Source organism: Myxocyprinus asiaticus, chromosome 34 (genome assembly GCF_019703515.2).
Source record: "Myxocyprinus asiaticus isolate MX2 ecotype Aquarium Trade chromosome 34, UBuf_Myxa_2, whole genome shotgun sequence".
In the NCBI taxonomy this organism is placed as follows: Eukaryota; Metazoa; Chordata; class Actinopteri; order Cypriniformes; family Catostomidae; genus Myxocyprinus; species Myxocyprinus asiaticus.
The window spans coordinates 7,092,331-7,164,419 of record NC_059377.1 but is presented as its reverse complement, the minus strand read 5'-3'; the positions used below and the strand labels follow the sequence as shown (position 1 = coordinate 7,164,419).

General features: G+C 38.8%; 2 protein-coding genes and 1 pseudogene across 2 annotated transcripts; 2 read left to right on the top strand and 1 right to left on the bottom strand.

Moving 5' to 3' along the window:
* Nucleotides 1–12,719: 12,719 nt before the first annotated feature.
* Nucleotides 12,720–15,135, bottom strand: LOC127424785 (uncharacterized; annotated as a pseudogene).
* A 10,082-nt stretch (nt 15,136–25,217) lies between these two features.
* LOC127425724 (transmembrane protein 222-like) lies at nt 25,218–56,281 on the top strand. Its single transcript, XM_051671989.1, has 6 exons — nt 25,218–25,585; nt 35,241–35,325; nt 42,924–42,955; nt 43,126–43,222; nt 45,426–45,556; nt 52,934–56,281. The coding sequence occupies exons 1-6, from the start codon at nt 25,467–25,469 to the stop codon at nt 53,019–53,021; spliced, it is 552 nt and encodes a 183-aa protein (XP_051527949.1). The 5' UTR covers nt 25,218–25,466; the 3' UTR covers nt 53,022–56,281.
* Nucleotides 56,282–67,421: 11,140 nt separating this feature from the next.
* On the top strand, nt 67,422–71,152 carry tpbga (trophoblast glycoprotein a). The gene is made up of 2 exons (XM_051671958.1): nt 67,422–67,965; nt 69,082–71,152. Exons 1-2 carry the CDS (start codon nt 67,700–67,702, stop codon nt 69,929–69,931), a joined length of 1,116 nt encoding a protein of 371 aa, XP_051527918.1. The 5' UTR covers nt 67,422–67,699; the 3' UTR covers nt 69,932–71,152.
* Nucleotides 71,153–72,089: the final 937 nt, after the last annotated feature.

Here is a 72,089-nt window from a genome sequence, read left to right as displayed (position 1 = left end):
ATATATAAAAAAGTATATATAGTAGTATATATAGAATGTACAGTATTGTACTGTATTGACATTCAGGCTGTCGGTTGATAGTCAGTTGTTAAGAGAGAATATAATATAATAATAATATAATTTATGACAGTCCGGTGTGAGATATAAGAGTAAGGGTAATAAAGTGCAGTGCTGATGTATTTTGATCGTGGGAGATCAAGAGTTCAAAAGTCTGATTGCTTGGGGGAAGAAGCTGTCATGGAGACGGCTGGTGCGGGTCCTGATGCTGCGATACCGCCTGCCTGATGGTAGCAGTGAGAACAGCCCATGGCTCGGGTGGCTGGAGTCTCTGATGATCCTCCGAGCTTTTTTCACACACCGCCTTGTATATATTTCCTGGAGGGAGGGAAGCTCACCTCCGATGATGTGTCTGGCAGTTCGCACCACCCTTTGCAGTGCTTTGCGGTTGTGGGCGGTGCTATTGCCGTACCAGGCGGAGATGCAGCCAGTCAGGATGCTCTCTACAGTGCAGGTGTAGAACCGTGTGAGGATGTGGCGGTTCATTCCAAACTTCCTCAGCCATCTCAGGAATAAGAGGCGCTGATGAGCCTTCTTCACAACGACTTCAGTGTGGACGGACCATGTGAGTTCCTCAGTGATGTGGACACCCAGGAACTTGAAGCTGCTGACTCTCTCCACCGGTGCTCCATTGATTGTGATGGGACTGTGTTCTCTGTCTTTTCTTCTGAAGTCCACCGCAAGCTCCTTTGTCTTAATGACATTGAGGGAGAGGTTGTGCTCCTGACACCAGTGTGTCAGAGTGTGCACCTCCTCTCTGTAGGCTGTTTCATCATTGTCAGTGATCAGACCTACCACCGTCGTGTCATCAGCAAACTTAATGATGGCATTGGAGCTATGTGTTGCCACACAGTCATGTGTGTACAGGGAATACAGTAGTGGGCTGAGAACACAGCCCTGTGGGGCTCCAGTGTTGAGGGTTAGTGATGAGGAGATGTTGCTGCCTATTCTAACAACCTGGCGTCTGCTTGATAGGAAGTCCAGGATCCAGCTGCACAGCGAGCTGTTTAAGCCCAGAGCCCGGAGTTTCTCATCTAGATTGGAGGGCACTATGGTGTTGAATGCTGAGCTGTAGTCTACAAACAGCATTCTCACATAAGTGTTCTTTTTTCTAGGTGGGAGAGAGCAGTGTATTGCAGATGCAATGGCATCATCAGTGGAGCGGTTGTTGCGGTAAGCAAACTGTAATGGGTCAAGAGAGAGAGGCAGCACAGAGCAGATGTAATCTCTGATTAGTCTCTCAAAGCATTTGCTGATGATGGGGGTCAGAGCAACAAGACGCCAGTCATTTAAGCAAGTTATTTTTGATTGCTTTGGAACAGGCACAATGGTGGATGTTTTAAAGCATGTGGGGACTACAGACAAGGAGAGGGAAAGGTTGAAAATGTCCGTAAAAACACCAGCCAGCTGGTTCACGCACGCTCTGATGACGCGGCCCGGAATGCTGTCTGGGCCTGCGGCTTTGTGGATATTCACCTGTCAGAAGGATCGGGTTACATCCGCTACAGAGACGGAGAGTGAACTAACCTCTGTAGCTTCGGCCGCGAGAGCTCTCTCCGCGAGGGTGGTGTTATTTCCCTCAAAACGAGCACAAAAAGTATTTAGCTCATCCGGGAGAGAGTCAGCAGTGTTCATGGTGGAGTTTTTATTCCCTTTAAAGTCCGTGATGATGTTAATTCCCTGCCACATGCTTCTAGAGTTGGTGGTGTTAAACTGTCCTTCAATCTTGCTCCTGTACTGGCGTTTTGCTGTTCTGCACAACTGGCTTGTTTATGCTCCTCCACGTTCCCGGAATTAAAAGTGCCGCGCGAACATCATTATTTATCCATGGTTTCTGGTTCGGATAGATCCGTATTGTTCTTGTCACGACCACGTCCTCTACGCACTTTTTGATGAAACACATTACGCTATCAGCGTAAAGCTCGATGTCATCATCAGAGGCAGACCGGAACATCTCCCAGTCCGTGTGATAAAAACAGTCTTGTAGCGTAGAGTCTGATTGGTCCGACCAGCACTGGATCGTTCTGAGGGTGGGTGCTTCCTGTTTCAGTTTCTGCCTGTAAGCGGGTAGAAGCAGAATGGAAGAGTGATCCGATTTGCCAAATGGTGGGCGGGGAAGGGATTTGTAGCCATCCTGGAAGGGAGAGTAGCAATGGTCCAAAACCTGATCCCCTCGTGTGTTGAAACTAATGTGCTGGTGGTATTTTGGTGCGACTGATTTTAAACTGGCTTTATTAAAGTCCCCGGTCACAATGAACGCGGCCTCAGGGTGCGCGGTTTCCTGCTCACTTATACTCCCATACAGATCCTTGAGTGCCCGGTCTGTGTCGGCTTGTGGGGGAATGTACACAGCTGTGATAATGACCGCTGTGAATTCCCTCGGTAGCCAGAATGGTCGACACAGAAGCATGAGAAATTCCAGATCAGGAGAGCAGAAAGACTTGATAGAATGAACGTTCCTCTGATCACACCAGGATTTGTTGATCATAAAACATACACCACCACCTCTGCTTTTACCTGAGAGGTCTTTCGCTCTGTACGCTCGGTGCACGGAGAACCCCGCGGGTTCAATGGCTGAGTCTGGAATCTCTGCAGACATCCAAGTTTCTGTAAGGCAGATAATGCAGCAGTCCCTCAATTCTCGTTGGAAAGAGATCCGCGGTTTCAGCTCGCAGAGCTTGTTATCCAGAGACTGAACATTTGCCAGTAGAATACTAGGTAGCGGGGGTCAATTTGCGCAGTGTCTTACTCTGATGAGAACGCCGGCTCTGTTTCCCCTTTTCCTTTTGCGTTTCCACGGCCGGGCAGCACAGACAAAGGGCTCCGCTTGCGTGTTTGTAAACAGCGGGTCGGCATTGAGGAATTTGAAGTCCGGTTTACGGTGTGAAATTGCTGAACCAATGTCCAAAAGTGTTTGTCTGTCGTAGACAATAAGGCAGAAACATCCAAGACAAAAAACATAAGAATTGTGAACAAAACAAACAAAACACTACTATGTTGTGTCAGAGCTCGCAACGCAGCAGCCATACTCGGCGCCATCAATGAGTTAATGTTATGTATCAGTCCCAGGTAGCAATGTGACATTGATACGATGTTAAGAATTCATCCAAACCATAATTTTGGTTGAGATCGAAATATCAGTGACTTGTGTTCTTTTGGTTCTTGTTTCTTTTTTAAACTTCATGTAAATACTCTTCTTTAATAAATTACTTTTATTGAGCATTTAACCCACGTGTGGTCTCCCTCTTTGTCACGGCTTTCGAGCCGGTCATGACAAATGGTTCTCGTCCGCGATCTTTGCAGAATTTTGAATGATCGTTTTGTTTTTGCTGTGGTTTGTACTTTACCTGGTTTGGATAACATTTTGGGGGGCATTTTGTCTGTCTTTGCATTCATTGGCTGTTTGGTGGGTGTTGGTTTCTCACATGGAGGTTACAACCAATCAAATGCAAATCTGGAAGTTCTGACTGTTTGTAGCGCTATATTTTAAGATGTTGTACATGCAGGTTTGTGAGGGAAACGCTTTGGGATTGTTTGGGTAAGAATTTTATCATTTATTTGCCGCTCCTCATTTGAGATTTTTTGGGAGCTTTTGTTTGAAAATTCTTTGTTTGTTCTGTTTCGGGGAGAGGACTGCAGCGGTTTGGACTTAATTTTTAGCCTAGGCTGAAGTCATTTGTTTTTCGCACTGTTAAAGGTAAGTGATCTTTTGGTTCAAACAGTGTTGGATTTTGTATGGTAGCAGTAGCTGCCTTTTTCTTACCATTTGTGTCCCTGTTAGGCTTAAGCAGCTTGATCACCTTTTGGGATAAGTTGAGCTCAATGTTAATTGTTTTGTTATGTTTATGTGGTGAACGTGGGTGGAGCAGTTGTCTCGGGAGCACGTCCGTGGCACAACAGGGTCACCAGCTTGCTGGTTGCTTTTGTTGTGCCAGCGGGATTTAGTGCATAAATGCCTACCACAAGTAATTACATGAAGACTAGGGTTGAGGTAGTTAGTGTCTTGTGTTTAGATAGGAGTGGGGACTAAACCACTCTAAATCTAAATCCTTCCTGTTTTGGCCCTTAGGATCAGTCATTTTTATATGTTCTCCGTCAGAAACAACACTTGATCTATGCACTAAAGACCAATTATTAAAAATCGCTGAACACTGAGCTTGAAATAGGTGATAAATGATTAAAAGATACAGTTAAAGAGATTCTCAAAGTAAATTTATTTGATAAAGGAGTTCTTCTGGATGAACAACCTAGTCAAGCAACCGTTACCTCTTCAATGCCACCTTTGCACAGTTCAGCTTGCTCTTTAACGTTTAAGCAGCAAAAAGAGTTGTTGTTATAAGAGCTTGAGTTAGAGTGTGTAAAACAACAAAGTGAACAAGGTAACCTTGAGCTTCAGAAATACCGTCTAGATCTGATTTAAGCAGGTAAACTTGTTAGTGAGCATTCGTCTACTGACACTCAGAGTGATCTTCCAGTGTTTGACACTGTCGGAAATTTGCGACTATTACCCAAATTTAATGAAAAAGACCTCGATACATTCTTTATATTGTTTTAGTGGGTAGCTGTTGCTAAGGGCTGGCCTGACAAAGAACGAACATTACTTTTGCAATGTGTTCTCCTGGAAGAGCTCAAGAGGCTTACTCACCGTTATCAGTGGCAGATCATAAAAACTATGCTACTGTTAAAGCGGTTGTTTTAAAAGCTTACGAGCTGGTACCGGAGGCGTATCGCCAAAAGTTTAAGACTCTGATGAAGGGTGTGAATGAAACTTGCATTGAGTTTGTCCATGAGCTTACGACCCTTTTTAATCGTTGGTGTACTGCGTCTGAGGTAGACACACTCGAAGATTTGTGTGACCTTACACTGCTTGAGCAGTTAGAAAATTCCATGCCTGCCTGAATCGCTACGTATTTAAATGAAGAGAAAGTCAACACAGCTGCCGAGGCTGCTGTGCTTGCTGATGAGTACATTTTAACTCAAAAGATCTGTTTTGGGGAGTCTCATAAAACGAAAGAGAGATTTTAAAATGGATCACGTGTCACCAAAAAAGTCTGATTTGATTTGTAACTACTGTCATGGTAAGGGACATTGGAAAAATGATTGTCCTGTGCTAAAATCCAAAGTTAAGTCTTCAAATTCTCCTGTGAGTGTTAAACCTGCTGTTCTCACTGCGTCAGTATCCGTCAACTCTGTTAATTCCTCCCATTAGGTGTGCTGTTCTAATGTTGTGAGCTGTGTCAGTGAGGTAGATTATGCTCCATTTATTACAGACGGTTATGTGTCACTGGTAGGTTTTGATGATAAAATGCCAGTCAAAATGTTAAAAGATACAGGAGCTTCAGAGTCTTTCATTCTACAGTCTGTCTTATCTTTTTCTCTTGAAAGTGATACTGACACCACTGTCCTTATTCTGGGAATTGGGTTAAACCCTCTGTCTGTTCCTCTGTATAAAATTGTGTTGTCATCTGATCTGATTGATGGGGAAGTAGTGGTTGGGGTGCGTCCCTCATTGCCAATTGAGGGAGTTGAGGTTATCTTGGATAATAATTTGGCAGGTGGAAGGGTTTTGCATGATGGTCCTCTGCTTCTTGTGGTTTCTTCTGTTCCACTCTCACCAGAGGAGTCCGATGAGTGTGCACAGGAGTATCCCGAAGTATTTACAGCTTGTGCTGTAACTCCAGCTATGAGTGCTAACCAACCTTCTCCCTCTGTACCTAGGACTGACAACAGTGAAGTATATGTGGAGCCAAAGTTCTCTCTACCAGAGTCTCTTTCTGTGTCCTGCCCTGACATGATAGCTGAACAGCGAGCTGATTCTACTCTAACAGAACTGTTTGATTATGTTTTACCTTTCGACCAAATCAGAGATGTTGCTCATGGCTATTTTGTGCAGGATGGAATGTTGATGAGAAAATGGATTCCTCATGGAGCTAGTTTTGCAGCTGACCCCATCTTGCAGGTGGTAGTTCCACTTTGTTTCCGTCCTTTAGTCCTGCAGGCTGCTCGTGGTGACATTGCTGGTCACTGGGGTGTAAGGAAAACCTATGACCACATTTTGCATCATTTCTTTTGGCCGGTACTGAAAAAAGATATTGCTGTGTACATTAGAACGTGTCACACTTGCCAAATGACGGGTAAGCCCAACCAGAAAATTAAATCTGCTCCATTGTTTCCTATTTCGGTTATTAGTCAGCCATTTGTGCATCTTATCTTTTTTTTTCCTCTCCTTTTTCTCCCAATTTGGAATGCCCAATTCCCAATGTGCTCTGAGTCCTTGTGGTGGCATAGTGACTCACCTCAATCTGGGTGGCGGAGGACGAATCTCAGCTGCCTCCGCATCTGAGACCATCAACCCACGCATCTTATCATGTGGCTTGTTGAGCGCATTACCGTGGAGATATAGCGCATGTGGAGGCTTCACGCCATCCACCACGGCACCCACGCACAACTCACCATGCGCCCCACCGAGAGTGAACCACATTATAGCGATCACAAGGAGGTTACCCCGTGTGACCCTACCCTCTCTAGCAACCGGGCCAATATAGTTGCTTAGAAGACCCGGCTGGAGTCACTCAGCTCGCCCTGGGATTCAAACTAGCGAACTCCAGGGGTGGTAGCCAGCATCTTTACCACTGTGCTACCCAGGCCCCAAGCATCTGATCATTGATTGTGTGGGTCCTCTGCCTCGATCAAAATCTGGCAGCATTTATTTGCTTACAGTTATGTGTGCGTTAACACGATACCCTGCAGCTTATCCCCTCCGCACCATTACATTAAAATCTGTGGTGAAAGCTCTAACCCAATTTATATCGGTCTTTGGCATTCCAAAAATTCTACAGAGTGACCAAGGCTCTAATTTTACTTCTCACTTGTTTTCTCAGGTGTTGCAACAATTGTACATTAAGAACAATAAAGCAAGTGCCTATTATACTCAAAGCCAGGGTGCTTTGGAGTGTTTTCACCAGACACTTAAGTCTTTATTTTGTGCTTAGATGGTGATTGGGAGGAGGGGATACCGTGGTTGATGCTGGCTGCCTGAGAAGTCTGTCAGGAGAGTACTGGTTTTAGCCCATATGATTTGGTGTTTGGACACACTGTTTGTGGTCCTTTAGCAATTTTGCAAGACAATTGGATAGAGATTACCTTAAGTGATGATGTGGATGAGGGAGTTTTACCTCCAGATGATGCTGTGCTGCTTGGTCGACAAAACAATTCAGTATCGCTTGTGAATTTGGAAGTTGTGTTTGCTCATTTAAATGTATCCCATCAGGTGGATTTGAAGAGCTTGCTTAGTCGTTACAGTACTTTATTTTCTGATGTACCTTCTCGTATCCACTGGGTGAAGCACGATATTGATGTTGGGGATGCTGAGCCCATTCGCTAGCATTTCTATAGCATTTCCCCAGAGAAACGCAAGCATCTAGATGCTGAAATTCAGTGTATGCTTGATAATGATATTGCGAAACCTTCATTCTCAAGCTGGGACTCACCATGCTTGCTTGTAAATAAATCTGATGGTACCTATCTTTTTGTTCTGATTATCGAAAGGTTAACAGGGTTACTAAGCCTGATTCTTTTCCACTTCCCTGTATCGAAGATTGTGTCGATCAGGTTGGTTTAGCCAAGTTTGTAAGAAAATGTTATTTGTTCAAGGGCTACTGGCAAATTCCATTAACATCTCGTATGCAAGAAATTTCTGCTTTTATTAACATTATGTGTTTTGGTTTGCGGAATGCACCTGCCACATTTCAGAGGTTAATGAACAGGGTTGTTTTTGGTTTGGAGGGTGTTACAGTTTATCTAGACAATGTTGTTGTTTTCATTTACTCCTGGAAGCAGCAATTGCATCGCATTGCAGCACTGTTCGGCCACCTGGAGGAGGCACATCTTACTGTCAACTTGGTAAAGTGTGAGTTTATCAAGGCAACGGTAACGTACCTTGGTATGGTGGTCGGGCAGGGCTGTGGGAGCCCAGTGTGTACTAAGGTAGAGTCCATTGATCGTTTTCCTTCTTCTACAACAAAAATAGAGTTAATGCGTTTCATAGGCCTAGTTGGTTACTATTGTAACTTTTGTAAAAACTTCTCTACTGTTGTAGCCCCTTTGACCGTCTTGCTCAAGGCTAAGTTGAAGTTCATTTGGACGCATATCTGTCTATGAGCTTTTGATGAGGTTAAATTACTTCTCACCTCTACACCAGTTCTTGCAGCACCGCGGTTTGATAGGCCTTTCAAACTGTGCTTGGATGCCAGTAATATGGATGGAGGGGCTGTATTATTGCAGGCTGACAAAGGTGTTGATCATCCCATTAGTTATTTTTTTGAAGAAGTTCTCTTCTTTCCAACTGAATTATTCAGTTACTGAGGAGGTGTTGGCTTTGATTTGGGATCTTGATCCCAAATGATCCCACATACACATTTTGTGATTTATATGGGATCAGTTGGGGTTCCACTGGTTGTGTTTTCCGACCAATACCCCCTCACATATTTGCATTCATTGCGGAGCTCAAATCAGCGCCTTACACAGTGGTGCTTGTTTTTGCAACCTTATGCACTGGACATGCATCACATTAAGGGCTCGGACACATTGTCTAGAGCCCCATGCCCTAAAGTTTTGAATTTTATGTTTGTTTCCTCCTCCCCAGCTGATTCCTTCTATTCTCTACCCTACACTTTGGTTTTCTTAATTTGCTTCCACAAGACCCGTGGTTGCTGAGGACTGGATTCATGGGGTGGACTTTAGTTGGATCTCTTAGATCTCTTTATGGGGGAGGGTGTTATGGCCCAATTTGGGACATATTGGTTTTTCTTTTGTTCTTGTATAATGTGTTGCAGAATGGAGTCATTTGGCTAATCAATATTGTTGGGATACACCTGTGCCAGTGATTGCTGCATGGCATTTAAGCAGCTCTCTCCCAGTCCTCACTCTCCTCTTCCCATTCAGACTCATGTTCTTTTGGTTCTTGTTTCTTTTTTAAACTTCACATAAATACTCTTCTTTAATAAATTACTTTTATTGAGCATTTAACCCACGTGTGGTCTCCCTCTTTGTCACGGCTTTCGAGCCTGTCGTGACATTTTCAATATTCTAATTGATGCTTTCTCATTAGTGAGAAAACACAGGTGCATCCTTTATAGAAGTCTTGTTTGATGAACCACCTGAAGCACTCACACAATTCTGTTACTGACACAGAGCCCGTTTACATGCACGCCAATACGCTGATTACTCTCTAAAATCAGCTTATTTAAAAAAATCTGACAAGGCAAGAAATCTGCATTTACATGACATTTGAAATAATCACATTATTCTCTACTTTTAATGTCAAACCGTGAAGAGGCATGCGCTCGATGTGAGCACATTGGATGAACACTGGGTAAGGTGTTTACATGGCACACGAAATCGGCATAATGGGAAAAATCTACCCGTGTCGATTGGGTTATTCATAAGCCGTTTATGGCCTTTACACCGATAAAGGAACACGGTTTATTGCATTTACATGACCGCATGCATTGTCGGCTTATTAAGCATAATAGGTGTAAGAACGTGCATGTAAACGTGCTCATAACATTTCCAAATAGGCTACTTCAAAAATGCATCTTGTTTTTTCAAGATTTATCAGGAATGTCTTCATTAAAGTTCCGACAATGTTATAGTAGATCCCTTAAAGTGCAGTGGTAATATATTCTGTGTGCAAAATCATCAGTGAATGCTGTCACTTAGAAGTGACACTTGAGAGAGCAAGGATATTCCATTTTACACATGTATTGCTTTGATTTCATTCTTTGATTCTGCACTTGCATAGCTTCTGTTGCACTTTTCTGTCTAACTCTGCTGCAAATCCAGGTTCTTCCAGTATTCTGCTACAAAATGTATATAGTTAGGGCTGATTGGGGATTTCTATTACCCATGCCTATTAGAGGTTGACCGATAGTGGATTTTGCTGATACCAGTAACTAAGATGGAGGAAAAGGCCGATAACGATGACTGATTAATCAGCCGATAGTTTTTCAAATCGATTCATAGACTGTTACAACATTTTCATAGTTGGAACAGACATAGAGGTAAGAAGAAAATGAATAAAATCCCAGATGTAGTTTTATCTTTCAATGAATAATAATCAGAAAAAAAATAAGATTGGGTGCATAACATGGGACTTTTAACACTAAACAAGCCTGAAACAAACCGGGCACTCTCATTTTGAAATAATGGAGAATTGGCTCCATTACAATGCTCTATTTTTAATATCGACCAAATTAAGCTTTTTGTAGCCTTTATTATTATTATTATTCATAATATATGAAGTTTGAGACACAATGTATCTGCTGACGAGGGATATTTCAATATAGCCACATTTTTCTTTGCATGCCCTCACTTCATCTTAAAAAAACGAAATTATCAAAGAAACATGGAGGAATAAAACAAACTATCGGCAACTATCGGAATAGAATTTTGCCGATAACGGTAGTTCCAAAAAAGAAACTATCGGCACCAATTAATCGGTAAAACCAATATATCGGTCTACCTCTAATGCCTATAAATAGGGAGACTTTGGGTGGCCGGAGCTTCCACTTTCTTTTTGTGACCATGAAAATGCATGCAACCATATCCTTGCATTCTTTCCTTTTATCTTACCAGGGAGGAAAGGAAAAAAAAAGAAAAAATAATGATACACAATTACAGAAATGAGAGGCATCCCATGATGGAGTGATTTTAAAATATATTAATTTTTATTACAAAGTTTCAATGATGGATTGTTGCAACTGATTATTAGTACATTGTGTGAATTAACATTTAAATACCAAAATTATGTGGTGACGGTGCAATTTCTTGGTGAGTTAGTCAAGTTAATTTTCATGTTCCTCATTTTTTTTATCTCCATAATTTTTAACCACCTGACCTTCATGTATAGCTGTAACTAATGATTATTTTGACAGTGTAAATCTAGTGTGCTAGATATACAGTGGTGTGAAAAAGTGTTTGCCCCCTTCCTGATTTCTTATTTTTTTGCATGTTTGTCACACTTAAATGTTTCAGATCATCAAACAAGTTTAAATATTAGTCAAAGATAACACAAGTAAACACAAAATGCAGTTTTTAAATGAAGGTTGTTATTATTAAGGGAAAACAAAATCCAAACCTACATGGCCCTGTGTGAAAAAGTGATTGCCCCCTAAACCTAATAACTGGTTGGGCCACCCTTAGCAGCAACAACTGCAATCAAGCGTTTGCGATAACTTTCAATGAGTCTTTTACAGCGCTGTGGAGGAATTTTGGCCCACTCATCTTTGCAGAATTGTTGTAATTCAGCCACACTGGAAGGTTTGAGCATGAACTGCCTTTTTAAGGTCATGCCACAGCATCTCAACAGGATTCAGGTCAGGAATTTGACTAGGCCACTCCAAAGTCTTCATTTTGTTTTTCTTCAGCCATTCAGAGGTGGACTTGCTGGTGTGTTTTGGATCATTGTCCTGCTGCAGAACCCAAGTTCGCTTCAGCTTGAGGTCACGAACAGATGGCCGGACATTCTCCTTCAGGATTTTTTGGTAGACAGCAGAATTCAGGCTTCCATTTATCACAGCAAGTCTTCCAGGTCCTGAAGCAGCAAAACAGCCCCAGACCATCACACTACCACCACCATATTTTACTGTTGGTATGATGTTCTTTTTCTGAAATGCGGTGTTACTTTTACGCCAGATGTAATGGGACACACACCTTCCAAAAAGTTCAACTTTTGTCTCGTCAGTCCACAGAGTATTTTCCCAAAAGTCTTGGGGATCATCAAGATGTTTTCTGGCAAAAATGAGACGAGCCTTAATGTTCTTTTTGTTCAGCAGTGGTTTTCATCTTGGAACTCTGCCATGCAGGCCATTTTTGCCCAGTCTCTTTCTTATGGTGGAGTCATGAACACTGACCTTAACTGAGGCAAGTGAGGCCTGCAGTTCTTTGGATGTTGTTGTGGGGTCTTTTGTGACCTCTTGGATGAGTCGTCGCTGCGCTCTTGGGGTAATTTTGGTCGGCCGGCCACTCCTGGGAAGGTTCCCCACTGTTCCATGTTTTCGCCATTTGTGGATAATGGCTCTCACTGTGGTTCTCTGGAGTTCCAAAGCTTTAGAAATGGCTTTATAACCTTTTCCAGACTGATAGATCTCAATTACTTTCTTTCTCATTTGTTCCTGAATTTCTTTGGATCTCAGCATGATGTCTAGCCTTTGAAGATCTTTTGGTCTACTTCACTTTGTCAGGCAGGTCCTATTTAAGTGATTTCTTGATTGAGAACAGGTGTGGCAGTAATCAGGCCTGGGTGTGGCTAGAGAAATTGAACTCAGGTGTGATAAACCACAGTTAAGTTATGTTTTAACAGGTGGGGCAAACACTTTTTCACCCAGGGCCATGTAGGTTTGGATTTTGTTTTCCCTTAATAATAACAACCTTCATTTAAAAACTGCATTTTGTGTTTACTTGTGTTATCATTGACTAATATTTAAACTTGTTTGATGATCTGAAACATTTAAGTGTGACAAACATGCAAAAAAATAAGAAATCAGGAAGGGGGCAAACACTTTTTCAGACCACTGTATCTTGTGGATGCACTGGGACACATCATCAGTGTTGTTACCTGGGGTCTTCTTTCAACATTAGACACCCTCGCCAAGGCAACCCAGTTAGGGTTGATCAGACCCATCTTGCGTCCCAGCAGCAACTGCCCATGGATCAGCCCTCTTAATCCAAAACCACCTTGTGGCTTTCTCTCCAGTTTCGGTCACAGATTGGATGGCCCTCTTTGCAGCACCCGTGATTCCCAACAGGTTAAGGGCTCTGCAGAGTGAGCGTCCTGCAAAGCCCCTACAGCCTACTTCAATTGGCTTACAGTGTGTCCTCCAGCCTCTGGCCTGGCATGTCTCCACATTTTCATGGTATTTTGTGTGCCTCCTCTCGTTGGCCTCTTCAATGCACTCTTCCCAGGGCATTGGGAGTTCAAACATGACCAGTTGCTTGGTGGAGTCTGAGATAATGATCATGTCTGGCCGGAGTAATGTTGACAGAATGTGCTCAGGGAACTTTAGCTGCTTACCCAGATCGACTTTGAACTGCCAGTCAGAGGCTGTGTTGAGGAGACTTGACCTTGATTTTGGTTGTAGATGGGGTTTCTCTCCAGCTTTGATGAAGGTGATGGACTTCTTTGGGGCGTGATTGTGTTTGCTGGTGCCAATGGCAGCTGCTATGCTCTCTGCAACTGCCTTAAGCACCTTGTCATGGCACCAACGATAGTGACCTTCCCCAAGGGCTTTTTGGCAACTGCTAAGGAAATGCTCCAGAGAACCCCTTCCAGGACAAAGAGGGCAGGAGGGTGTCTCAATTTTTCCCAAGATGTGAAGTTTTGCCGGGCTTGGTAGGGCATCATAAATCATCTGGACAAGGAACTGGACAAGATGAAAGTCTGCCTGAATGATGTTAGCCCAGTTAATCCTGCTTTGCAGTGTACTCTCTCAACTTATCCATGCCCCCTGCTGCCAGAGCCCCACCATCCAGCTTGCTCGATCTTCCTCCACACCTGCTCGGATTTCTTCCTGGATTAAATGGTGTCACTCTCTGCCCTTGGTCTTTCCGACCTGTCTCTTTGGAAAGTATCCCAAACTCTGTTGCCACTGTCCCCAACAGAGCCCTTTGCCTCAGACGTGACTCTGCCACCTCCACTGCTTCCTCTGCTCTCTATTTCCTACCAGTTCTCACCTCAATGCCAGCCGATGACACTTTGTGGTTCCTGGAGTCCCTGTACTGCAGAGATTCTCTTGTTTGTGACACCATAAACTCTTCAGTGAGACCACTGAATAGGAGCTGCATGATGTAACTGTGCCCATATAGTGACGCACTGCTGAGGCTGCAGGGAAGTCCCAGCCACTTGTGGAGCTAGCCACTGATTTTCCTCTCGAGGGACTCAACTGTTGTCAATGGGACCGCATAAATAAGCAGAGGCCACAGGACCTGGGAACATGGTAACGGTGTAACGCAAGCTCAACCAGCCTGTGTGGTATAGTCCCATAGGCGTTAGCCAGGTTCAACCACAGAACAACAAGGTCTCCTCTGTTTTCATGGGCTTCTCTGAAGAGCTGTGTTAACACCTTTGTGCTCCAAGCAACCCTGCACTCCAGGAGGCCTACACTTCTGCACTGAGGGGTTGATGTAGTTGTTTTTGAGGAGAAACTCTGTTGGTCTTCGGGATACCATGCTAAAAAATGTCTTCCCCTCAACACTCAGCAGCGAGATTGAATGAAAATGGTTGATGTTCTTGGAGATCTCCTCTTTGGGGATCCAGATTCCCTCCACACACCTCCACTGGTCAGCTATTCTCCATCTACGCCATATCACTTTGAAGATCTTCCACAGGTGTCGGAGAAGTTCTGGGCACCACTTGTACACAATATAGGGTACACCACTGGGGCCTGGAGCAGATGCTGAACATGCTGCCTTGATGACTTCCTCGACCTCCTTCAGGCTTGGCTTTCCCAGGTTGAATTCTGCTGTTGGAAGGGCTGGACTGATGAGAGCTTTATTGGGATCAAGCTCCTATTCTTTTGCCGGATTGGTCAGGGTGTCATGCAGAAAGCAGTTGACTTCCTCTACTGAGCAAGTCAGCTGACCGCTGCGCTTGTCCTCAAGCAGCTGTTTGGTGAAACCAAAGGGGTTGGCAATGAATGCAACTCGTTTCCTGGCTCTCTCTCTTCCCCTATTCCTGTGCCACTCTGCCCTGCTGAGGGTCATGAGCTTTTTCCTTAAGATGTCACATAGATTGGCTAATGCTTCCTTCTCCTCTTCAGCGGACACTTTATTCAGCCTTCTAAGGGTCTGAAACTCATTTCGCAGTTGAAGTATTTTAATGGGCCTGCGATTCATGACATAAGTGGTGAACTTGGAGTCACTCTTCTTGACATGACCAAATCTTTCGGAGGCATAGCTGACAATGATGGCAGCCATTGTCTGGAGTCGACTGTCTACATCTCCTTTGGCTATGGCTTGAATAATGTTGCTCACGTCTCTGTCCAAGTGCAGCCATTCACTATGATTGCTGGCTAGGGGCCACTTGATCCATTGTTGTTGTTGAACTACTCTGCTGGGGTTGGAGGGTTCTGGTGCATGGAGAGACTTGGCCCTGTGGGGTGACTCCTGGCCGGACTCCTAATAGAAACGGGCCATTAGGTTCAGTGTTTTTTCCTGCCTTAAGTGACCCGCCATCAGATTATAATGAGCTGTCTGGAATAACATTTCCCGACGGCTCTGAGGTATTAACAATTGGGTTGTATCCTCCTTTGAGTGTCCTGCGTCACTCGATACAATCAATCCTTGATAACTGAAAAATACGGATATGCGAGTACAATGTCTGGCTGGAGGCGTTGACCATCAATCACATTTACTTGGTCAAAAGGGGTGCCTAAGGGTCTCGTCTCGCTTCTGCTCCAGAAGGAAATTACCTGCAGGGAATCCTCTAAGAGCTGTTGGGCAAAGGCAGACAGACAGCCGAGCTCACCAATCGTCAGTGAGCGGAAGCTCAGGCAGTGCTGCTCTGCGCAGCGGCTGACCCATTGCAAGATGGCACGTTTCAAGTCCTGATACCCCAGGAGGTTGGCGACGGGTAGTTGTTGGGCTGCCAGTTGTGCTTCTCCCGACAGCAGCGGCAGCAGGCGGACTACCAACTGGGACTCTGGCCATCCTGCTGCTTCAACCGCAATCTCAAACAGCTCCACGAATGCCTCCGGGTCGTCCTCTTGCCCCAAATTAGCGAGCGTGAAGTGGGTCATGGTGGGGGCGGCGTCCGAGGTCGTGCCAGTGGAATCCCCCTGGGGTATCAAGCTCCGTAGCACCTGACGGTCCTCTGCTTGAGCTTGAAGGATGACCTGGAATTGTTGTTCCTGGCGCAGCTCAAGCAGAGCTTGATGTTGCGTTTAGTGGATGCTGTCGAGGGTCTTGATCAGATTGGCGAAGGGCGAGGGCTCCATGATGGCATATCTTCTCTAAATTCCCGGGTTTCCGCACCACTGTGACAGGTCTCTAGCTTTCTTCTTAAGGAGGAAGCGAGGGCCGGGTAAATGTTCAACACAAGCCTTTATTTTGCACACTTTTCAGTCAACAATCAAAAGAGTTGCTTTTCAGCTCAATATAAGCACACAGAGTCAGCTTCGTGTGTCTCTCTTTCTCTCCTCCGGCAGTTTGGACTGCCCTTTTAACCCCCTCCAGCTGTCACTACAACACAAAACAGCTGTTAGAGGTGATTTCCCACAGGCGTCAGTCCTTACCACTCTTTCTCTCCTGGCCTTGCTCTCCACAGACGTCGCTCATACACACCAACATAACCACAGTGTCTCTGTTGAACAAAGAAATTTCAGTAAAGCAGAGAAATATTACATATATGTAATACAGTTTATAAAACCAGATCATTATGTGATTATGGAGGCATTAAATAATATGAAGGATAAGTGTGAGCATTCAACTTCAATACATCAATGTGTTATAATTGCAGTTCACTCATCTTTCTCCTCTCTTTCTGAGACAGCTTCATGGTTTTTATGTTCTTCCATCAAACACATCATATAAATGCAGTGCTGGTCAGTCTGACAAAAAACCTCCTAAAGCTTCTCATGTTGAGTACAGATCATCTCCTGCAGTCGTCCAGTGGCATCAGTCACTTTGTGTGGCTTTCTTGAGTGAAACTCCTCATGATGCTCAGAATTAGTTTGACAGTAAGATTCCAGACACACCAGACAGGGCTTGACGGCTTTTTTCTTCATTTTCTCCACCACTTCAGCCAGCATGGTGTTTTTTCAGAGACATGTGCAAAACGAGTGTGTCTGTGAAGTGTAACAATCAGTCATAATAAAAAAGCTCCTCTAGGTAGCAGTCTTATACAGAAACTGAAAAATCAAATTGCAGTAATACTAACTGAGACTAGAGACTACTGATGCAGCATTATTGAACTTTTAAGGGATAGTTCACCTAAAAATGAACATTAAATAAAAATAAAATAAAATAAAGGCAGCATAAAAGTAATCCATAAGACTCTATTGATTTAATCAACTGTCTTCTGAAGCGATCCAATCAATTTTGGTTGATAAGAGACCAAAATTTAACTCATTTTGAATTGTACATCTTGCCATTGCAGTCTCTATCCTGATAGCACACGTACATAACCCAGACGTCTATTTGATGTGTGTGTTTATATCTGGAAGATGTATTTTTTACCTTGTTCGCTCAACTGCAATGTCTATAAGGCGTATATCAACAAGTATGCCTGGGATGTCAATAAGACATTCAGCAGATGTCTTTGAGACATTTATATGATTTGTAATGTTTGTAAATCAGATCTTTTTAAGATGTTTAGCAGTTGTTAATTAGATTGTGATGATTTCCAGATTAAAAGATCTAAAACAGACATCTTAGAGATGTACATGTGCTATCTGGGTAGGCACCATCATGATTTGAAGCTTGATTACACTTCCTAGTGCTTGACGCGTGCGCAGAGGACTAGATGGCGCTAGGAAGTGGAATCAGGCTTGAAATCATTATCGTCAAGGAGACTGCTGATGTCAAGATTTATAGTGAAAATTTTGTTTCATAAACCTTTTTCATAAAAGTTACTCAGAGTAAGCTTTTTTATACTATAATACTGTCAACGTAGAAAACATTGGAAAAGCCTCCATACTCGTTACTGTAAAAAGAGGGCTTTATGTATCTATATTTAGCACTACTATTAAATAGTTTTATGTTTTGATATTAATATTATTAACATATTTACAAATATCATAGAATGAAATTATAGAACCCACATTCTTTTTACAGTTCCTTCAGTCAATGAATGTTAATATGTAAATGATACAATTATATTCCATAGTATCAATATGCAGGTAATGTCTGCCAATTCAAAGCTTAAGCAATAAAATGCTCAGTATTCTTCTAAATAAAGTATGTACATAATATGGTACCTTAACCCTGTTATTTTAGGCATAAAATGCAACACTCAATTTTATACAACATGTAACAGGGGGTCCCTCTCTACCTACCAAGGGGTCTTTGGCCTGAAAAAGGTTGAAGACTCCTAATCTAACATATTTTGTAAATATGTGCTGAAATGTTAGTTTATGTAAGAATACATTGAGAACTAATGTATAATAATAATCATAATAATACATGCATTAATATTTCAATTTCGTAGGTAGTTTAAGACTAGATTTTTTCTTCTTCTTTTTTTTTTTTTTTTTTTGTACTGCTAAGGAATACCAATTTTTTAATGCCTTAAAAGGGATATATTTGTTTTGAAAAATATTAAAATATGACCAATTAAATTTTTAATTAAAATATTTTTGGTCAGTTCACAATTTAATTACTTTCTCATCATGAAATAACCATTATTACAATATTTACATTTTGAAAAAAAAAAATAAAAACAAACAAAAAAAAACCCCTAAACATTATTACATTATGCGCTCAATTACGTTTTGACAAAATTATTACATTATGAACATTTGATTACATTATGTGCATTTATTACATTATGAACATTTGATTACATTATGTGCATTTATTACATTATGCTTTGTTATTACGTTATGAGTTGCTACAGACCTTCCTCTGCATGAGGATTCTTATCAATGTCTTTTAAGGGGACAAAATAAAACTAGTGTCCTTTGAGAGTAAGAGAACAGTTGATCCACTAGATGGCGCTCTTCCCCTATAAAACTGATCTTAAGTCATTTTCACCACGGGAATCTAAGGGTACCTTTACTCGACAACAATGTACTAAAAACGGAAATGATTTTCCTTTGCGTTTTTGAAAAGTTTCGCGTACAGACGACGACGTTGTCAAAACGATCCCTGTTCACACGGATCTGCGAAAACGACTAAAAACGCTGTATTATGCATGCCAGACCAGTAGTTGGCGCTGTCACTTTGTAAAGAAACACTACGCGCCTGCGCACATAAGCATTCTTCACAGAGCGGTGAATACAAACAATGAAGACGGCGAAAGCATTGAGCAATGTTTCTTTATTACTACAATTACTTTACTGGAGAAGCGTCAATAAACTCAAAATCTTGAGCAGCACAAACACAGTCCTGTAGTCCGCCATTGTAGTTTTGAATGTCTCGCGCGCATGCCTATAGACTGAACTCTCAAGATTATTCAATAAACTCTGCTCATTTTTACCATCACTTTGTCTCCTGCCTTCTTCTGTATTCCCCCTGCTGACTCTTGGGCTGGTAGGAGAGTAAGTTAACATAAGCTGTTGATGTTGACTGGTTTTGGATATCAGACAGAACTCTGATATATGGATATCTTCTGACGGAGAGAGAGGTCTTGTGTACACTGGATCTAACATGCATTTTCACTGCCTCATGTTTTCATACTCTAAGCATATCATTGAATACTGTACATGGCATCACATCTCTGTCTATAGGCTATATACATAAGCGGTAGGTGAATGAATTGCAGGGTAAAGGTACATCAAATAAAATTAAGTAAATAAATAAATAACATTTAAAATACAAATAATTTTTTCCCATCTGAATCCATACATTAATTTCAAGATTTTCAAATTGCAGGTTCTGCCTACTGTACAATGTTCACACTCTATACAAAATACTCCAAATGAATAAATTGTTGATTTTTATTATTTGCACAGACACCAGTATTCATATTAATAATTATACATCTCAAATGAATGCCTATCAATCCATCATTCTTTATATAACACGTAATACGCGTGCACAAGACGTCATCATTTTGACAAATTCGTGTTTTTGTATGTTTACATGGAGACGATAACGGCATCGTTTTCAAAAACTTGCACTTTGAAACCCGTTTTCAAAAGTTTGCGTTTTCAGGCCCCAAAACGCCGTTGGCGTGTAAACGAACAGCCAAAATACATCAAAAGTTTTCCGTTTTTAGTTGAAAACGTTGAAAAATGTATCTGTAATTGTTTTACATCACCAGCCCTGAAGACACTTGAACAAATAATTACCATCATAATAGTATGAAATTACAGGACAGTAATCAAGTACAAATCATGAGTATTATGTATGAGTTATATATTCCGCTATCCAGGCTTCACCTTGCAATTTAGTGTTTAATCTTAAAAATATACTGCATAATGTTAAAAAATATATACTGTATATAAAAGTGTGACAGTGTTAGTGTGACTTGTAGTGCCAAATGTTGCATATATTGTGCCCCAGCTTACCTGTATTTGCTATGTATTTTCCAAGTATAAATATTGATTTATAAACTAAAAACTACATATTATTTTTTGTCATATATTACAGTGAGCCATCGTTCCACTTTGGATGTGTAGATATAACAGATCCCAGGTCTTAGGGCACAACACTTTCTCAAAAAATGTCTCAAGTTCTCAAGAGACCTAATTCATGCTTATGATCATTTCTCACTGCATGGATGTAATTATAATAAATCACTCCACTCACACAAACTATTAAGCTCATTACAAAGTGTAACCCTTGTAAATGGCATCAGTCCACATCCTAGCGGGGAGACTAAATTAATCTCTGATATATATGGCTGGGATGTCATCCACGATACTGGAGCTGAAGGTGCTTGTTTGGTTTGACTATTTTTAGTCATAGAACTATGGATGTTCCCCTTGAGATGTCTGTCTTTTGCTTACCAAGGAGGAAATGTGTGTATCCAACAAGAGCCTCTCAAACTATCACAATCACTGGGAAGCATCTCCAGGGACTTGATCTGACTGACAGTTGAGTGATTCTATATATAATTATTTATAGATTCAACTCCATATTCTGCACTTTGACAAAAAAATAAAATAATAAAATACACAGGTCCTTCAAAACCATGAATTTTAGCGGTACAACACATGCATACAATGTTTACTACTTTAGGACTATTTTTATTATTTTTTATTTTATTTTTATTATTATGACATTATTTTCATGACAGTTATTCACAGTTCAAAAAACCTTATTGATCCTAAAATACACACACACACACACACACACACACACACAAACTCAAATTAACATTCAATTGAAGTGAGCAATCTTTAACTAAATGAAAGTAATAAAACTGTTTTTAAAGGTTCACTCAGAATTTCTTTTCCTCATTTAAAAAGTTTTACTTCTAAAGAAATGAATAGTAATTTTGAAACACGTATAAAATCATGACCACTCACTTGAGATGAAGAGTTCAGTCATATCAGAAACCATATAAAAGCTTTTTTGTTCTAAATGGTGCAGGGGTGCTTCATGGGGGCAGCCATGTTAGCATCACATGACCAGCTGAATAATACTCGCTTAATCTTAGTAACTGCCATATTATTGGACACTTTCATTCATGGATTAAATTAGTCCTGGTTTCCTGTGCATAGTGAATTTCTACAATGGCTTTGGGAACTGAAAACTACTGTGTTTGAATGATGCAGCATCCAGGCCACTAGGTGTCAGTGTAAGCCAATGTAAGACACTTCAACATACTTCAAAAAATTACTGAGTGCATCTTTTATATAAATTAATATAATATACACTGGAAAAAAGGAAAGCAGCTCTATTGAAAATACTGAACCAGTACACTTGAAATCAACTTAATAAATGTAAGTTTGAGATGAGAACATAAGTATATTGCATAAAGTCCATGTGATATTCAACACAGTCATATAAAAAGTGATATGATCACATTTCTATGAAATGTTCAAATTGATTCAAACGGGTAGTGTTCAGTTATCGTGATTTTTACTGCTTACTCAATTCACTTATTTAAAATTAGCTAATGCAACACAATTCTTTACCATTTTGTCTCAAATTAATTTCATTGTGTACAGTCCATATGTTCACTTAATCCAATTGTGTTGGGACTTTGTGAATAATATATAAATATTTATAAAGTTAAACCAACGAAAACAAATTGCAGTGTATTTAAGTTTTAACATCTAATTGTGTATAGATTTATTAATTTTGTCAAAGGTTAATCAGTTAAATTTAATGGAAATTTGTATATGAACTTGAATTGCGTAAATCTTAAAAATAGGTCTAAATATATATAAAAAAATAAAAATAATATATATATATATATATATATATATATATATATATATATATATATATATATATATATTTTATTTTTATTTTTTTATTTATTTTTTTATGTGTGTTAAGGCTTCATTTTCTTAATGCAACATATAAATTATTTTCTTTTTTTAAATGTTCCAGATATTTTTTTTATATATTATATTTTTCCAGAATCTTCATGCACCCAAATTAGGTTAGGAAAAAAAAAAAAAAAAACGGATAAAGAATCTTGAAAGTGGACTTAGAAATGCCGATGTATATTTGTAAGGTATATACAGTATATACTGCACATTTTCTGCCCTAATTGGGCTGGATGTTTTGGCCACATATTGAAGTGGTATTTTGATCACATATCAATGTGCACACAGTATCTGTGTCACCATGCCTTCGTTTATCAATGTCTGCCTGCTTTTGCTGAGTAGTTCGTTTTTGCTGTGTGCACCATATATCAGCTGTCAGGTCTAATAGGAGCTACTGAGGAGGACATATGGCTACAGAGAATTCCCATGAGCATCTCCTCTCCTCCTCTAACCCGAGTACAGCCGTATCCTCTCACAATGCAATCCATACAGCACTGAGGGAAAATCTGAGGTTAATTGATTTATAATTGACATAAAGGTTCAGATATACTGCAGATATGTATGTTTATGTGCAGGCACAGTTCACATCATTTACTCACCCTCATGTTGTTTCAAACTTATGACTTTCTTCTGTGGAACACAAACAAAGATATTTTGATGGATGTAAAGGACATAAAAGACATAAAGGCAGCATTAAAGTAAAATGTATATGACTTGAGTTGTTTAATCCATGTCTTCTGAAGTGATACAATCGATGGGCAAGAAACAGACAAAAATTTAACTCATTCACTGTAAATCATTACATCTGGCCCAATTGGAACACAGTGCAGACTTAAAGATGGTGATTCTTTGATGCTGCATGCAGTTGCCAGGTCCTCAACCCCGGTATCATTATACATCAAATAGACATTGCATTTTCATGTTCATTTATTATCAACTTTTTGGCAACCATGGTACATTTTCAAAATAGCCCAAGTAGGCATGAAAACTGCACACCTGGCAACACTGTGACTGGTTTGTTTACAGCGCTCTGTGCATGCGTGGAGTGCAAGGAAACATGTGAACGAGCTTCTCTCATGAACACGCCAAGGAGACAGCAGATGTCAAGACTTAGAGTGAATAAGGACTAAAGCAAATTCTCAACCAAATCTCTCATATCACTTCAGAAGACATGGATTAAACCATTCGAGTCATATGGAAAGTTTTGGAACCCATTGATTTATATTGTGTGAATAAAAAAAACCCTCATTCATCCTTCAAAATATCTCTGTTTGTGTTCTGTAAATAATGAGTTGTGTTCTGTAAATAATGAGAGAATTATTATTTATGGGTGAACTATCCCTTTAATTTTTAGTCTGTTTCTCACACAAAGCTATCATACGGCTTCAGAAGTCGTAAAAATAAAGTCTTATGGACCACTTTTATGATATTTTGATGCTGGTGAATGGGCACCAGTCCCCATGCGCTTTCATTATATGGAAAAGAGCTGCAACCTTTCTTGTGTCAACATGTCAACCTTTCTTGCATTTTTTTTAATTAACCGATTTAAAATATATATATATACACTGGCGGCCAAAAATTTGGAATAATGTACAGATTTTGCTGTTTCAGAAGGAAACTGGTACTTTAATTCACCGAAGTGGCATTCAACTGGTCACAAAGTATAGTCAGGACATTACTGATGTAAAAAACAGCACCATCATTATTTGAGAAGTCATTTTTGATCAAATCTAGACTGGCCCCATTTCCAGCAGCCATCACTCCAACCCCTTATCCTTGAGTAATCATGCTAAATTGATCATTTGGTACCAGAAAATCACTTGCCATTATATCAAACACTGCTGAAAGCTATTTGGTTCATTAAATGAAGCTTAACATTGTCTTTGTGTTTGTTTTTGAGTTGCCACAGTATGCAATAGACTGGCATGTCTTAAGGTCAATATTAGGTCAAAAATGGCAAAAAAGAAACAGCTTTCTCTAGAAACTCGTGTCAATCATGACAAATGAACGCTATACAATGCTTGAAATTGCCAAAAAAAAAACTGAAGTCTTCATTCAAAGGTGTACACTACAGTCTTCAAAGACAAATGACAACTGGCTCTAACAAGGACAGAAAGAGATGTGGAAGGCCAGATGTATAAACTAAACAAGAGGATAAGTACATCAGAGTCTCTAGTTTGAGAAATAGATGCCTCACATGTCCTCAGCTCAAAACCAGTTTCATTGAATTCTACCTGCTCAACACCAGTTTCATGTACAACAGTAAAGAGAAGACTCAGGGGTGCAGGCCTTATGGGAAGAATTGCAAAGAAAAAGCCACTTTTGAAACAGAAAAACAAAAAGAAAAGGTTAGAGTGGGCAAAGAAACAGACATTGGACAATAGATAATTGGAAAAGAGTGTTATGGATCTTAACCCCATTGAGCTTTTGTGGGATCAGCTAGACTGTAAGGTGTGTGAGAGGTGCCCGACATGACAGCCACATCTATGGCAAGTGCTACAGGAAGTGTGGGGTGAAATGACACCTGAGTATCTGGACAAACTGACAGCTAGAATGCCAAGGATCTGTAAAGCTGTCATTGCTGCACATGGAAGATTTTTTGATGAGAACTCTTTGAAGTAGTTTAAGAAGTTCTGAAAAAACAATTTCAAACTGTAATAGTAATTTTTCACGTTATTAATGTCCTGACTATACATTGTGATCAGTTGAATGCCACTTTGGTGAATAAAAGTACCAATTTCTTTCTATAAGAGCAAAATCTGTACATTATTCCAAACTTTTGGCTGCCAGTGTGTTTATTCATAAGATAAAATGGTATGAAAACAAACAAAATGCTGATTCATTTCTCACAGAATTGCCCAATTTTATTGCTAAAAAATAAATAAATAAAATAATAATAATTCTCGCAAAAGTTATTTTTAGGTTGTCACGCAAAAACCTACCTGCAACTTTCTGGGAAGGTAAGTTTATACATAAAACCTAAAGACAGCCATTAGAGAACGTTCTCGTTCTTTTTATGTTGTGTTGACATTCACTATGTTTATTTTAGTAATTTTTTTTTTTTTTTTTTTTTTTTTTTTTTGCATTGCTTGATAACGTCAATGCAATGTCTCCAACTGCAGTTAATATGTGAGTGTGTGTGTGGTCTGCAGTCCCTGAAGGGACCCCGGAAACGCACCGCTCCAGTCGACGGCGCGCCTGCAGCTTCCAGGAAGCGGAACGAATGAAGTTCATTTTTCACAGCTGGTGATGGCGGATGCTGTCAAAATAGACACCATGAAGAATTATAACATAGCGTTTGAGAGGATAGACCCCAGCATAAGCCGCTATCCCTACTGTATCGTATGGACGCCAATCCCCGTGTTATCGTGAGTGATTCTAGCATCATCCACTGTTGCTTTTCCTTCGTGTTGATGTTGTGAAAGCGATACAGTCCCGTACAAAAGCGGGTTGTGTCTATGCGATGGATTGCATTACACACCATATACACTGCAAGAGAGCGAAGCGTTGCGTCATCCAGCGCTTGCAGTGTAGAACGCTTTGTTTATTGTGGGATCATTCTAGTGAGTCGCGTGGCGTTGACAGCAGTAGATGAAGAAGTCTTGTTGTACGTTGACTGATTTTTCTTTTTGTCCAGAACCTGTTTGTCTGTAAGAAAAGCACAATCGCTGTTTAAAGTGATAATTCACCCAAAAATGAAAATTCTGACATAATTTACTCACCCTCATGTCATTCCAAACTCGTATGATTTTCCATCTTCCGTGAAACACAAAAGACGTTTAGCAAAATGTTGCTGCTCTTTTCCATAATGAAAGTAAATGGGGACTTGGACGGTCAAGCTTTAAAAGCACCATAGAAGTATCATGAAAGTAGTCAAAATGACTCATATGCTATATTCCAGGTCTTATAAAGCTACTTGATAGGTATATGTGAAGAGTTAACAGAAATTTAAGTTCTATGCACAGAAAATCCTTCCCCTCCACTGTAGCTCTCAAATATCATGCGTACTTGTATACATTTAAAAACTGCACATCAAGGCACCTCATTGACTTCATACCTAACGTGCAACGCATCTCTTGATGGTAAATCTTAAATATGGCGAAACTTTCACTGCTAAATTTTCCACTACCATGGTTAAAGGGATAGTTCACCCAAAAATTTTAATGTTCTGATAATTTACTCATCCTCATGCCATCTGAGATGTGTATTACTTTCTTTCTTCTGCAAAACACTTTTGAAGATTTGTAGAAAAAGATCCAGGCTCAGCAGTTCCTTAGAATGGGAGAGGATGGTGATTAGATATTTGTAGGTCCAAAAAGCACAGATAGTCAGCATTAAAGAAATCCATCCTTTCTCCAGCGGTGACATTAATGTCTTCTAAAGCGAATCGATTATGTTGTGTGCGGAAAAAAGAACGTTATTTAAGCACTTTTTAATGATCTTTTAAATTAAATTGAATTCAGCCAGTAACACTCGTGATAAACAGTGAATCGCCTGTGTCCTCTCAGTAAGTTATTATATTTGCCAACTTTGTTAGCTTTTCTTACACAGTTGTCATCTTATTTTGTGCATTGTTTTGTTCTGCAAGTGGATTTTTGACCAGCTACTTGCTAAGATTGGAAGATTGCGGCTATCTGTTAAGTAAAACGGTGGGATTCTCAATCAATAATATTATATGCTATGGCAAAAATCCAAATACAACCATCTGCTACACCAATGTTAATAATGATTCCACTGTAACAGTTTACAGAACTTAGCAAGTTAAGCCATAGTTCATACAATGTAATGTAATTACCTGTCGACTTTGGCATAGATCTTGTTGAGCAATGTAATAACGATGGATTGCATTAACCCATATGTTTAAATATGTCCTCAAAAACAAGAGTAAAAGCTGTATACAAAAACACTGTGATGCACCATGTTTGTTTATGTGTGAGGTTGTCATGTGAAACTACCACATAGACAGTAATCCGTTACGTCACTGTTCGGCTCTCAGGTCATTGGAAAAGCGCGGCTGGTTTACAATATACCCCTGCCGTGAACCAGCGGAGCACAGGCTCGGCACGAGAACCAATTTTGGTGGAAAAGGGCTATTACAGATTTGTCCCTAAGCCACTCTTGCGTTGTCTTGGCTGTGTGCTTAGGATCATTGTCCTGTTGGAAGGTGAACCTACGGCCCAGTCTGAGGTCCTGAGCGCTCTGGGCCAGGTTTTCATTAAGGATATCTCTTTATTTTGCTGCATTCAGCTTTCCTTCAATCCTGACCAGTCCCCAAGTCCCTGCCGCTGAAAACACCGCCACAGCATGATGCCATCACCACCATGCTTCACCGTTGGGATAGTATTGCACAGGTGATGAGTGGTGCTTGGTTTCCTCCAGACAGGAGGCCAAGTTCAATCTTTGTTTCATCAGACCAGAGAATCTTGTTTCTCACGGGCTGAGAGTCCTTCTCTCCAACTCTGCCATAAAGCCAGATCAATGGAGTGTTGCACTGATGGTTGTCCTTCTGCAAGTTTCTCCCATCTCCACATATGATCTCTGGAGCTCAACCATCAGGTTCTTGGTCACCTCTCTTACCAAGGCCTTCTCCCCTGATTGCTCAGTTTGGGCAGGCGACCAGCTCTAGAAAGAGTTCTGGTTGTTCCAAACTTCCTCCATTTAAGAATTATGGAGGCCACTGCAGGGCTCCAGACTGTGACTAAAATGGTCGCAAATGTGACCAAAAATAATTTATTGCGACTATAATTTAAAATGTAGTCGCCATTGGCGACATTCGGGTTGTGTGCGTTCATATGCGGTTTCATCAGATATCATCTTGTGAGTTATTGAATATCCGCTTTTCACCCGTTCTGTTATGATGATGAGCTCGCTGCACCGCACACAACAACAACAGCAAACCCAGTGCGAGAGAGTCATGACCAAATGACTCTTTTGAACCGGATCTTTTTCATGAATCACCCGAAAAGAACTGAGGGTTTGAATTCTAGTGCTCAGGTTAGCAGATTAAATCAGATTCACTTTCTCAGCGAATCAGCCATCAGTAAACTCACACTGGGAGTGCAGACATTTCAAAATAAGAGTCTCATGTGTATTTCAGGCTTCTTTATAATGAAAAGTCCCGTATTGTGTACCAGTTTTTTTTCTCCTGGTAATTATTGATTGGGATTGGAGTAGCACAATAAACTGCATCTGGGATTTCATTCAGTTTGCACTCTTGTAGTCTCTGTGTCTGGGCCATCTGGTAACAGTAAAAGATTAAGGCAGAGAGAGAGAGAGAGAGAGAGAGAGAAATCTTTTGACACTTAGGACAATTGAGAGACTTGTTCACAACTATTACACAAGGCGCAAACATTCATTGATACTCAAGAAGACAACAAACTACTATATGCATACTATATTTTATGTAATTATCTGTAATGTAGATTGTGAAGAGCAGTATTAAATAAAATCTTTTATCTCTTATATTTGTGTAAATTATTAAAGGGGTGTGAACATTTGAGACAAAAGGGAATGTAAACTTATCATCTCAACTATATATACTGTAATTAAACCTCCGATTAATGGGTTATCATCCGTCTTCCTTTTCTTCGGCTTTCTATCTTGTTTCTGAACAGCAATCTAAATCGAGCAATTATATGATTTGGTGACTAAAACAGCCATTTGGCACCTTAATGTTTCAGTTTTGGAGCCAATGGCTCTTAAGTCATTTTTTTTAAGTCTGGAGCCCTGCACTGTGCTCTTGGGAACCTTCAATGCAGCCGAAATTTTTTTTGTAGCATTCCCCAGATCTGTGCCTCAACACAATCCTGTCTCTGAGCTCTTCAGGTAGTTCCTTTGACCTCATGGCTGGTTTTTGCTCTGATATGCATTTTCAGCTGTGAGACCTTGTATAGACAGGTGTGTACTGAGTTAAGGGTCTGAATACTTATATCAATGTGATATTTCAGTTTTTTATTTTTAATAAATTTGCAAAGTTATCAAAAATTTGGGTTTTGCTTTGTCATTAAGGGTAGATTGATGTGTAATTTTTTGTAATGTTTTTTTAAGCATTTTAGCATAAGGCTGCAACAAATTTTTTTTTGAAAAAAATGAGGGGGTCTGAATACTTTCTGAATGCATTGTAGATATACTGAACATACCATGGTACTAAATGATTACCATATTCATGTACCGTAATATTTACAGCATATGGAACTGCAAAGTACTTCGTACCATGTTAGTTTTGGGGATTTTTTTTCTTGGTGTAGAGTCGCTAATATTAACTGCACAGTGTAGAAAGCACACAGCTGACTGGGGCTAGCTAGCATTATGCTGCATCAAGAATATTAATGAACCATGTGGAATTTCCACTGCTGCTGAATGCATGTAGGGGAAACAATGCCATTACACTCAGATGAAACTGATTATGGCTGATCTGAGAACAGCCCCCTGGTGTCCTCTACTGTAGATTATCACAGCTTGAAAGATGTTACTAGGGCTGGGAATCAATTCCAAAAAGAATCGATTCCAAGGCGTTGGGAATCGAGAATCGACTCGAAACGTCTTTCGGGGAAACCGGTTGGTATTTTTAGACTGTTTATTTCCTTGACCACTGAACTACTACACATTTCAGAAGCCTATCAGCACTAAAACAATTTACAAAAGAATTATAAAATGGCTGCATTATCAACATGACTCTGAGTCTTTTGTACTCCGTCAGCATCTGTAAATCTACTCCGTTTGTTCATCTGTATTCGCAGTCACACAAGCCCTTCAGCATATCTGCTTTCCAGACCTGTATTGTTTGGCGGTATTTTTACTTTGGATTAAAATCAAGCAACATGCCAAATTTGTGACAGTAAATTGGCAAACAATAACAACTTCCCCGATGTTACAACACAAGTCTGCAACAAGGAGATGGCAGAGTTGAGTTAGTTTCCCAGATCACGTCAATAAATCGGTATGTTAAAGTTTAAATGATCAATGTGCTGCACTTATAAAAGTGAGAATGTAATGCTTATCTACTCATTCTGGACATTTTTAGTGTTTTAAAACTTTTACACATATGTTTTTAATTAGCCTACATTTGACACAATTTTACATTAAATCAAAAATTCAAAAAAAGTTTTTTTTTTTTTTTTTTTTTTTTTTTAAATACATGTTATAAAATATATATTTTTTTAAATTGTATGAAATAAACCAGTACAACAACCTGGATTTTTTAATAAAACTGAAGTGTATTGTTTGGACATTTTATTGTGTACAAAAGATGGTGGACAGTTACTGTACGTTCTAATGTAAACCTGTTTCTAAATAAGAACTCATGAGTGATAACAGACAATTTCAATGTAGGTTAAATGGTGCTTTTAAGATTATTTGCGGTAGTTCTTCGAAATACAGGCACATCTACTCAAACGTCCCTCAAATTTATCTCCATCGATTTCAAAACTAGGAATCTTTCTGGAATCGAACAGCCCAAGATGTTACCCTTTTCCCTGCAGCATCTGATCCCTCACCCAACGTTTTGTTGCTTCTCCTGTATTTGGGTCTGTAGCTTGCTCTCTACGAGACACAGTGATAAATATGCACATGGACAGGAGCGTATCTGGGGTGCCGGCGTGTGCCCTACTCCACTTTGGCTGGTGCTGTTTTATCCTGGATATTCATAATGTTTTCAGGGCTCAACAATAAGGACTTTTTAATGCTCACCCATTTGTGTTAGTAGTTCAGATTCTTACTGTCAAAATTTTCACTGGCCCAACCTACATTTTTATAAAAATCTCATTTTTAAGCAACATATTTTGTCAGAGTCAGAAATAATAATAATATTTATACACAGTAAACCCTAATGTTGTAATTACTGGAAAAATTGAGTTATCTTAATTAAACATTACTTGAAATTAGAGCTGTCAAAGTTATCGCATGCGATTGAAGTTTTACTTTATTTTTTTTACACATGATTAACACATTTACCATTAATAAAGCATAAACCAGCATAAACACTGGTTGAAGTATGGTGAAACCTTTGCGTTGTGTCTGCCCGGAGTCATTACACTGATGCACACACCACAAACACACACACAACAGTGATTCTGTGTCAATGACCAAGTGAACCTATTAACGCTTTTTGTTGTACAAAGCAAGCCCAGATGGGACAATCAAGTGCTTTGCAGCCTCTGTAATTAACAGTTTAATTACCATAGAAGCACGTCAAGTTTAACTATCACGAAATCGCAGAACAAGACGTTGTTTATACACACTGTTCATGTGGAGTTCAAAGCGGTGCTTGATGCTGGCGCTAATGCCCTGACGCGAATTGTGAATGTGGCTACACGATTGCTGTAACAAAGCAGATAGCCACAGTCTACCAGCAGATTAATATTGTGGAGGATGAGAGTTTAAGAGATTCAAAGGTTCACATAGTAGCTTTTGTCTTGGTGTCATCTTTTGCACTGACACCTAGCGGCTTGGACGCAGCATCATTTAAAATCAATAGTTTTCAGTTTCAGATGCCATTGTAGAAATGTAGTATTCACAGTCATCCATGATTACTTTAATCAATAAGTGAAAGTGTTAAATAACAGGATGGTTACTGAGATTAAGCGAGTAGTATTCAGCTGGTTATGTGATTCCAAAATGGCAACCCCAACGTGCGGACCCTCTCCATGTAGAATAAAACAGCTTTTATAAGGTTATTGATATGACTGGAGTCTTCATTTTTATGTAAGTGGACATGATTTCATACATATTTTGCAAAATTACAATTCATGTCTTTAAGTGTTAAACTTTTTTAATGAGAAAACAAATTACTGAGTGCACCTTTAATGCCCATTGCAATGAATGTGCAACCTATGGGAAGACTAGTTCTTTCAATTAGTCAAACTCCCAAATAGACATTGGGGAATGTTTAATTTGACTTGAATTGGTGCTATTTTAGTGCATTTCTATCTTTATACTGTGGAAGGCTTTGCTTGGAAAATGTTAATAAAGCATTATATGGCTACATATTGTTTTTTCTTGCCTAAGAAGGAAATAAGTGCATTTTGACAGCAAAATTAGTATATATAGAGTAAAATTTCAAACTTTAAAAATCTGCGATTAATCATAATTAACTGAAAAATTATGTATTTAATCATGATTATGAATTTTAATAGACTGACAGCACTACTTGAAATGTCAAGTTTTGGGCTCATAACTCAAATATCTATGTTCCTTCAACTTATTTTTCTTAATTATCCATAGACTTGAGATTTTAAGTGTTAATAACTCAAACTATTGAGTAAAAAATTAAGGCTATGGGGAATACCCATAATGCCTTGCTCTTTAATTAATTATGTTTCCTTGTTCAAAGGGAACATATGGGGGCATTTAAATAGTTGTTTTTAAGAATCCAGAGGTTTTTAGCTCTTTTGTAGTATTATTTATATTGTTTTGTTGCAAATAATTGTTTCATTCACCATTCGGGTGATCTGTGTCCCCTTTGGTCAATATGGACCCTGTTAACACTATCTCAGTTCTACTTGTCCATGTGTATAGCAAATCTGAATTAAGTCTTCTTGCATCTTAACTTAAAAAGTTAAGTTCATTCTATATGATCACAAAGTTAAGTGAACTTAATTACACAAGTTTGAGACACCATTACTCAATTCAGTTTAGGGAACAAGTTCACTCGATCAACTGAGTAAAGTCAACTTATTAGGGTCATCAGTGTATAGCACCTTTCTAGCACTCAAGGTCGCTTTACAATGACAAAGAAAGAAATATGAAAGCAAAAGCACAAAAAAAAAAAAAAAAAAAAATCAGAAAATAACTAACAGGAAAACAGAAAGGACATGTCAAATAACCAGAAAATCACATTGATGAAACAAATAATCATTTGACCTGAAGCATTATATACACTGCCTGGCCAAAAAAAAAAAAAATATTGCATACTGTAATATTTCACTGGACCGCCTTTAGCTTTGATTACACTGTGCATTCATCGTGGCATTGTTTCGACAACCCTATGCAACGTCACAATTATTTCCTTCCAGAGTTGCATTAATATTTGGCCGAGATCTTGTATTGATGATGGGAGATTTGAACCACTCCGTAAAGTGTTTTCCAGCACATCTCAAAGACTTTCAATGGGGTTAAGGTCAGGACTCTGTGGTGGCCAATTCATGTGTGAAAATGATTCCTCATGCTCCCTGAACCACTCTTTCACAATTTGAGCCCGATGAATCTGGGCATTGTCATCCTGGAATATGCCCATGCCTTTAGGGAAGAAATAATCCATTGATGGGATAACCTGGTCATTCAGTACATTCAGGTAGTCAGCTGACTTCATTTTATTGCTGCATAACGTTGCTGAGCCTTGATCTGACCAACTGAAGTAATCCCAGATCATAACACTGCCTCCAGAGGTTTGTACAGTGGGCACTCTGCTTGACAGGTGTATCGCTTCATGTGCTTCCCTTCTTACCCTGATGCGCCCATCGCTTTGGAATAGGGTAAATCTGGACTCATCAGACCACATGACCTTTTTCCATTGCTCCACAGCCCAATCTTTATGCTCCCTAGCAAATTGAAGTTGTTTTTTCCAATTAGCCTCACTAATAAGTGGCTTTCTTGTGGCCACACAGTTGTTTAGTCCCAATCCTGTAAGTTCTCGTCGCATTGTACGTGTGGAAATGCTCTTACTTTCACTATTAAACATAGCCGTGAGTTCTACTGTCGATTTTTTACGATGTAACTTCACCAAACGTTTTAGTGATTTTTTTTTTTTTGGCTGGCAGTGTATATAGCCTACACTTATTTAACATTAAAATACAACAAATAATTAATGTTGTTTAACTTAACTGGCCTGAAACTCTCTCCCACTAACCCCAGACCAGCAGGCCATCCTTATTGTTGAGTTCTGCCTGTAGTCATTTTACATGCCTGCTCTCTTGATAGTACTTTAATCACTTTGACAAGAGTTTTGGTCTTGTGTCTAATCCGCTTCCTTATCTGCTTGTCCTTTGGATTGCTGGTGCTGTTGCCCTGCTAGAATTCCAAAGGCAAAATAACATTAATATGGTTCAGCAGGGAAGCTGGATTTTGTCCAGTTGTATGATACTGAACAGGGCACTCTCCAGGATGAGGCCTCGTGCTTAGCTGTCCTGCCAAAAAAAAAAAAAAGTGTGTGTTTATACAGTCAGCTGGTCATTATTGCATAATCTTCCCTGACAGAGTGATCAGATCTGTTGTGTGCTATATGCTAGTGTACTCCTGAAAGTTGAAAGAATAAACTTTTAGCAGATATATGTACACAATCAGTTTTTACATTTACAGTCTCTCTTCTTGGAAAATGGACCAAACAATGATTCATCTTATATGCAGGGGTGTATACAAATTTGTGTTCATTAAAATTGAATGTAAAGTGTCATTGCTTCATTGCTTTTGTCCATGGTACAAGCTATCAAGTGACAAAACCTGGGTTTCCATCTATGTATTTTTTTTTATTTATTCGAAAATCTTGGAATAATCGCATAAAAAAAAAAAAAAAAAAAAATGCTGAATGGAGATACCAAGATGTGCATGAAATCTCCAAAATGTGCATAAAAAAAATTTATACACCCGCTTGCGGTGGTTAAATTTTTTATTCAGAGATGCGCATAAACTACGATTAAAATACATTTACCAAATATATTTATATCGAATTTATATAGGAATATTGATTTTAATAAACATTTAATAAAAGAGCCACAGTAGTTTCAACTTCCATTTTCATTTCTATTTTGTGCCGGTATTCCAAGAACTGACGATTTTGTTCTTAAACACATGGGATGGTTATGCCGTTTTATTTGCGGATTGTTTCGCGATATTCCAATTTTTTGCATGAATTCAATTTGTAACTTAAATGGAAACATGTCTAGCAGTTTTGCCGGTCTGCAATGTAAACTGAAGGCTTTTTCGATATGTCATGTCAATTGGAACTATGTCAAAACAGAAAAGAATGCATTTGCCAAACCAATTTATCAGGTCTTTAAATCCAGCTTTTTTTTTCTGTTACTCTTTCAGATGGCTGTTTCCGTTCATTGGCCACATGGGCATCTGCACGTCCACTGGAGTGATCCGTGATTTTGCAGGTCCATACTTTGTCTCAGTGAGTATCTAACCAGCAAAAAAGTGATTTGCCATTTGCTGAAATTAAGCAATAGCACTATAGTTCATTTCACAATGTTTGCTCTGTGTAAATATTGTATTTTACCACAAAGTATAATTCTATAGTAGCTTAAATAGAACTGCTCAAAACAGTTTGTTTTGCTTTAAATGATTCCTGTATATTTTACACCCAGAAATAGTTATAATACTGTACATGATGCCCAATCTTCTAACATGCATATGTGACTCATGGAAACAGTCAACAATTGCCTAAAGTATTGCTCTACAAAAGGTAGATCGTTTTTCATTAGGCATTAGAGAATTTGAATAAAGATTGAGTGCAGTTGTAAATGGTTTATTTTGCCTACTTCCCTGGTGAGTTTAACATTTGGTTGTGGTTTAGTCTCTCAAAATCTGACAGAATAAAAACAATTCATATGTTCTGATTATCATGTGTTTTTTCCCATTAACATAAACAGCTTTTGTGTGTATTTACATATACACTGACTTTTTCAGCCTCATCTCATAAAAACTAGACTTGCGACATTTTTGTAAAATATTATGTGTATTTTTTATTTAATTTTTTTTACACGTATTGAGGTGAAATTTCTTCTGAGGGGCACTAAAAGAGAGTTAAATGTTCTCCCAAAAGATGAGGTTTTTAAAGGAATAGTTCACCCAAAAATTTAAATTTGCTGATAATTTACTCACCCTCAGGCCATCCAAGATGTATCCGAGTTTCTTTCTTCATCAAAACAGAATTTAAGACTTTTAGAATTTCATTTCAGGTCTCCTCCTCTAAACAATGCAAGTGAATGTCCTCCATTTTTTGACGGTCCAAAATGCATATTTAGGGTGCATCAGAATAATCCACACGGCAAATAAAGTTCTTCTGAACCCAAACGATTGATTATTTTCAGAAACAAAACAATACTTATATACTTTAAATACAAATGTTCACTTCCGTACATCTCTGTGACATGCACTCATGAGAGGGATGACCTAAGCTCGTTGGTAAGGTCAAATGTCACGTGGAGGAGTCAGGAAGTACGTCATTGTTTACAAGAGAAACTTGCACAGACCAAGCACCGTTCACAAACCAAAACAATTTCAAAACAATATAAAATTAAAAAAATAATTTCCAAATAATAATAAAAAAAAACATTACTGCAGTAAATAACCATCCTTTATTTCGGAGCAATGCCGTTGCGTTATCTACTTGTGCTTTTTCTTCAAGAAAAACAGCACGGGCACAGCTGATGAATTCAGATATCGACCCTTTGTTTTTTTCGATGGTATGAAATCCTCAGGGCTAAAATGATCACTGCACACCCTCCAATATTTGATAGAATGTAGGGGTGTACTGATATCCAGGTTCAGCGCGATAAGCCAGAGCTTCAGTCGCTCATGGTCATGTATAAGCAATCGATGAAAAGTTCATATTTTCCTGGCGTGCAATTTCTTTGGGGTTTCTGAAGGTTGAAGCATCCAGGATACACACGCCAAACGACCATTTTGAACAATACACTTATACAAATCTACAGCAAAGACAATTAAACTTTTATACAGTGCTCCTCTTGTAAACAATGACGTGCTTCCTGACTCCTCCACGTGACCTTACCAACGAGCTTACGTCATCCTTCTCATGAGCGCACCACATAGAGATGTATGGAAGTCAACATTTGTAGTTAAAAAGTATATAAGTATTGTTTTGTTTCTCAAAATAATCAACCGTTTGGGTTTAGAAGAAATTTATCGACTGGAGTCGGGTGGATTATTTTGATGCACCCTAAATATGCATTTTGGACCGTCAAAAAATGGAGTACATTCACTTGCATTGTTTAGAGGAGGAGGCCTGAAATTAAACCCTAAAATTTTTAAATTCGGCTTTGATTTAGAAAGAAACTCAGATACATCTTGGTTGGCCTGAGGGTGAGTAAATTATCAGCACATTTTTAAGGTTTTAACCTTTAAGGTTGATGCTCTATTGAGTTTTAAATCAACAAAACCTACCTCCCTAAACCTAACCAATATTGTCTTAAAGGCAAATGTGAGATGAAAATGCAATTGCTGAAGCAACCACATCATTTTGTAGCGCTTATGACACTTTCGACTTTATGACTTGTTTTGACTCCCGTACCCTGGTCCTTCGCATCGCAAATGCAACGCTCTATCACTTGAGCTACCGCACCATTTGGCTTTAACACTTTTCTCTGAGCAAAGTATCACACTGGAGATTGATTAGCACCAACATACATCATGTTTGGCAGCGCCTTTTCACAGTGAATAGATTGAGTGTATGCTAGTTGCAAGACTGGATAAATTGAATGTTACATTGGGCAAATTCTGCAAGTTTAAAGCACTGATTTGATGTCTTTGATCACCTAAAAGGTTGTAACACTGAACTTGTTAACAGCTTGTGGAAGCTTGTTACTGGTCCTGCTATGGCAAGATAACAGATAAATGGACGTAGATGGGCACAGGCCTTGTGATGCAACCTTATGACCTTATGTTGACATATAAAGAAGCCTATATCAAAGTTTGTCTGATTTCAGAGAGAACGTGCCTTTGGATAAAGGTCTCTATAACTCTGCAGCTTGAAATTCCAATAAATTTCGTTCATAAGTATCGTTTAAGGTCCCACTGGAAACCACTATAAAGTTCAATACTTGCCACCAGCTTCCTCAGTGACCCTGTACAAGCACATCCTATTATTTATAAAAATAAAATCTATTGCTGTGCACAAAGGTGCTGAGCAGAGGAGGAATCCTGTCTGTAATAGGACATGTGATGAAAGATGCAGCTCCATGTTTCTCCTGTGTGGGATACTAATTGTCATGTCCTCAGCTGATTCCAGAGTTCTGGAGTCTTCTTGTTAAAAAATACCCAGTAGTATCCCAGAGTTCACATTCATAATGGCATAAGGGCATAACAGTTTTCCTGGAGCTGAAGATTGAAAATCCCATAGACTTATGGAAAATATTTGACTTTAATTCCTCCTAAAGCTTTAAAGCTGTGTCCACCAAACTCACAGACCTTCTGACTTAGTAGGCTTTATTAGGGCAAGCAATGCCTTAGCAACCACCCAGAACACCATAGCAACCACATAACATTCAACTTTCAATTCTCTCTCCTTAAACTCCCAAAGTATTCCAACTATAAAGACTAAACAAACTTCAATGATTTTTTTCTTAACTTTCATACAAGTCTTCGTCAAGCCAACACTCAACGTTCGCCTTGACATACTTTTATTGTTATTAAATAACACCACATGGCTTATATGATGGATTTTTTAAAATAATTTAGACAAGGTGTACAAAAAAACATTATTATAATATGGATTTAGTTTAGGATATTACTCTGCTAAACAGATCCCTGTCAGAAGGGAGAAAAAGTGAAATGTGTTGGGTAGAGCAGGGCAGGTAACTTGAGCGGATGTGGTTATCTGACCTTCTGTGACACGGCCAGCACACTGTTAAATGCACCACAACCTACTGCACTTAACTGTTTTGACTTACTCCACACATGGCAGATAGGGACTAAAGCGCGTCTCTTATACAGGGCTCCAGACTGTGACTAAAATGGTCGCAAATGCGACCAAAAATAATTTATTGCGACTATAATTTACAATTGCCGACAGTCGGGTTGTGTGAGTTCATATACGGTTTCGTCAGATATCATCTTGTGAGTTATTGAATACATCTTTAGAGCGAGCACCAGTGTGTCTCGCGCCGCTTTTCACCCGTTCTGTTTCTGACGAGCTCGCTGTCATGTCCAAATGACTCTTTTGAACCGGATCTTTTTCATGAATCACCCGAAAAGAACGGAGGGTTTGAACTCAGGAGCTCAGGTTAGAAGTTTGAATCAGATTCACTTTTTCAGCGAATCAGTCATCAGTGAACTCACAACTGGAAGTGCAGAGATTTCAAAATAAGAGTCCCATGTGTATTTCGGGCTTCTTTATAATGAAAAGTCCCGTATTATGTACCAGTTTTTTTTCTCCTGGTAATTATTGATTGGGATTGGAGTAGCACAATAAACTGCATTGGCATTTCATTCAACTTGCACTCTTGTAGTCTCTGTGTCTGGATCATCCTGTAACAGTAAAAGACTAAGGCAATAGACCTTATTCACGCTAGCGCCATCTTTGATTTTTAATAGGAATGACAATGAGGCTGTGAGGGATAGACGTACAGTCTCTTCAATGGCACAAATGGTATAAAGCTAGATAAAGCTCCTAGATCACATCTGATTTTCCACAACTCATGTTGTCTGGATTTCTTTGTATACAGAATGTTCTTGGACAGATATTTTATCAATGTTTTGTCCGCAGAATGATCCAAAGACACTTTAAACTGCTGTAAAGCCCATTGAAGAGATGGTAAGTCTATCCCTCACAGCCTTATCATTCCCATTAAAAATCAAAGAAGACACTATCGTGAATAAGTTCTATATTGTAAAACTAATATATATATATATATATATATATATATATATATATATATATATATATGAGATCAAGCTTTTGACTCTTGGAGTTGGTGTTGTTCACAACTATTACACAAGGTGCAAACATTCATTGATGCTCAAGAAGACAAACTACTATATGCATACTATATTTTATGTAATTATCTGTAGATTGTGAAGAGCAGTATTAAATAAAAAAAATCTTTTATCTCTTATATTTGTATAAATTATTAAAAGGGGTGTGAACATTTGAGACAAAAGGGAATGCAAACTTCCCAACTATATATACGGTTTATTAAACCTCCGATTAATGGGTTATCATCTGTCTTCCTTTTCTTTGGCTTTCTATCTTGTTTCTGAACAGCAATCTAAATTGAGCAATTATATGATTTAATAAATTAATTATATGATTAACAGCCATTTGGCTCCTTAATGTTTCAGTTCAGGAGCCAATGGCTCCTAAGTCATTTTTTTTAGTCTGGAGCCCTGTTATGTGGAATGAGGTTATTTGAAGTAGTGAAAACAGGCAGTTTTTAAATGGATACATTTTTACAATGACATTTGTAACTGAGAAGTTTACAAAGTGCATATTTACGCTTCTATCGGGATATCTGATATAAACTATGCATTATAACCTGTTGTATGTAAGCTCTCTGGAGCAGACAAAAATATGTTTTCTGCTAAAACCGGCATTCCGAATTTCCAAACTGCTCCCAGTGGCCAAAGCTGGAACTACAGTTGGATGCATGAGTATATTTGACACTCTGCACAAGCACAACACATGGGCAAACATTATAAGAATATTACATTAATATACTACTGTCCCAAACCCTAAACCCCAAAGTATACTTCGGTTTTGACGCAAAAGCTTAGCGTCTGCGTACAGTAAAACGCTAACCTTTCAAAGTATACTTCATTTGACTTTGCACATACACTGGCGGTGGGCGCATGCGCGCCACGACTGCTATGAGAGACTGGACTATTTAACTTAAAGAGTTTAGACCGATAAAGATGTCTTTATATTCTTCAGACTCGAGTTATATAAATGCAGGTATCTTCTGGCCTCTTAACACAGCTCTTGACGTTCACATCCACTGTTGTTGTTTCCACATTCATCTCCTGTTGTTTGGCAGCGATTGCATCTTCTTCTAGCATGTCTTCGTGACAGCAATGGCTAAGCTGTGACTGTTGCTACCTTGTGGACCCACTAATTAGGGCACATAGTTCCAGGCACATGCGCATTCTGCACATTTACGGTACGTGCGGTTAGAAAAATCGGGCCGCACACTTTCAGTGCTCGAGCACTCTGTTGATGACGAAATTTGTGTCATGTGTCCTGTACGCATCTGACCAAAGTATACTTTGGGCTGAACCCTTAACCATAACTTTGCTGAGCAAAAACAGCATTCTTTTACATTTTTTGAATGAATCCGATGTGAAAGGCTGCCAATTTTTGTAAACATGTAAGTAGTAATTACATGAATATATTCCAAACCCAAACCCAGCCATAACAGTAGAGACCAAAACAGTGTTTTTACACTTCACTTCAAATCAGGTTTGTTGAGTTAAAACCTTTTGTACAAGTCAATAATAACAAATTCCTCATTGTTCCTCAAGACTGGGTGAAAATGCCACACCAGTGATTTCATGAAAGTAATGCTGTAGTCTTAAAGCTTGTGTCTTTGGCTTCATCAAAATAGACTTTGTGATCAGCCAAGTTAAAGGCTCACTCAGTATTTGTTTTTTTCCTCATTTAAAAAGTATTACTTCTAAAGAAATGAATAGTAATTTTGAAACGTGTATAAAATCATGACCACTCGTGAGATGAAGAGTTCAGTCATATCAGTAACCTTATGTTTTAGTCTGTATGGGGCAGGGGCACTTCATGGGGGCAGCCATGTTAGCATCACATGACCAGCTGAATACCACTCACTTAATCTCAATAACTGCCCTGTTATTGGACACTTTTATTCATGGATTAAATGAATTCTGGTTTACAGAAAACTACTGTGTTTGATTGATGCACCATCCAGGCCACTAGGTGTCAGTGTAAAGCCAATGTTAGACACTTCGACATACTTCAGAAATTACTGAATGCACCTTTAAAGGGCCAGTTCTTCCAAAAATGCAACAAAAAAAAAAAAAAATCTTTACTCACCCTCATTTTGTTTTAAACTCTTATGACTTTCGATTTTTAGTGGTACACAAAAGGAGATGTTAGGCAGAATGTTAGGGACTGGCAGCCTCAGTCACTATTCACATTTATTGTATAGAACAAAAAAAAATGCAATGAAAGTCAGTAGTAACTATGGCTGTCACAATTATGAAATTTGGCTAACCCACAACGATAAATAACATTTGCCATCACACGACTGGTAAATTAAAGTGAATCCTGAGTGCTTTGCATTCACAAAAATCCTTGTTCATATTTTCGCGGGAGTTTATGCAAACCTCCACAGACAGCGCGTGCATCATAGTGCTTGAAGTCCGGTTCAGAAGCGATTAATCTTCACACGCTCTTCAGGAGCTGCACTCATTGCGGTCCGCGGGTCTGAGGCTAACATTTTTGAGTGAACTATCCCTTTAAGGCCCCGATATACTTCCAAAGAAGTTCTTCTTCGTTCTTTGTTCAGGGGTAAAAAGAATTTTTAAACAGCCGAGCAACGGTATACTGTTTGCAAACACCCGCCACACCACTTAAAATGAGTTATCAGTGACTTTATGCCTCATTCTATGAGTAGAAATCACATGTGGTCAGTAAAAAAAGCTGTTTTAACCACTCGATGATGATTTAAAGTAATATATATAGTAGAAATTTTTTCTTTTGTCTTGTCATATTGAATTCATGGTGCTAATGCTAACATGCTATATGTAGCCAGGTTAGAAGTTTTCCTAAAAGTTCGCCCAGGTGAGCTGTTACGAACCACCAAAACTAACTCAAACACCTTTTTGGCCTGATTTTGTTCTAAATGACGTCACACCTGTTCGTTCTTCGATTTCGTATATGAAGTATATCGGAGCCTTTAAGAGTCCACCATTCAAGTCATAATTGATAGAAGCATCCCTATCAATATGCTTTTATTTGTTACATTGTACTAACAAAGAGTATGTCTCTTTCTGCTCTTCTTACAGGAGGATAACATGGCATTTGGAAGACCAACAAAGTGAGTAAAAAGGTTCTTGGAACATCTCTAAACATTAGTCAGTTGAGTTAATATTTTCCAATTATGTTGTAAAATACATTATTAGGCCTACTAAATCGAACTGTAGGGTTAGACTTTATGATACAGTATGCATGTTATTTATTTTGCAGTCATTTCCATCTGTTTCTCAGGTACTGGATGTTAGATGCGAGTAAAGTATATTCCAGTGGGTCTAACGCTTGGGACACAGCCGTCCACAATGCATCAGAAGAGTATAAACAGAGAATGGTAGAGTGTGTGTGTTTCTTCACTGTTCCTTTTATTCGATAAAAAGTGTTTAAATTCATGTCGTACGGTTATTCAAGTCAAAAACTGTGAATTCTCTCATACAATATTCTCATGTGATGTTTGTTGAGTGATTGTGGAACAATATACACTACCCTGTCAAAAGTTTGGAAACACTGTAACGCTGCCTCGACCTCGCATAAGCATCGGCTATAAATCTGATTTTTAGGGGAGGGACCCACTAACTATTTAATCTGTATGTGCATAAAAACAATAAGGCAGAAGTACACCATATACACTGAAGGATGACATAAAACCAATGCACCAAATGTAAGTATAGTTTGCTCATTCAAAACAGTTCATTTGTGAATTATACCCTTTTATCTCCACACCACATTGAAAAACAGACACCATATACAAAATGCATATCAGCAGTATGAAAGAAATTATATAGTCTTATCTGTATGATGTATGTCCTTCCCAAACAATGCATGAAGATTACACAAGTCTGTGAATGAAAGCGTTGTTGGTTGCAATCCAAATAGTTTTCCCAATGCAAAATATATTCCTTAGTGCCTTGGTAAATCCAGTCAAAGTGTTCTTATATTCCTTATAGTGGCCTGATCCACTAAGAATCTGCAAAAGGTGCATACATAAAATTTGAAAGCCTCCAGAGTTCGTGAATCACCCACCCAAATGCTACTCATAGTCCTCACTATGATACATGTGGTGAATAAACATTAAATTCAGATTGAGCATAATGCCTGTGAAGTCCTTCTACAAGTAAAATCAGATAAATCTCATTTAGAAAATAAATGTACATTAATGAATCTAGTAACATACAATAAACCCAAGAAAAGAAAACAATGCTTACTTCAGATTGAGCTTTAAACGCAAGGTTTCCCAATCAGGACAGCAGTTCAGTGTTTGGAGCGATAAGCCATGCTTACTTTCTCCATTAGAAAAATTGAGTTCTTCTACTACCCACACCTGTCTTATACCTGAGAGTACTGCTCTCTCGTGCCCTATCAGGGTGAGTAGTAGACTTAAGATAGAAAAAAAAACATGTAAACAGGTGTGTGACTGTTACAACACTAAGACATTTTTGTTCTTGAAAGAAATGCATGCTTCTCTTTATCTCTGGTGCATTGAATTGATCAAAAACACCACCATAAAATGCGTAATGCTGCAAATTATTAGTACTGTTTGAAATAACTGTTTTATATTTTAAAATACAATTTTTACTGGTGATGTCAAAGTCCCATTTTCAGCAGTCATTACTTTAGTCTACTAAGAAAATAATGCGTCACATTAACCTTAAGAAATTATTCTAATGTGCTAATTTGTTACTAAAGAAACTTTTAGTTTTTTTGTGAGAACAGTTGAAAACAGTTGTTACTAAATGTGTTAATGTGTGCGCTAAAGTGTGGACATCCAAAAAACAGTGTCGTTTTTCAATTGCAGACATACTGAGTTGCATTTCTTACAAGTCACTTCACACTTGGAAGTCAAATTTTGTTTTAAAAATGTCCAAAAAGAAACAAATCTCTGATGTACTACTTTCTTGAAAAATGAAATCAAACTGGACCTAACCAAGACAGAGAGGAACGTCAACGGCCCACATGCACAACAACAAGAAGACAAATACAGTACTGTGCAAATGTTTTAGGCACTTGGGAAAAATGTTGCATAGTGAGGATGTCTTCAAAAAATAATGCCATAAATTTTTTTCATTTATCAATTAACATCATACAAAGTCCAGTAAACATAAAAAAGCTATATCAATATTCGGTGTGACCACCTTTGCCTTTAAAACAGCACCAATTCTCCTAAGTACACCTGGACACAGTTTTTCATGGTTGTTGGCAGATAGGATGTTTCAAGCTTCTTCTAACAATTTAGGCTGTCTCAATTGCTTCTGTCTCTTCATGTAATCTCAGACAGACACTATGTTCAGTGGGGGGTTTTGTGGGGAACATGACATCTGTTGCAGGGCTCCCTGTTCTTCTATTCTATTCTATTTGCAAAAGAAATGTTTGGGAGTCTAAAGTGTATATTTCCTATTGACACACTAAAGCTGGAGCATTTTCTTTCACAAACATTCAAATTTGAAGGGTATTTTTGTATTTTTTATTTTTTTTCATTAGAGTTTGTGCGGATAAAGGTCTGTTTAATTTTTTGACAATTACCTCTGTTTTCTCTCTAGCACAACCTTTGTTGTGACAATTGTCACTCGCATGTTGCCATGGCACTGAACTTGATGCACTATGACAACAGCACCTCATGGAATATGGTGAATCTTTGCCTGCTCGCACTTATTCATGGAAAACATGTCAGGTGAGATTAATGCGTACACTTGTGCATGTATTTGTATGGGCTTTTCCCATACAAATGATTGCTGTTGGGTGAATATGCTGCAAAGTTCGATTAAGGCAAGTCAGGTCACTCGGCAGACATATTCGTGGCAGCCTCCAGGCAGCTATTGTAAGTACATCTACTATCTACTTGAATTGGGAAAAATAAAATCTGCAAAACTGTTGGTCAAGATTACCAATAAATAACAAATTTTCAATTATCAATAAAATCTGACAAATGGTATTATAAATTGTGCTTCTTTCTTTAGTGGAGCACCACTTCTACGTTAAATGCAATCTGTTTTTATAGAATAGAGGTGCACCTCATAGGAAGTTTGAACATGGACAGATATTACAAATATTTTCATTCCATGGATTAAAGAGACAAATGTTTTGTGTCAACAAGAATAATCTAGGCTTCTAGAGGTACTTTTCCGCAGTGCACTGTGTCAACAAATCTTTGAGGCTGTGTGGGCTTGGCCTAAATGAGCTGCTGTGAATTTGGTTCTAGATCCAAGTTTCGAGATCATGAACTGGACACAGATTACTTCTGATTCAGGCCTGCAGCAAACTTCCTCTCTACTGCAGCTCTGGACATACTGTAATGCAACTGAGAAATTGGACCCATTACACTGTTTTGGGTGTCAGCTAAAAATTCCATGACACCTGAATCTGTCCACTTAAAGTCTAATAAGGTATTGTTCCAGACACCATTTCTGGTAGCTGTCTGAAAATGTAGTGCATGTGCATTGACCCTCAGGGACTGAGAGGTATTTACACAAGAGTAGCATGATTTCACTGGTATCTCCCAATGGCACCCAGGTGTAATTTAAAGTGTTGTATCGGGTGCATGTTTCTCCTAGCCCAAAGTGTTCAGTGTCCATCTATCAGTGTTTATTGTGTGGGTGGAATTGTCAGTCAGTGGGAAAAGAACTACAGGGATGAACTAATGATGCAGCATATGGGAGCAGATCGTTGGGATTGCATCAGATTATACAGTAATTGGGAGTCTCCCAGATTCAGCATAAAGTCTGCTCCAATTTGCAGCTTATTTTAGCCAAGAAACACCCACTAAGACTGGGGGAGATCATGTAAACATGTAAAGTGAACAAACCCCTAACCCTAAGAATTAAACTTTGACGCAAATTCGCCCCATACAATTTGTGCTATGAACATGAAGGATACCTCAAATCATACATTTTGTTGAGAAGAGGTGTGACATCACTTTCATGATTTTCACCTGGTGGACAATAAAATGAGCAAAATAACCCATAGACTTATTTGATGGAGGGACCCGAGATATATCTAGGGGCTGTTCTGATTGGGCTTGTAAGCAACCACCCAGAACATCCTAGCAACACCCTAACAACTGCATAGCAACATGCTAACAACTGCTAAGATCACCTTAGCATAGCAATGCCCTGACAACCACCCAGAGCATACTAGCAACCACTTAGTAACACCCTAGCAACCATCCAGAACATCATAGCAACATCCAAAGTGCTAACAACCACCCAGAACACCCTATTAATGCCCCAACAACTGCATAGCAATGCACTAACAACCACTAAGCTCACCATAGCAACAGCATAGCAACGACCCTAGAAACCAGTCAGAACATCATAGCAACCACATTGGCCTACCAATCACTCAGACCACAGTACCTTAGCAATGCTTGGGCAGCAGCCCAGAACACCATAGCAAAAGCATAGCAATGACCCTGGAAACTAGCCAGAACATCCCAGCAACCGCTTAAAAATGCCCTAGCAACCATCCAGAACATCGTAACCACTAGGCCTACCAACACACTAACAACCACTCAGAACTTCTTAGCAATGCTTAGGCAACCACCCAGAACACCACAGCAACCGCATAGCAACAATCCTGGAAACCAGCCAGAACATCCCAGCAAACACTTAAGGGGATGTCCTAGCAACTACCCAGAACACCATATCAACCACATAGCAACGTGCTAACAACCGCTCAGAACACCTTAGCAATGCTTAAAAAACAACCCAGAACACCCTAGCAATGCCCTAACAACTGCATAGCAATGCGCTAACAACCACTGAGATCACCATAGCAATGACCCAAGCAACCATCCAGAACATTGTAACCACATAGGCCTACCAACACACGAACAACCGCTCGGAACTTCTTAGCTATGCTTAGGCAACCACCCAGAACACCATAGCAACTGCATAGCAATGACCCTGGCAACCAGTCAGAACATCTTAGCAACCACACAGGCCTACCAATGTGCTAACAACCACTCGGAACACCTTAGCAGTGGTTAGGCGACCACCCAGAACACCTTAGGTACCACATAGCAACGTGCTAACAACTGCTCAGAACACTCTAGCAATGCCCTAACAACTGCAAAGCAACACACTAACAACCACTAAGATCACCATAGCAACGACCCTAGCAACCATCCAGAACATCATAGCAACCACATAGGCCTGCCAACATGCTAACAACAGCTGAAAACACAGCACCTTAGCAATGCTTAGGCAACAACACAGAACATCATGGCAACAGCATAGCAACGACCCTGAAAAGTAGCAACAACATCACACCACCCACTTAACAATGCCGTAGCAACCTTCCAGAACATCATATCCACATAGTTCTATCAATGCACTAACATCCACTCAGAACACCATAGCAATGCTAAGGCAACCACCCACAACACCATAGGAACCACATAGCAACGTGTTAACAACCGCTCAGAACACCTTAGCAATGCATAGGCAACCACCCAGAACACCCTAGCAATGCCCTAACAACTGCATAGCAACACACTAACAACCACTGAAATAAACATATCAACGACCCAAGCAACCATCTAGAAAATCTTAACCACATAGGCCTACCAATGCACTAAAACCGCTCAGAACTTCTTAGCTATACTTAGGCAACCACCCAGAACACCAAAGCAACTGCATAGCAACGACCCTGGAAAGTAACCAGAACATCACACCACCCACTTAACAATGCCTTAGCAACCATCCAGAACATCGTAACCACATAGGTCTACCAATGCACTAACATCCACTCAGAATACCATAGCAATGCCAAGGCAACCACCCAGAACACTAGGGGTGTAATGGATCGTAGTAGCCCCGCCCCACGGTTCGCATGTGACTTGCGGATTAATTGCAAAGTTTAACCATCATAGAGTGAAAGACAGTTTTACTGCCGATGATATTTTTTAAAGTAATAATTTCTTAAAACTCGATGCAGGGTTGCAGTAAAAAGATACAGACAAAGCAGTCGTGTGTTCATGTGAACGGGGCATGTTAAGTAGTTGATAATAACAGTCATCATGGCTAGCGGAGGAGCAGAAGTACTCGAAAAGCCTCCCGTATCATTCAAGTCACATGTATGGGAGCATTTTGGCTTCCCCGTAAAATATAGTGATGACAGAAGAAGGGTGGTGGAAAAAACTTTTACGGTTTGTAGGCATTGTGGCATGAGAAAGCTGTATGAAAGTTGCAATACATCGAGCATGGCCACACATCTGAAGCAACATCACCCTGGTATGCCAGTGACGGGAGCCCAGACATAACAACAGCTTCTCACCACGGCATTTAAGCAGCCATTTGCAGCAGAATCAGACCAGACTAAAGCGATTACCAAATCTATCAGGATGTTTATCGCTGCAGACATGAGGCCATAATCCGTTGTGGAAAACAAAGGGTTTAAAAATATGGTGAAAGTGCTCGAGCCACGCTACGAAATCCCCTCGCGCACCCACTTCAGTATGAAGATTGTGCCAGAACTTTATGAACAGGAAAAATCAAAATTGTCACAGAATTATCCAAGACATACTCTATTGCAATCACCACAGACAGGTGGACTCCATGGCCACGGAAAGCTACATGACTGTGACTGCTCGCTACATCACAGCGGAGTGGGTGATGTGAAGTCCGGTGCTACAGACACGCCCCCTCTATGAGAGTCACACAGGCACAAATCTAGCGCAGGTACTGAAAGGAGCAGTAGCAGAGTGGAAGTTAGAGAGGCACAGTAGCAATATCCCAGTCACCACAGGTAATCCACCATCACTAGAGATGTCAAAGCTGCCATTAGAGTGGACCTGAACCCCAGATATACCGATCCCCCCAATATACAAGACTATCTTCATAGATCTACTGTACTTGATCAAAGGTTCAAGTCCCTGACTCACCTAGACCCTGCCCTACGCGAAAGGACATACAGTGATCTCACCATTGTGATTGTGGCTACTGAAGAGGTAAAAAAATTAAGAGTGAATTATTATAATAAATACTGCAGTCTAGTCTTCTATGCTATTGTTATGAGAATCATCCATATATATTTTGAATAATAATGGCAAATGTTATTGATTGCCACAATTATCGTTCAATGAAATATGATAAGAAATATAGTTAGTTTAATAGATCAGGGTAATTTTTTCTGCAGGGTAAAGCCACAGAGCCGACACCCACAGGAGCAAACACAGAGGCAACTCCTCCACAAAAGAAGTCGGCCATGGAGGAGCTTTTTGGGGAGAACTTTGAGAATAAGGACACAGACAAGGCTTTTGCCAACACCATCAAAGAGGTTGTGGCGTCCTACAGGGCAGCAAGCGGTATGCCAGTGGATGGTGGTGATCCACTTGCATGGTGGAAAAGCAATGAGTGTAAATACCCTCATTCTGCCATGATGGCAAGACGCTACCTTGCTGTGCCTGCCACTTCAGTTCCTAGTGAGAGGGTGTTCTCCATGGCAGGAGACATAGTGACTGCAAAGAGGTCTATTCTCTACCCAGACAATGTAGACATCCTCATCTTTTTTTTAAATAATTTGACATTATAAGCTCATGTCCTCTTTGTTTTCTTACTTTTTTTCCTTTTTTTTTAATGATGTGGACACAATTTTTTCATTCACTATTGTTCAAAGGAAGAAGGTAACATCATGCCTCATATTGCACTTTAACAGCTATTGAATAACTATTGTTAAAGTGCAATATGTGAACTATTGAACAACTGCATAGCAACACTAACAACCACTGAGATAAACATAGCAATGACCCAAGCAACCATCTAGAACATCGTAACCACAAAGGCCTACCAATGCACAAACAATCACTCTTCTTAGCTATGCTTAGGTAACCACCCAGAACACCATAGCAACTGCATTGCAACAACCCTGGCAACCAGCCAGAACATCATAGCAACCACACAGGCCTACCAATGTGCTAACAACCACTCAGAAAACCTTAGCAATGCCCTAACAACCAAGTTCACCATAGCAACGACCCTAGCAACCATCCAGAACATCATAGCAACCACATAGGCCTGCCAGCGCACTAACAATAAATCAAAACACAGCATCTTAGCAATGCTTGGGCAACAACCCAGAACACCATAGCAACCACATAGCAATGTGCTAACAACCCCTCAGAACACAACACCTTAGTAATGCTAAGGCAACAACCCAAATTACAATAGCAACAGCATAGCAACAACTCTGGAAAGTAGCCAGAACATCACAGCACCCACTTAACAATGCCTTAGCAACCATCCAGAACATCGTAACCACATAGACCTACCAACGCACTAAACACCACTCAGAACTTCTTAGCAATGCTTAGGCAATCACCAAGGACACCATAGCAACCACATAGCAATGTGCTAACAACAACTCAGAACTCCTTAGCTATGCTTAACCAACCACAAAGAACACCATAGTATAGAAATGCGCTAACAACCACTGAGATCACCCTAGCAACAGCATAGCAATGACTCTGTCAACCATACAAAACATTATAGCAACCACACATGCTTACCAAAGTGCTAACAACCACTCGGAACACCATAGCAATGCTAAGGCAAGCAATCTGTTTCACCATTCAAAATGAAGCACGCAAAAGAATATTATGAAAACCAAAAGATGAACTCCGCATTAATTTGGTCATTTTTTTATTTATTTTGCAAGTGATATTTATTTGATATTTATTTTCTTCAAGAAGTGTTTATTTTCATTGGATTTTTTGTATTTATTAATTTATTTTTTACTGTTTTATTTTCTTTGTTGCATTGCTTTGAGAAGGTTTCTTGAGCAAATTTTATAATAATAATAATAATATTGGTCAACAAAATTTTAAACTGAAATGTGGCATACTGTTATATTTAGCATTTTTGTAAGGTTGATTTTTATTTATTTGTTTATTTACTTTGACATTGTTTGTCTTGTTCCAAATAAAGAGGAAGTCATTTTAATTTATAAAGTATTTAATTCACTGACTGGAGTTCCAAAAAACATTACAATATGGTTATTTTATATATAAATAATTTTTATTGATTTTCCAGAGAACATTTACTGTATCGTGATATATATATAGTCATATCCAGGGTTGAGGAGTAACAGAATACATGTAACAGGTTTACGCATTTAAAATACAAAATATAAGTAACTGTATTCCTCTACAGTTACAATTTAAATCATTGGTAATTAGAATACAGTTACATTCAAAAATTATTTTGATTACTGAAGAGATTACTTTGCATTTTATTGTCATTTGTTTCATTTAATATTTAGTCCTTTCAGATGGAAACATTTATACATATAAATGATGTGATCCAAAGTGCATTTGAACAGTGGTGAAACACTTTCTTATGATGTGTTACATTCATACGAGCAGACAGAGAAGTAAGTTTGAAGTAAGTTTGGAGCAGAAGAAATAGAAATAAACCTTGTGTAAATTGTCAGCTTTATGCTAAGCTAAAATGCTATTTCTAGCCATTTACATGCACATGTTACCAGGCACGATCATATTTTTGATCAAGAAAATTCACAATTCATTAAAAAAATCTAAAAATCCTTAAAACAAGATCAATTTGATTCATCTTGTTTTAGAAGCAACACTGCATAAGATATTTAGGTTTTTCAGAGAATGTATTTTTAACATGTGTATTTTGTCTTACTGTACTGGCAGAGTTTTTATAGTCAAAACAAGTGAAAAAATCTACCAGTGCTGAAGAAGTAATCCAAAGTATTTAGAATACGTTACTGACCTTGAGTAATCTAACGGAATACGTTACAAATTACATTTTACAGCATGTATTCTGAAGTGGAATACATTTAAAAAGTGATCCTCCCAACCCTGCTCATATCGTGATATAAGATTTTGGTCATATCGCCCACCCCACCACACAGAACACCTGAGCATTGTGGTGGCGAGTTTTGCACTGGCCCATTGCCCCACTCACATTTTCTTCAGAAAATGTCAAAATGTAGTTTCTTTATCTTTTCATTTTTACTTGAACTTTGCCTCATTTCTTGTTTATCTCTCTTACATACATCTTTGCCTCGATATTTTTTCTTTTTACAGTTGTGCGGGCTTTCTGAAGACTTGGCTTCCGTTCTTCATCCTAACCATTGTCATCCTAGTAGCAGCCCTTTGTCTAAACCTGCGATGACCAGACCTGGATCAAGCAGAGGTGGGCAGTTCAGGGTGGGTGGGTTATTGAGACCAGCACCCTGCAGGAAACCCATTTCTCCAGCTTACAGTGGGACTCCAATACATGTCAACTGGACCAGAGGGGTCAACACAACCCAGTCCAACTCTTCCAAACATACAGGAGCTCAACATCAAAACTCTAATGCAAGATCTCTTTGTTGTAGGGTAGAGACCACAAATCCACCATAGCTTTAATGTCTCATGGGGATGTAAGATACTATTCTCAAAACCGTGTCTTACAAAGGCATGATTTTGCTGTCACTCTTAAAGATTATGGTGCTCATTTATTGTTTGGTTAGATTTTGATCTCCAAACTAGAACTGCTGTATAGGAAAAATAACACTATAACTTTTAAATATAAATGTCTTATATTTTAAATATAACTTGAATATACATTTCTAATGATTATTGTAGAACAAAAGCATTGAGTTGTTGTAAGATGGATTTCCTTTTAAAATGAACACTCATCTACAGTATATTTACACTTTTAAAATGTAGTTTCATTTAAAGATAACCACGTTGGCTTTCTTTTTGACGAGGCTTAACAGCGTCATGGCTTCACAAAAATTGTATAGATTTTGCTTTTAATGGTGTAGCTTGGCATGCTTTCAGAGTAATTTGTTCCATGTTTTTATACAAAAATATAATTACATATAGAGTTTAGCACCCAAAAATTGATAAAGCAGCTGATTAAGCAGTCTTGTTTGCATTATGTAAATTTACAAGCATCATTTGTATCAAACTGCCTGGCCAGCTAATCTTATATTGCATGATATACTGTCAACATGTACCAGCAATCACGACCCATTTTACTTCCATAATGTGACATATTTCGGAGTGAAACAGGACATTCGACAAGAAAGCAATTGATTGATAAATGATTGTAATGTGAAAAGTGGGTGTTCTATATTAGAATGGAGCCAGTTGATTGGAGGAGAAGGGTCAAAAAGTAAGGGGGATTCGTTACATCAGCCAAAAGCAGGGGCAGACTGGTCATAGGGAGATGGCCATGGGCCGGCCGCAAAACGGGGCCGAACAGCCGAACACCTGTATTTTAGTTTTTATTACTTTGTGTTGTGTTTTGTTTTTGTGTCTAAACACTACTAGATGACATGCAGCAAAGCTCCCAAATTAATATGAACAAGAAATATCGACAAGATATATGAAAGGAAATACTGTCATATTGACCATTAATAACAACTTGCACATTTTACATAGTGTAATGAAAAACAACATTAATGAAAACATGATTTGTGTTCCATAAACTCAGGGATGTGGGTAATGTTTATCAAGAGACTCATGAATTACAGTTAACATGAGACATAATTCGCAACCAATTTTACTTCTATAATGTGACACATTTCTGAGTGAAACAGCATATATTTGGTGAGAAACATGTAGGGCGGTACTTAATTTTATCCATCAGGAATTGATTGGATTTTGAAAAGAGATGGAGAGGGGTTGAAATATAAGGCACTTGGTGATGTCAGCCAAAAAAGGAGTCATTTTGTAAGATGAACAAGTTATTGTTTTAGGATGTCATTTTGATTATGATGATTACGAAGAAAAGCTATTTGCTTCTTTGGAATAATGTGCACCAGTCCTTTACAATAAGACCAGGAATGTGCATTAAGAAAGTAATTAGGGTCAGTTTTCATGTTGATTTTAAGCAGGTGCATGGCTAAAAGTGTTTTACATTAAATGGATCCGATTGGTTTATCACCTAGATTACAGCCAACCTCCATTACTGTAATCCAGAACACTGTTCTCTCTTTTATCTCTGTTAGAGATCTGTTTGTCTTTCTCCACTATTAAGTTTGCATTTAGTTTCAAACACAAATTGAATCAGGTGGTAATTCTAGACTAAGTTTTGAACACCAAATCCGTTTCCATGGCTGCTGTTCCATAATTAAATCTACCCTTTGTTTGACTCAGAGAGCCAAAAACAAAAATCAGAGAGCCCCCCGCCTTCTGGCTCCATTGTCCCCTTACTCTATTACTCCCTTCTCACATTTTTTTTTTCTTTTCCTCTTTCACAGTCCCTCACTCTTTGGAAGTATTGCCAAGAGCAGCAGGTAGCCAAGTGTTTTAAACCCTTTGGAAACTCTTACTAAAGATCTTCAGATTGGCTAGTGTGTTTGAGGAGTGTGGCCTCTGCTGGTACCAGCTAGAGCTGATCAGATTAGAGAGACGCTGTGAAATATAATTGACTGGCCTGCTTACCTACGGGTTTCCTGTCTTCAAAGACGTGAACTGGTGGATCAGAAGCTCACTTGACTGTTTTGGTTTTTAAAGTTGCTGCAGCCCAGAAGTTCCCAGTTCCTGTTTGTAATCCCTGAAAACTAATGGCATTCCACAGGGTTTATACTTTTATAAAATATAAAAATGAATTCACTGATGGAGTTTTACTATGGTTCTGATATATAAAATGTAAAAATGTACTTGGCACTTTCCATGAATAGGGAACAAACTAGGACTTGAAACCAAAAGTTTCATCATATAGAGTGAAATGTATGGTTCCTTGATCCCGCCACGTATGAAAAATAAAAAAGCTAATTCTCACTTTATATCTCACAATTCTGACTTTATTTTTCTCCATTAAGAGAAATGAGCAATTGTGTGATATAAAACTCACAGATTTGAGAAAGTCACAATTGTACGTTTAAATCACAAGATTTAAACTCGCAATTTAGTTTGTCACGCAACTGCGACTTTCTCTCAATTGCGAGACATAATGTCGAAATTGCAAGAACATAAATCAGTGACAAACTTGTAACTAAATTGTGAGTTTATTTCTCATAATTGCGGGATTTAAATTTGCAATTCTGACTTTATTTCTCGCAATTACGATGAAAACATTTTACAATTTAGTTTGTCACGTAGTTGCAGGTTTATGTCTCTGGATTGTTGTTGCAGACTTATGTTTTGACTTTATATCTCACAATTGTGAGAAATAGTCGAAATTACAAGACATAAAGTCACAATTGCGAGAAATAAAGTCGAAATTGTGAGAAAGTAGCTATTGTAAGGTTTAATACACTTCTATAGGTTTTATAGACTAACTCGGAATTGTGAGTTTATATCTCGCAGTTGCAACTTTATTTAACATAAGTCAGTGACAAAATCAGTGACAAACTTGCAACTAAATTGTGAGTTTATTTCTCGTAATTGCAGGATTTAAACTTGCAATTGTGACTTATTTCTCGAAAAAGAACATTTTATATTGTCACCCTCTGAATTGTTGTTGCTGACTTATGTTTTGACTTTAAATCTCACAATTATGAGATATAAACTCAAAATTTCGTTTGTCATGCAATTACGAGTTTGTCACTTAGTTTATTTCACTGACTCATGTTATGACTTAATACCTCACAATTGTGAGTAGTCGAAATTAGGAAGTCGCAATTGTAAGGTTTTGTAGAGTTTATATCTCACAATTTCTACTTTAATTGCAAGAAATAAACAGACTGATCTCACAGTTAAATCGGAAACAGTAGGTTGACTTTTCTTTAGCTAAAATCGATCTGTGCTTACCAAAATTCGAATCTGAACCCGGGTTTCCCACGCTGCTGACACAACGAGCTTCCGGTTACACCACAAGGGAAGGTAAACACACTGGAGCCGATGCAAAAATGTCTGATAGGAGATAGTGCTTGTCAGTGAGTTGGCAATAATGTGGCCGATCCTATACCGGAACTCTCTGAAACAACATGCCGACTTCTCTCAGAGGACTTGATAGTATGGAATAACATCAGTTAGTGATAATTAGTATCTTTGGTGTGAGCCCCGTCCTACGGTTCAGCATCAGGATCCTTGCTTGAACCATCAGATCCTGCTGAAAGGCGAAGACAGCAGGGGAGAGGAGCTTACCCCTAGAGCAGGACGGGACCTAAACTGGTGGTGGTGGTGTGGAGGTGGGTGAACGCGGCACGAGCAAAGGAAGACAGCTGTGGGCCTTATGAGACATAGGATAGATTGTGATAGGATGAGAAGCCGGAACTGAATGAATGAATGACATAATGGTACCATGAGTCCTCCACGAGAACTGTCGCATATGCTTTCATTTCCCATGTGATCTTGTTGAAATAATACAGGCGGTGTCCGAATCCAAAGGTAGCTGTCTTGTTGCCTTGCTAGAAATGGAATCAAAAGTTGGAAAAAGTTCATAAAAACATATATTTTGGCTATCAACTGCCTCTTTGGCCGCTTTTTTTTTTTTTCAGCAACAACTGCCGTGGATCCACGTGCACAGGATTGTGGGATTTCATAAGCAGCGAAGGACACATCTATGCTGCCTTCAAAAATCAATCAGATGAAGGTATCTCAGTAGACAGGACGTGCCTTGGTCCCTTGTCTGTATTCAGCCTACGAAGGCAGCATTTTCCTGGTTTCGGACGCAGCCATAAAGTCAAAATTACTTTTTGAATTACTTATTTAATTTTTTTTATTCAGTGGTGCGATCTGACTTCTTAGAAATATGTTTAATCTTTAGAAAATTATCATCAACGTCAGGTCAAACTAAGTTTTTTTTACTTCTATTTTCAGTTTATTTTATATGAGGCTTGCATTTTTTTTGCTACCCTGTTTAAATACAGTTTACAACCTAGGTTTGTATTTTTTCCTAGCAATAAACATGAAATTTTTATCCTAAAAAAAAAAAAAAAAATGCCAGAATGGGTAACACGTCACAAGTTTAGCCTACATTAATCTTTTGCTCGGTAGGGATTATAGGTGGAGCCAGTTGCTGGTGTAGTTATTGATTAACTTATGTTTCCCATATTTCACAGAAGAAATATTTTTTGATAATTTTTCTAACAATATCAGGACACCAAAAAGTGTATCCTATTCGTAAAAAGTGCCACTTAAGTTTCTTTATTGATTTTTCCATTATAACTTCTTTTCACAGATTCTTCATTTTGGTTAATTTACAAATATATTATGTCTATATATTGTGTCTATTTATTAACAATGAGCTGCTAATGGTTTTCTTTCATGCACTACCAGTTAATCTCATCATGTTAACTTTGTACAATTACCAAACAAATAAGCTATTTTAATATTTATGAAATTGTCATACATTCTATTCCGCCTGCGCCTGTATCAGTGTGTATGGACCAGTGCGCGTATGTTTGCTTGTTAGCACGTTTCCCCCTGTAAGCCTGTACGCATGCATCTTTATGATAATGAGAAAGTGTGATATTGGTGGTTGGTATTTAACAGTTGACATTGTTAGTCCTGGTTCTCAGTTATTGCTAATAATCACATATTTAAATGCATATTTTAGTACCTGGTTATTAAAATAATCTTTGTAATGATGTATTTTGCCTTCAAGAGAACTAACTGCAGCACATGTGGTCCGTCTGCTTGAATAGATGCATTGTTTACTCGGTTTCTTATTACAAATGGTTGCTGAGTGATAGATCCTGTAAATATGACTTTTATAGAGCAGAATGTTTTTCATGTACTTCCCTGAATAATGTCAACTCCAAAAGAGTTTTATATTCACAAACTTTCCATGCAAATTACTTTTCTGCAGTATAAGAAGGTAAAGATGACATTTTGTGGTTTATACAATTATGCTTTTACTTTATATAACCAACAGTTGTACATCAGTGTAAATTAGCGTTGGACTTCTTTTGCTTTAGCCAATTATCTGGCATGTGGATGCCCATGACTACCACATACATCAGTGGCAAAAATAAATATCCAGTTATCAAAGACCAATGGAAACATTAAATCAAAGCCATTTATAAATCTCCATGATGGCTAGTTATCCATTAATTTCCCAGTAGATACGAATGTATTTAATATTTAAGCATTATTGATATCAATAAATTATATTATTTTTATGGTATGTTGGGTTTCCTTTTTGTAACGATTTAAGTTACGAATCCAAAAATGATAATTTTCTGATTACTCACACTTTGATTGTCTCAAACTAGTATGACTTGCTTCTTCGAAACACAAATTAAGATATTTTGAAGAATATATGAGGTGTTTTTTTCCTTACAATCCAAGTCAATTGGGTCCAAAATTTTCAAGCTCCAAAAAAATGCATAAAAGTAATCCATACGATTTCAGTGGTTCAATCCATGTCATCTGAAGCGATATGATTGGTTTGGGTGAGAAACAGACCAAAATGTAAGTCCTTACTCACTATAAATCTTATATTGTATGGACGAAAACACTTCATGCATTTCTCAAAATATTTTTACTGTTTTTTGTGTTCCGCAGAAGAAAAAGTAGTATGAGTTTGGGACAGCATGGTGTTGAGTAAATAAGAGAATTATAATTTTTGCAAGGAATCAGAATGTAGAGTCAGAATTAACCATTTTTATAACTTCTTTTTAATTAATTAATTTATTTATTTATTTATTTTGTGCTTTACATGGGCAGGACATTGAACACAATCAGTTTGATGTTTCATGTGTCACTATGTCGATGTGATTTTTGACAATGAGGCTATGAGGGATAGACTACTTTAATGTGTTTTTGGATCATTCAGCGGACAAAACATTGAAAGAAAATCTTTCCTAGAACATTCAGTGGTTAAAAAACTCCAGACAACATGAATTCTGGAAAATTTGGGGAGAAAAATAAATAAAATAAAATAATTAAATAATAATTGTATTTAGAACCCCTGTGAGCAAGCCTAAGGCGACTGTGGCAAGGAATACAAAACTCCATAAGATGTTGGTTAACGGAGAAAAATAACCTTGGGAGAAACCAGGCTAAAATGATTAAACTAAGTAAGTATTAAGGGTCAGTATTTAAACAAAGATTTTGTATGAACTGTAAGATGAATGACTAATGTCTTTGAAGTCCATCCTGGATTAACTGCAGAAGTTCACATTGATGCAATTGTTCTTTGTTAGTTGGCTGATGAAGGGTTTTGTTGGCAATTAATTGATAGTCTATGTATTCCATTTTAAGAGTGTAGTCCATCATTAGACCAAGATGCATCGCAGTTCAACCAGCAGGTCATTTCGGTGAGGTCTGTCCTAAGTCCAAGGTTCAGGCAGTGGCATATGAAGTATCCGATGTCTTACAGTTGTAGTTTTCATCAGTTCATCCCCTGAAGTCCATCATAATAGACTGAAGTGATGTGTGGCTGGCACCAGCTACATTTAGTCATCATTACTCAAAGACACGTAGCAGTGGAGTCTGACACCAAGCAGGAACGGAGCTGGATCTGGCTGGCTCTGTTAACCTCAGGATATGAATGGTTGAGACATGGAAACAAATAGAATAATATTAGCGTAGCTGCCATTCAATTTATTGCAGAGTTATAGATTATGAGATATGTTTCTGGTTCTGGCAGACCTAACTAAAGCAGCCTAATTGTGAGTTGATGGATAAATTAGGTGTATGCCTGGCTAAATACATGAGTCTTTAGTCTAGACTTAAACTGAGTGAATGTGTCTGCATCCCAAACAGTGTTAGGGAGACTATTCCATAGTTTAGGAGCCAAATATGAAAAGGATCTATCTCCTTTTGTGGATTTTGATATTCTTGGAATTATTAACGAGCCAGAATTTTGCGATCATAATGAACGTGATGGAATATAGCATGATAGAATGTCATTTAAGTACTGTGGAGCTAGACCATTCAAAGCTTTGTACATAGTTAACAAAAAATTTTAATTAATACGAAATTTAACAGGTAGCCAATGTAACGACGATAAAATGGGGCTAATATGATCATATTTCTTGGTTCTAGTCAGCACTCTGGCTGCTGCATTTTGAACCAATTGAAGTTTATTTATTTATCTTGCTGGACATCCTCCCAGTAATGCATTACAATAATCTAGTCTTGAGGTCATGAACGCATGAATTAGTTTTTCGGCATCAGCAGCAGAGAGCATGTGTCGTAATTTAGCAATATTCTTAGGTGGAAGAATGCTGTTCTACAAACATTGGTAATTTGATTTTTAAAGGACAGATTGGTATCAAATATAACACCCAAGTTCTTTGCTGTAGAAGACGATGTAACAGTACATCCATCGAGAGTCAAATTATATTTTAGTGGCTTATTTTTAGAGGTTTTTGGTCCAATAGTTAGTACCTCTGTTTTGATGGAATTGAGTTGAAGGAAATTTCTGGCCATCACAGCCTTGTTTTCATTCCCGTTAAAAATCAAAGTTCACCTACTGTGAATAAGGTTTTGATGCTGGAAAGTATGACTTGGTCAAAATGTATCCATGCCATTTAAGAATGTCTTGAATTTTATATTTTGGCCTGCTCCTTTGAATGGTTACCCTGGAAACATCTAATTGCTCTAGAACAGTGCTTCCCAACCTGGGGGTCATGACCCCCACTAGGGGTCTTCAGAAATCTCGGGGGGTTGCCAAGCTCTCTCTATTTTGAGGGTTACAAGCAGGGGCGTCGCTAGACTTCAGCGTCATCCGGGGCTTAGCCCACAGGCCATTTTATAATATAAAAATAAGATGACTTAAAAAATGACCACCTACCTGTCAAATAATAATCTTATGAAGCACAACACTGCCACCAGTTCAGAAAAATAACGAGAAGAAAGTCGAAGCATTATGAGATTAAAGTCGTAATATTTTGAGAATAAATCAAAAGGAAAGTAACACCAAAGTGATGTGGTGGACAAAAGCAAAGTGGAGCATCTGGGCCTTTACATACAACACCACTAACCAGGGAGATAACTTGGCTATGCAACCAAGCTGAATTTGAGGGACGTTTTTGCGAGCTCTCTGTTCATGAATGAGATGTGCATTAGTACAGGAGTTTTCAACACGTGGGCGCCTGTCAAGGGAGGCACGAGATATAGGCTCACACTCAAGTGAAGCGAAAAATTATTGGAACTGCTGTGAATTATATAGGTCCATTTCAAGACATTGTATGTGGTAACATCCCCTCAGTTACAGTACTGTTAAGAGAGGAAAACCCAACAACAACGACGAGCGGGACTGTGTGAATCTGTCTGGTTCTTTCTCCTGAATAAATTCAATTTCCTACATAACCGCTGCAGAGTCCAGATAATAATAACTCTGTGCTGATGCGCCAAAAGACCAAGGATTTCTTTATTGCAAAATACTAAACTAAAGTAGGCCTATTATTTAACTATGTCCTCCACATCCATCTCTTGCATTAATGAAGCTGCTAGCTCGGCATCTGTCCTATCGTTGTGATAATGACACTCTGTTTGGCCTAATATTGAGATTTTTTCTCTCTAATATTTCTACTTTATTCACACAATATACTACTTTACTCTCACAATGCTACAACTTTATTCTTGTAATTTGTACCTTATTGGCAAAATATTACTACTTTATTATCTAAATCTAAAAACAAATTTATTATTATTTAACGTGGCAATAAAACGCCATTCTGGGATCACAGAGTAAAGTTAAAAATAATGTAATTTTTATAATCACATCTCGAAACACCTGCGTTGGGTTTCATGACTGTTATTAAACATGATTCCAGGTTGTTTTTAACAAAGCAAAATTTCAATGCTTGATAAACTGTAAGACAGTGTTTTTTTCCCCCTTTTGCTCTGGTGTGCAGACTTACTGTAAGTACAATAATTTTACAAGTTCAATGTCATTTGATTTTAAACCATTTAAAAATCAATACACCCCTATTTAAACGCAGCAGTGTAATGTAATGTAATGAACATTAAGCCTTACTTTTTTCTCTTTTTTTTTTATCACAAAAAAACATCCGTGGCTATTAACAAAAGATCTGGGGCTTCAGCCCTATCAGTCATGGTCTAGCTTCGCTGCTGGTTACAAGAAGACAATAATTGAATGTGTGAAAACGTTACAATTATTTTTGTAATAAAGCTCAATCAAATAGGGCCATTTTGAGTATTTTAATAATATTTAATTGTTTAAATGAGATATATGAAAAGACAAGATATACAGTATGTATAACATAGGTTGTTTTTAAGGTGTGCATCTCACAAGAGTAGGTAAGGATGCAGGTTTTTTGAAAGATGCAGCAAAATTGCTTGTTCTATGTACAGTACTGAGCAATGATGAGAACTACAGGCTAGCTATCCAACGAAAGCTACGACTATGGAAAAGCATCAGGGAAAAGAGAAAAACATAAGTGGTAAAAAGAAAACGAGGGTTTATTTGGTTTTATTTATTTATTTATTATTTTATGTGGATTTATTATGATTTATTTGTATCGAATTTGGTTTCATTGAGGCAATGGACAAAGTGCAAATTGAGCATGTGATTTGTGGTGAAAGACTAGCAAACAAAACATGAATAAAATGACTGGGCGCGCGATTGAGTGAGACCAGAAATTATTTAGCAGAGACGGGCCACTTCTATTAAAATGAATGGGAGACCCAGCGGTCACCAATGGTCAATGGATATAGAAATGCAGTCCCGCCTTATAGGTGAAAGAGCCAATCACCTTTTAGATACAGACATCGCCTGTCAATGAACTCCACAACGCGCATGCTCATTAGCTATGCAAGCCGGGAAAATGGTGTGTTTTAGAGTAATCTGAGGTAAAGAAGCACAATTTATGATAACAGTGTTGTCAGATTTTACTGCTGATTTGAAATATGTCCTTTGACCGTAATCTTGACCAACCATTTTGGAGATTTCGGTCTTTTCCCAGTCAAGCAGATAGAAGCTGCACTGGCATGACTAGAAATAGCTTCCCGGGAGAGTTCCAAAGATGGCCAACAGTGGACTGACTTACTAGAAAAACTTACATAGCAGCATGCATTCTCCATTTCTCTTCAACATTAACAGACTGGCCGATTACAAGAGATATGACACATTTCAGTACATTGTACTGTACTCTTTCAATATAACCTCTGATATTCATTCACATTTTTTCATGCTACATTGGAGAGAAAGCACTGTGACTCTCAGTTTGAATGTGCAGCTGACGCGATCTGTCACACAACGCATTATACAGCATCAAAACAATATTTATTGTTCAGATTTCATGATAAAATTGACAATTTGAAGGCTGAGACTAAAGTCGAGTTTCTCCATAACACTTCTTCTGGTTAAAATGATGGAGTGTGTCACATTTGTGGATGTGTTGCTAAAGGGATTTGGTGTGGAGCTCTCCAATTCTTTTGTTGTTTTTGTTTGTTTGTCCTGTGTTTAGTAATTTTTTCCAATCAGTTTTAACAGAGACGAACTGCTAAACATTTAGCAGTATATACCAGACAATCTTTTCCCGGTTTTGCACTATTCGGACGTTTTGCTGGACATTTTAGTCAGAGGCGCAGCTGTGTTGTTTAAGCACGCTATAAGACGCAGGTGAGGGAAGCGAGTTCTGACTGCGTGGCTTTTGAACAGTACTGCCAAGTATTCATCTAGCAAATCTCCACTCTCTCCCTAACAAAATGGACGAACTCCTCACCCATACAAACAAGGACTTTTCAAACTGCTGCCTTGTGCTTCACAGAAACCTGGCTGAGTGAAGCCATTCCGGACAGCACATTACATCTGCCAGGCTTTCAGCTGTTCAGAGCGGATCGCATCGTGGAGTTAAAGGGGAAAACGAGAGGCAGTGGAACATGCTTTTAAATCAATGAAAGTTGGTGTACAGATGTAACAACGTTAAAGACAATGTGCTGTCCTAATTTGAAAGCACTCTTTATCAACCTTACGGTTTTCTACTCGCTGCGGGAGTTTTCCTTGTTTATGCATAAGGATGCATATCGCTCTGTCCCTAGTCTGGTTCATCTTCTTCCAACCTACTGGCAGAAACTAAATTCAGCTAAACCTGTAGTAAAGACTATAAAGAGATGGACCAATGAAGCAGAGCTGAAACTACAAGCCTGCTTTGACTGTACTGATTGGAGTGTATTTGAGGCTGCAGACACCAATCTGGACGAGCTCACAGATACTCTGACATAATATATCAGTTTCTGTGAGGATATGTGCATTCCTACTAGGACTTATTTAGCACACAACAATGACAAACCATGGTTTACAGCAAAACTCAGGCAGCTTTGTCAGGCCAAAGACGATGCTTACAGAAGTGGGGATAAAGTCTTGTACAATCAGTCCAGGAACACACTGAATAAGGGAATCAGAGTGGCTAAAAGAAGATACTCTGATAAGCTGAAAAACAAGTTTTCAGCTAACGACCCTGCATCAGTGTGGAGAGGCCTAAAAGGCTTTAGTAACTTCAAGACACCATCCCCCAAAACTGTAGGGAACCAACAACTGGCTGACAACTTGAATGTGTTTTACTGTAGATTTGAAAGGCCCAGTCTCACCCCACACCCACTCTGACCTTCACTTCACACAAACATCAACACCTCCTGCTCCTACGTCTATCTGTCAGTGGATCACCAGCTTTCTGACAGACAGGCAGCAGCTAGTGATCCCCAGGGATGTGTGCTGTCCCCACAACTCTTCTCCCTATATACCAATGACTGCACCGCCAAGGACCCCTCTGTCAAGCTCCTGAAGTTTGCAGACGACACTACTGTCATCGGCCTCATCTAAGATGACGATGAGTCTGCATACAGAAGGGAGGTTGAACGGCTGGCTCACTGGTGCAGTCAAAATAACCTGGAGCTGAACACGCTCAAAACAGTAGAGATGATTGTGGACTTTAGGAGGAACACCCCAACATTGACCCCCCTCACCATTCTAAACAGCACTGTGGCAGCAGTGGAGTCATTCAGGTTCCTGGGCACTACCATCTCACAGGACCTGGAGTGGGAGACCCACTTTGACTCCATTGTGAAAAAGGCCCAGCAGAAGTCATCAGCTGAGGAAGTTCAACCTGCCACCAGCGCTGCTGATACAGTTCTACTCAGCAGTCATTGAGTCTGTCCTCTGCACTTCAATAACTGCCTGGTTTGGTTCAGCTACGAAAGAAGACTACAAAGGACAGTTCGGATTGCTAAGAGGATTATTGGTTGCCCCCTGCCCTCCCTTCAAGAACTATACACTTCCAAAATAAGGAAAAGGGCTGGAAAAATCACTCTGGACCCCACTCACCCAGCCCACTACCTTTTTTGAACAGTTGCCTTCTGGCCGGCGCTACAGAGCTCTGAGCATTTGAACCGTCAGGCACAGGAACAGTTTTTTTTCCCTCAGGCTATCCATCTCATGAACTGTTAAAACTGCCCCATTGAGCAATAATTATGTGCAATACACAGCTTAGTCTATATACATTTATCCAACATACCACACCTCTTCTGCCATTACATTCCCTTGCATCTGCATGTAACAGATTTGTATTTGTGTGTGTGTGTGTATATATATATATATATATATATATATATATATATATATATATATATATTCTTATATATAAGAAGCTTCTGTCACCAAGACAAATTCCTTGTATGTGTAAGCTAGTGCTTGTGGTTCTCAACATTTTTGACTCCAAGGCCCCCCATTGTCTGAGAAAATATTCGAAGACACTTAGATATTTACTGTATATTATATGATATATCTATTATAAGATATTTCCTTAAAACTTGTGATTCCAGAAATATCTAGAACTGTATATTCTTCATAAAAAGCAAGCTGTTGAAGGGATTTATTACATTTTTAGCATTTTCAGTAAGCTGAATGATGATAATAATTATATAACAATTATAATAATCTATCATATTTTAAATAATTTTAAGAGACCTTGAGGCCCCCTTGGAAGTGTGCTGAGGTCCCCTAGTGGGTCCCGACCCCCTGATTGAGAACTACTGCTCTAGATGACAAATGATGTTGGGCAGGCAAAAGAACGACTTGTTAAATTCATCACTTATTGTCCTGCTACACTTCAGCAGAACCCCACCGAGTTCAAAGGACGAAGAGTCCTGTGGAGTGGGTTTTATGATAAATGTCCCCAACATCTACAAAACACAATACTAGTTAATTTATCACTCTCCAAGAGTAACTATAGGCTACTCTAAATGTTCTAAAAAAATAATAATAATAATAATTATTGTATTTTGTATTGTATTTTTTATCTTCTTGTCCTTTTTAAGCCACCTAGTACTGGTGCTTTAATGAACCCAGAAACCAATACACTGATCTGAAGGAACCAAACATCAAGAACATTTTCAATCTCCAAAGAACCATTATTTTCTAAACATTTCAAGAACTTTTATTTAAGAGTCTATATAAATTACAGATTAGAAACCAATATTTAAGTAAAAACTACATTGAAAGCTTTTGTGATTGCTCTTCACATCTGGATGATCTTAACCTTTTGATAAGGTTTCTTCACTTTAATTAAGCCTATTAATCACTCTGATGAATGCAAGATCGGAATGATCCTGAGATCATCGAAAAGTCTGGAGGGGGAGAGGTGTGAGACCAAAAAGCTCCTCCCTACCGATTGTTAAGAGCAAGGGTGATTCAGTTGCATTGTTTGAGAGGAGCGGATCAAACGTGCAACACTGAGAACCTCCTTTTCTCATGAAAATAAAGTGTCTGCCTCTCACTCACACGTGGAGTTTGAGTGATGCAAAGCAGTCAAGCGCGCGACGGGACTACACATTACTGAGTGAAGTTTAGATTGAGAAGCACGCTGGATTGGAGAGTGTTAAAGAGACACCTGGGAGAGAAAGAGGAACCCTGGACCCGCACAACAGCTGAATGAGGGAAACTGCATTAATTCGTGAGATTTGTGCCGCATTTCTGGTTTTCCAGGGATTTAAACCATGTTTGAGTCTGGACTGTGTGCGGTTGTCTTCGGGCTGCTGTGCGCTTCGCTCTCTGCGGGCGCATTGGTGTGTCCTCCCGGCTGTGAGTGTTCGGAAGCCGCGCTGACGGTCAAATGTGTCTCTAAAGATCTGCGGGACATTCCGAGCGGCATCCCGGGCTACACGAGAAACCTCTTCATCACTGGGAACCACATCAGTCAGATCGGACCCGAGTCTTTCCAGGGACTGGACAATGTGACAAATCTGTCACTGTCTAACAACAGGTAATGTAATGTTGCATGAAGTATAGCCTCGACTACATTTACCTTTGACTGAAGATGCGTTTACATCATTTTACCAAAGCCATAGGGAGCCATAGTTTCCTCCAGCATCATTCATCTCAATGACAAAAAGTGGCGTACTAGACCTGAATTCACCTTAATGTAAAACCACAAACAGTGTAAGAAACTTCAGCGTCTTTCTATCCCATATTAATTCCTTATTTTGATGGCAGCTGAGGCTATAATACCTTTAGATCATACATCTACAGATTATATATTATGTTGCAGAAAATGTAACCTGGTAAAAACCCATGGTTTTAAGGTGAAATGAAGTCAAATTAATGTCCCATTAGTCAAGGATGTAAGGATCTGTTATCGTAGTGTTGTGGCAGAAACTATGGAAGCTATAAGGGTGAAGCTTAAAGATGTTATGAATTTTCCAAACTAGTACAGTTTTTATTGACCGGAGTCTATACATGTAATCTAGTTACAAATTAATTACTGTAATTTAATTACTTTTAGTACAAGTAGTGTACTGCATTACATTTTAAATTCTTGTAATCAGGTTACAGTTACTGACATTCAGTTAAGTTAATTACTTTTAAGTGCATTACTTGGGTTACAGATATTTCTAAAATAACATTTTTTTGTTTATTAACGAAATTCACGTTTTAAATGTAATACGTAAATCCGTTTGCATTTCTGTGACAGCTATAGATTGTGCGTCACCTAACGAGGCAATGAACAAGTAGGAAATGTAGACATTATTTTGTGTTTTAGAAAGCAAATTAAAAGTAATGTGATTACTTTTTCAGTGAGGTAATCAGTAAAGTCAGTAGTCTGATTACAGTTTTAGAGAAGTAATTAGTCATTTTCAGTGAATTACTTTTTTTTGTTGTTTTTTTTTTTTACTTTCCTAACACTGTACACAGCACAATGCATCACCTAGTAAAGAGCAGATTTTGTTGCAAAATTAAGAATTTAACCAAATATTCAAGATTGGATTTGAAGAAAAAACTATACTGACCATTGTTTTGAATATTGGGTGGGGTAATTATGGCCCTGGAACAAATGAAGTAAACTTATTGCCCTATTAAATTTGTTCTTTTTTCTCTCCAGGATTTCTGAGGTAAAGTCTCACACATTTTCTAGTATGCGAAGCCTCAGATCGCTGGACCTAAGCAACAACCAGCTGGCCCTCATCCATCCTGAGGCATTCACTGTCCACAGCCACATGCTGAGAGAGCTCAACCTCAGTCAGGCTCTTTACAACCACTCGTCTATCACTGATCTTGCCACCTCTCTTCGCTGGAGTAGCTTGGCTGACCTGCTGGGGTTGGACTTGTCCAGTAATGGCCTTGTCTACTTGCCCCCTGGCATCTTTTGCCATCTTGTCAGCTTGCGGCGCCTACATCTTGGCAACAACTCTATAGTGGCCATCCATAATGGGACATTCACAGGTTTGGATCATCTACAGGAGCTTGATCTCACCCATAACGCTCTGAGGACCTTGCGCGAAGAGGCGTTGAAACAGTTGGAGCTCTTGCAATCGGTTAGGATCCACTTGGCGGAGAATCCTTTTACGTGCACTTGCGACATCGAAACTTTTGCTGTCTGGCTGAACAACTCGCAGCAGCAAGTAGTGGATGTTGAGCTGCTAGCTTGCGTGTTCCCCGCAGAACTGCAGAACACATCATTGTTGACGGTGGGCGAAATGGATTTGGGTTGCCACAAAGCGGGAGAGGCCGACAACCTTGCATTGCAGACCTCCTACGTTTTCTTGGGTATTGTGCTAGGATTTGTTGGTCTTATGTTCCTTTTTGTGCTCTACCTGAATCGCAAAGGCATCAAGAAGCGAATCTTCGACATGCGTGATGCCTGCCAGGAAGTTTGGGAAGGGTATCACTACCGATACGAGATTGACCATGATCCCAGACTGTCGCAGGTCTCTACAATGGCTGATGTGTGATCTGACACAAGTTCTTCCAAAACCAAGCTCCTTTATATGAACTAGTTTTGTATTGCATTTATACTTGGAAAATATAAATTTTGTCGCAAACATGTAGACATTTAAGTAAGCACATAGATAGATAGCTTGTCAGGTCTTTCCAAGAGTGTTTTTAACCTTTATAAGCACACCTCCCCCTCAAACTCTGCACAGAATTGGCCTCCAGAAGCATTCACTTCTTAAGCATCATGGGATGCTTGAGGATTAGCCCAAGAAAGGGGCAGAAGCCATGAAGTAACTCTGACGACCACCTCCAAAACCCCCACCACTCTCCATTGTCCTATACTGGAATATTGCCCACAAGCTTTCTGGTTTAACTTCAGCTTAAGTGCCTTGTTTATTGTATTTAAGAGGCTGACCAGCTTCAAAGAAGGTTAACTCTCACATGTATGTGTACTATGCTGTTACATATTTATATTTATACATATGTGGGAACTCTTATAGCCTATTGCATGCTTGTGCAGCCTTGTCTTTATGGAAGTGTATGCAGTTCCAGAGTTGGACCCTGTGCAACAGAATTTGCAGCCTTCTATGGTCCCTCTATCCACAGGAAGTCTGGGAAGAATGTGCCGGATTGTCTCTTCAAAAGCATTCCAGCATGAGGATAACCTCTTCTAAGCTGCAGAAGGAACATCTTTTAAAGAAAGAGACCCAGTTTTGCAGAAATCTCTGGATATTTTTTCATTTAAAAGAGAAGTTTGCTTTGTTTTTATTCCACTAATTTTTATTGTCAGGATGATGAGAACCAGCCTTTCCGAGGGCTGCCGAGCAAGATCCCTCCTCCTCCAGGACAGCAGCGAGGCTGCTTGCTCTTTGAAGACTCAGTCTGGCTCAGTTCCTCATATGTTCCCCATCTTTTTCTGTTTAAGGGACTTTACCATGATAAGATACAGATGAAGAAGGGGCCTTTGTGTTGAAGGGTCCCCTGCTCTATTTTAAAGTACTGTTTCCAAATGCATGAGACTGAGTTGGGAAAGAAAACATCCTTGATGTGTTGTCGACCAATGTGCTGGACTTCACATGTATCTGGAAAGTATGGTTTAATTCAATATTTGTTTGGCAAAAGATATAATGACTATTCAGTGTTTAGGTGAATCTCACAAAAATGGTCACACAATGTCCAGGGCGTATTTGACCCAAAAATTAAAAGACAAAAATAAACTGTATTTAGCACAAAGAAAATTAAGCCTATTTTAAAGAATAGATTTTTATATATATATATATATATATATATATATATATATATATATATATATATATATATATATAATATTATATACAGTATATATACACACTACCAGTCAAAAGTTTTGAAACACTCATTCTTTATTATCATTTTTTTTTTTTTTTCATCAAAACTATGGAATAACATAAATGGAACTATGAGAATTATGTTGTGACTAAACAAAATCCAAAATAAATCAAATCTGTGTTATATTTTAGCATCTTCAAAGTAGTCACCCTTTGCCTAGAATTTGCAGACATGTACTCTTGACATTTTCTCAACCAACTTCTTGAGGTATCACCCTGGGATGCTTTTTAAACAGTATTGAAGGAGTTCCCATCTATGTTGGGCACTTATTGGCTGCTTTTCTTTATTATTATCAAAAAAACTTTTTTTTTAATTATTATTAAATTTTAGTTTTATAATGAAATAAATATGTTGGCACAATTATATTTTTGTTTACAAAACTAATTTCAAACATTTAAGCATACGCCTTCAGATCAAAAGATTTTTAAGATCATGAGAAATATTTCAGTCAAGTGTTTCAAAACTTTTGACCTGTATTGTATATATATTCATGACATTTAAGCACATTCCTCCCCCAGTGTAAAATTATATACTGTAAATCTGGGGGAAAAATCGTATTACCGTAATGTGGAAACATATGTTATTTAAATATGAATTTAATTTATGCTGATTTTAATAAAAATATCACTGTGAATAGGATTTAATACAGTAATGAGAAATATAGGAGGGAGTGCAAAATTAACATGACAGTAATGTCACAATGCAGAAAATGTTAATGGTCCTAAAATAAGAGTTCTTAATGCAAAATATAATTCACATAAAAATTAATAATAATAATTACTATTATTATTATTATTATTATATATT

What these genes read in the sequence shown, in the direction of transcription:
- tpbga (XM_051671958.1), top strand. Translation starts at nt 67,700, where the DNA reads ATGTTTGAGTCTGGACTGTGTGCGGTTGTCTTCGGGCTGCTGTGCGCT. An exon ending in CTGTCACTGTCTAACAACAG is followed by an intron (nt 67,966 to 69,081) that starts GTAATGTAATGT and finishes TTTTCTCTCCAG; the next exon opens with GATTTCTGAGGTAAAGTCTC.
- LOC127425724 (XM_051671989.1), top strand. Translation starts at nt 25,467, where the DNA reads ATGGCGGATGCTGTCAAAATAGACACCATGAAGAATTATAACATAGCG. An exon ending in GCATTTGGAAGACCAACAAA is followed by an intron (nt 42,956 to 43,125) that starts GTGAGTAAAAAG and finishes TCTGTTTCTCAG; the next exon opens with GTACTGGATGTTAGATGCGA. An exon ending in ATTCATGGAAAACATGTCAG is followed by an intron (nt 45,557 to 52,933) that starts GTGAGATTAATG and finishes TTCTTTTTACAG; the next exon opens with TTGTGCGGGCTTTCTGAAGA.